General features: G+C 41.5%; 9 protein-coding genes and 3 long non-coding RNA genes across 13 annotated transcripts in view; 5 read left to right on the plus strand and 7 right to left on the minus strand.

Moving 5' to 3' along the window:
• Positions 1-3,104, minus strand: part of LOC148702818 (osmotin-like protein) — a 3,387-nt gene extending 283 nt beyond the window's left edge. Inside the window, exons 1-2 of the mRNA XM_088702151.2 lie at positions 3,002-3,104; positions 1-185 (exon numbers count right to left, since the gene is read on the minus strand). The exon at positions 1-185 is cut by the window's left edge and continues 31 nt beyond it. Coding sequence (XP_088558277.1) covers positions 1-185; positions 3,002-3,104 — 288 coding nt within the window. The remainder of the gene's footprint in view (positions 186-3,001) is intronic.
• A 137-nt stretch (positions 3,105-3,241) lies between these two features.
• LOC103716520 (Tetratricopeptide repeat (TPR)-like superfamily protein) lies at positions 3,242-6,597 on the minus strand. 2 transcript variants are annotated; one of them, XM_008804546.6, is made up of 2 exons: positions 5,968-6,597; positions 3,242-5,845 (listed from the first exon to the last, which is right to left on the minus strand). In XM_008804546.6, exon 2 carries the CDS (start codon positions 5,840-5,842, stop codon positions 3,386-3,388), a length of 2,457 nt encoding a protein of 818 aa, XP_008802768.4. In that variant the 5' UTR covers positions 5,843-5,845; positions 5,968-6,597; the 3' UTR covers positions 3,242-3,385. The 2 variants fall into 2 exon arrangements, with proteins under 2 accessions (XP_008802768.4, XP_008802767.4); XM_008804545.5 differs by having other exon boundaries at positions 3,242-6,591.
• Positions 6,598-11,887: 5,290 nt separating this feature from the next.
• Positions 11,888-15,820, plus strand: LOC103716519 (heat shock 70 kDa protein 4-like). The gene is made up of 2 exons (XM_008804544.6): positions 11,888-12,535; positions 13,721-15,820. The coding sequence occupies exons 1-2, from the start codon at positions 12,325-12,327 to the stop codon at positions 15,454-15,456; spliced, it is 1,947 nt and encodes a 648-aa protein (XP_008802766.1). The 5' UTR covers positions 11,888-12,324; the 3' UTR covers positions 15,457-15,820.
• Positions 15,821-17,706: 1,886 nt separating this feature from the next.
• On the minus strand, positions 17,707-20,253 carry LOC103716518 (uncharacterized). Its single transcript, XM_008804543.5, has one exon. The coding sequence runs from the start codon at positions 19,322-19,324 to the stop codon at positions 17,816-17,818; it is 1,509 nt and encodes a 502-aa protein (XP_008802765.4). The 5' UTR covers positions 19,325-20,253; the 3' UTR covers positions 17,707-17,815.
• A 4,659-nt stretch (positions 20,254-24,912) lies between these two features.
• Positions 24,913-25,440, plus strand: LOC103716529 (putative E3 ubiquitin-protein ligase ATL44). The gene has a single exon (XM_008804560.4). The coding sequence runs from the start codon at positions 24,913-24,915 to the stop codon at positions 25,438-25,440; it is 528 nt and encodes a 175-aa protein (XP_008802782.4).
• Positions 25,441-25,750: 310 nt separating this feature from the next.
• Positions 25,751-33,196, minus strand: LOC103716516 (vacuolar protein sorting-associated protein 2 homolog 1). Its single transcript, XM_008804542.6, has 5 exons — positions 32,973-33,196; positions 32,303-32,433; positions 29,915-30,019; positions 26,178-26,438; positions 25,751-26,065 (listed from the first exon to the last, which is right to left on the minus strand). Exons 1-5 carry the CDS (start codon positions 33,007-33,009, stop codon positions 25,928-25,930), a joined length of 672 nt encoding a protein of 223 aa, XP_008802764.3. The 5' UTR covers positions 33,010-33,196; the 3' UTR covers positions 25,751-25,927.
• An 879-nt stretch (positions 33,197-34,075) lies between these two features.
• Positions 34,076-36,964, minus strand: LOC149753080 (uncharacterized). Its single transcript, XR_016396312.1, has 2 exons — positions 36,310-36,964; positions 34,076-35,335 (listed from the first exon to the last, which is right to left on the minus strand). It is a non-coding gene; the product is annotated as an uncharacterized LOC149753080 (long non-coding RNA).
• Positions 36,965-42,717: 5,753 nt separating this feature from the next.
• Positions 42,718-44,778, minus strand: LOC103716528 (WUSCHEL-related homeobox 5-like). The gene is made up of 2 exons (XM_039124035.3): positions 44,404-44,778; positions 42,718-43,395 (listed from the first exon to the last, which is right to left on the minus strand). Exons 1-2 carry the CDS (start codon positions 44,735-44,737, stop codon positions 42,971-42,973), a joined length of 759 nt encoding a protein of 252 aa, XP_038979963.2. The 5' UTR covers positions 44,738-44,778; the 3' UTR covers positions 42,718-42,970.
• Positions 44,779-46,540: 1,762 nt separating this feature from the next.
• Positions 46,541-50,791, plus strand: LOC148702819 (uncharacterized). The gene is made up of 3 exons (XR_015967645.2): positions 46,541-47,454; positions 49,935-50,041; positions 50,568-50,791. It is a non-coding gene; the product is annotated as an uncharacterized LOC148702819 (long non-coding RNA).
• Positions 50,792-57,357: 6,566 nt separating this feature from the next.
• LOC103716515 (uncharacterized) lies at positions 57,358-59,252 on the plus strand. The gene has a single exon (XM_008804540.6). It carries the CDS (start codon positions 58,027-58,029, stop codon positions 59,011-59,013), a length of 987 nt encoding a protein of 328 aa, XP_008802762.1. The 5' UTR covers positions 57,358-58,026; the 3' UTR covers positions 59,014-59,252.
• Positions 59,253-65,399: 6,147 nt separating this feature from the next.
• Positions 65,400-67,504, minus strand: LOC103716514 (uncharacterized). Its single transcript, XR_605535.5, has 3 exons — positions 67,443-67,504; positions 67,259-67,312; positions 65,400-66,312 (listed from the first exon to the last, which is right to left on the minus strand). It is a non-coding gene; the product is annotated as an uncharacterized LOC103716514 (long non-coding RNA).
• Positions 67,505-69,367: 1,863 nt separating this feature from the next.
• The window catches only part of LOC103716513 (heat shock cognate 70 kDa protein 2), a 4,494-nt gene continuing 3,797 nt past the window's right edge, over positions 69,368-70,064 (plus strand). Inside the window, exon 1 of the mRNA XM_008804539.5 lies at positions 69,368-69,843. Coding sequence (XP_008802761.3) covers positions 69,630-69,843 — 214 coding nt within the window. The 5' untranslated portion in view covers positions 69,368-69,629. The remainder of the gene's footprint in view (positions 69,844-70,064) is intronic.

The following is a 70,064-nucleotide window of genomic DNA, read 5'->3' on the forward strand; positions in this document are numbered from 1 at the left end:
GACGGGGCACTGGCCCTTGCCCTCGTGCGGCGTGACGGTCATGCCCACGTTGAAGCCGTCGACGAGGCTGACGCCGTAGGAGGTGAGGTCGCGGTGGCCGCCGTGGTGGAGGGTGATCTGGGCGAGGGTGGCAGGGACAGCGCCGCCGCGGCCGCCGCACTCGAGGCGGCCGCTGCGTGAAGCGACTGGGGATGGGATTTTGAGGCAGGATAGGTTTCTTTTTATTTTCTTGGTGCATCTAATGTACTACTTTTTTTTTTTCGAGGCCGAGTTTGGACATGGTTTCGGGCCGCGACGGGTTGCCATCCGTGGACCGTGGATGCTGGTGGAAATGGTCGATATCACTGATAAGATGGTTAGGTTTTCTTACGTCCCATTATTTTGAATATTAGAAACGAAGAACGGTCTCCGTTTTATCTCCACATGGTTGGCTACTTGGCTCAGCCCATGGGTTCCTGAAGTTTCTTTGAAGCTTTTACTCCCATAATTTTTTATCCTAATCACGTTGAGATGGCTTTCTAATCTTTAAGATGAGCTAAGAAGCGATAAACAATTCTTGCATGACAATAGAAAGAAATAGCCGTATGGTATTTTTCGAGACAGGTTGGATCCCATGCTCACCAAATACCCTAAAGGCAGCATCTGCTCTTGATTTTGCTTTGAGATTTGTGATGTAACAAATCCACGAGTAAGGCTCGTGACTTGGCTACAAATATTATAAAGCCTGCCACATAAATTCAGATATCATTTTTCGTAGAATAATTGGGAGAATCTATGCAGACGTAAATAATTAGATACTTATATTATATAGGACCAAAGAATCCAAATAATATTTTTCGATTAGTCATTTTAGATGAGGTTCTGGATGAATTGTTACAATAATGCCATCAAAAAGTTGAAGTTATGGTGTGAGATCGTATATTTATAAAGTAAGTGAGAGTTATAACAATACAATAATCTAATCCGCCTCCTTACTCCTATATAACTTGCATTTATGGGAAATCTTTCATAATACTGATCATCAATATTTGCTTCATGTTTTGCTTCCCACAGACAAGCATGGCAAATTGTTAATCTATTCCAACCAGACTATTTTCAAAAACTTATTCCAGCCAGATCACTCCATGATGCTACATAACCACAGGGTCAACTAAATGAAAACAAAAAACTCTCTTCAATGTTTAGTATAAATAGATCCATTTAATTAGATCAAACCAGCAATGGATAACCATTTAAATCACCACAACTGGAGATTTGGAGGTTAACAATTGAGGAAGACAATGCTAAGCTTTCTCAAAGAAATCGCTTAAAGACTCAATAATGGTTAACAGGGCTTAGATCTTTGTTACATCCACTGCTTAGCAGAACTGTACATATGCACCACAGTTGTGGCTGGAGGTGATCGAAGTTGATGGTTTTTGGGTTCTCAATGGCCAGATTGGGTGAAGCCTGAATTCGGCATGTGGTTGATGTCCCGGGTCGATCAAGTCCCAACGAACATGGTCCAAAGTGGCTTGGCTCAAGGTTAACCTGAACCCTAAAAGTACAAATTAGAATTCATCGAGAGTGGAAGATTGGCCCAAACCACTAGTCACCCCAGACCATTAACAGCCCTAAAGGCATGGTCCAAAGTGACATGGGAGCCTTCCATTAACTCTCCTACTTGCAAGCCACGGGAAGAGACCAAGCAGCTGTCCCATCTTGGTTTTGCTAGGTGTGAGTTCAAAGTTGGGCTATAGGAACTCTAATTAGATCAGTTGTAAATACATAAAATCAAACATGATCTGATTAGAACTGACAAAATCTAAGCAAATTTAAATTAATGATACAAGTCTATTTTCTTATATTTTGGTTCATTTTACATTTTTCCCCTTTTTTCTCTATAGCACGGAGCTTTTGTGCTTGGGTAATCTGAAACATACTTAAAATTTATAAACTCTAATTTGTTGCAAAAAGGTAATTATCTTGTTGCATGAAGAGTATTTTATGGAAGTGTAACCCTTCAGGTGATTGGACTTAATTTGTTTGGAATTTGTCATATGAGAATGATCTCCTTCAATAGTTGTCAATTGTATTGTCAAAAAACTTAAATCTTAAGAAGGCAAAATTCTCATACAAACAATAAACAAGAAACTGAATATAAAGATGCAGAGGTAAGGAAATAGAGCGACGTTTACTTTTCACCCTTATGAGAAAAGTTGTTTATCCCAAGGACTATTTAAATTCATGGTCTTCTAGGGATCTTGTTTCGAAGCTCTGTTTTTTATACCAGGAAAAGAATTAAAAAAATCTATTTTATCTTAGATGTTTAGTTAATGTTACTAGTGTCATACTGTCATGTGACATTTTTCATAGTTAGGGATTGGAGTCCACATAAGTCATGTTGATAATTTATCTGCCCAAACTTGGTCATCGTTGTCCATAGTGCAATAAAAGTTAGACCTACAGAAAGCTGAACCTCTTTAATTTAATGTTTTGATTGTCACATCCCATTGAACTGGTTTTTTTTTTCTTTTTTCTTTTTCTTTTTTTTGGCTAGAGCGGATGCATCATACAACACGAGTACGGATACAACCAATAAAATCTGAAAATAAAACATCACAGAGTCTCGGCAGCTCTTTCCTCGGATCCATAGAGTACCACCCGAATGGCTCACCACATAAGCTTTCCCCTTATTCTTTTTTCTTGTTTTATTTTTGAATTACAACAACTCACGGGATGAAGTAGTTTTAGAACTTGATATCTCAATATCCTTCAAAAAGCATGGTCTTAAATCGTGTAGAATGGAAGAAAAGGATTCATGTAATCGACTTCAACTAGTTTGAAAATAATGCTCAAAATTGAGTATTTTGAGATTGCAATAGTCAATAATAAAATCCTTTTGCAATTGTTTCTCAGTATTGTTCTCAGCAAAACTTATCCAGCTCAAGTTATTTACAACATAGAACAACTAACAATAGATTGATTTCGAATCACAGTAGCAGGGAACTATGGTAGTTACCTCTGCTTTCAGCTTTCTTGGTTTGGAAGACACTAGATTTAGCGAACTCCAGGGACTTGGATTCAAAAGGTGTCACTTCACAGTTGCGAGCTTGGCTTCTCATAGAAGGCCTTGGATCTAGTAAGAGAACCTAGTTCAGCCATGTGATACACAACGAAGGACTAAGAAAGACCTTGAGGCAATTTCTCAACAATAATAAAGCTTCAGGAACGCAGAGCAGATTCAGAAAAATGCAGAATATCAAATTTAACCTATTCCCATATCAATAAATTAAAACAAATAATCAATACATAACTCAGCAGAAGCAGTGTCGCTTCAAGAATAGAGTTGAAAAACAGACTGCACAACTGAGGATTTCTGACAATTATTTTTCTCAATATACCGTTACCAATAATCCAAGCAAGAACACTCTCCACCTCTAAAATGGTGGAACCTGTACGCATCCCTCAGCACTATTTCCCGATCAACAGCCTTGCTAACCAATTTGTAAACCATATGGCAATCCCCGCAAACTCGAAGATTCTTAAATACCCTTATGGTAGATCCTTCTGGCACATTCAGTAGCCCAAATGCCAGAGCAAGCTTCTCACTGTGGCTCCAAAGGTTATGCTCTTTCTGTTCTTCGTCTGTGTCATGCAATGCGAAGGAGGTATCAGCAACATAACCCACTTGTTTAACCATTTTCAAAATCTCTTCCAACTTTGAATAGATCCGCAGCGCCTGCGGGTGACTCCTGTCCCCAATGCCAAAGGAACTCACTTCATTCTTCACCTTAATCCAACTGCAAGCTGGTCTCTTTTTCAAATTGATTGACTTCATATGCATTCTCAATTTGTCGACGTCTTCCCACCTTCCATTGGTAGCATAAACATTCGATAGAAGAACATAAGCTGAGTCATCTAAAGGGTCTAACTCAAGAAGGCGTCGGGCAGCTTTCCTACCAATATCCAAATTTCTGTAAGTTCTACTGGAAGACAGCAAACTACGCCAAATTAGATCATTTTGTGACACAGGCATGTCTTCAATAAACCTCTCTGCTTCAACAAGCCTCCCTGAACGTCCAAGTAGATCAACCATACAGACACAGTGCTCTATTCTTGGGGAGATACCAAATTCTGAAGTCATTGCATTGTAGTAACCAATACCTTTGTCTACTAGGCCTGCATGATTGCAAGCAGAGAGAAGAGAAACAAAGGTAACATGATCAGGTTTCCGTCCTACTGAAAGCATCTGTTCAAAGGTATCTTCAGCCTGATCAAAGCAACCATGTCTTGCATGCCCTGATATTAAAATATTCCATGATTGCTGGGATCGTTCAGTAGGCTCAGGGAGTAATTTCAACATATCATCCATCTTTCCACATTTTCCATACATATCCATTGCAGCATTTACCACATGAATGTCCAAATCAAATCCAAGTTTAGTAATCAGACCGTGAAGTTGCTGTCCTTCCTCAAGTGATGCCAAACTTGTGCTAGCTGCAAGGCCACTGGTGAGACTGAACTGATCTAAAGAAATTCCAGCATGCTGCATTTCCATAAAGAGCTTTAAAGCATGCTCTCCATGACCATGGTGTGCTTTTGAAGCAATCATAGCATTCCATGAAACTGCAGTTTTGTTGGCCAAGCCATCAAAGATAAATGCACTGGAATCCAAATCACCACACTTGGCATACATTGTTATCAGAGAATTCTTTACATACTTATCTGATTCAAATCCAGTGGATACTATATGTGCATGAAGCGGCTTTCCATACTTCAGCAGGTCATTTGGAGTGGAGCAATCCCCAAGGACGTTCACCATGGTGATGTAATTTACCATTATTCCAGATTCTCTCATCCAATTAAATACTAGCACTGCCTCCCTTTGCACTTCATTCTCTGCATGTCCCCCTATGAGTGCGTTGAACGTAACAACATCACGATCAGGCATTGTTTGAAACACCAACTCAGCTTCTCTCATAGCATTGCATTTCCCATACATGGTGATTAAAGCATTACCCACCAACAAGTTCTCTTGGAGACCAATGTGAATTGTGAGGGCATGAACAGTCTTGCCGTCAAATAGAGCCTCAGGACTAGAACATGCGGCGAGTGCATTAGCAAATGTCACATGATTTGTTTCTTTCTCTGTTCGAATCAGTTGAGCTAAAAGCTTCAAGGCATCCGTGCATTGCCCGCTCTGGATGTAGGAAGAGATCATAGAGTTCCATGAAATCAGATCTCTTTTGGGCATGTCACGAAACAACAACTCTGCCTCTTTGTACTTCCCTGCCGTGGAGTACATATTAACAAGGGCATTGGCCACAGAAACAAATAAATCAAGACCATTTTTAACACTTAGGGCATGAAGTCCCTTTCCCCACTTCAGATGATCCAAACAGCTACATGCTGTTATTAAACTGGAGAAAGTGGTGGTATCTGGCTTGATATTACCATGACGCATGTCTGAAAACAACTGCAAAGACTCCTTGTGCATTCCCTCTCGTGAATATATTGATATCATCGAATTCCAAGATATCGGGTCCTTTTGTTCCATCTGGTTAAAGATGCGTTCAGCTTCCTCTAATCTCCCCAGATTCCCAAACAATGTTATCAGAGAGTTTGCCACCGAAACATCAGTGTCAAATCCAGCAACCACGACATGGGCAATAACTTGAAGGCTCAACTTCTCATCCTTGAGCAACCAACAAGAACTAATTGCTGTCGTAAAGGAGTTTTGATTGCAAACCACTCCTTCCCGCCTCATCCACCTATAAGCCTTGACGGCCTCCTGTGGATACCCATTTGTGGAAAAGCTCACCATTAAGGCAGTCCAGGAGACAACATTCCGCTCGGGCATCTCCTGAAAGAGTCTCTGAGCATCAGACAAGAATCCATAACTGCCATACAAATGCAGCAGTGCAGTTCCAACATATACATTACTCATCATCCCAATTTTCAAAACAAAAGCATGGATTTCGATACCTTTTCCAACCATCTCTGCCCACCGGTTACAGGCCGTCAGGAGGCTTGCGAGCACAAACTTGTTGGGCTCGATGCCGTCTTCCCTCATCTCTCGGAACAATTCAACAGCTTTAGCAAAGGAACCCACTCGAACACAGCCAGAAATTGCTGTATTCCAAGAGGCATCGTTTCTTTGAGGCATGTGATCGAACACTTTGAGCGCGGTTTCCAATCGGCCGAATCTGAAGTACAAGTTGATGAGGGTGTTGTAGTGGAATAGGCTGAGGTGAATGGAGCGCCGAATAGAAAGGCAGTGGATTGTTCTTCCAGTGAGAAGGTTGGAGATCTCTGCGAAGCCTTTTTGTAGGAAGAGGGAGACCTCGGGGTTCGGGTGGTCGGAGAGAAGGCGGAACCCATTCGGGGTGGCTTCTGCGGGCGGGCATGAGAGCGTGGAGAGATTTTGGAGGGAGAGAATAAGAGGAGAAGGGGTGGCGGGCTTGGGTCGGAGCGCTGGGATCTTCTTGCACCACCCAGCCAGCTCGTCGTTTATTTGGCGCGGCGCGCGTAGTGCGAGAATTCATCAAACACCTGGTTCAAAAGAAGGAGCGGAACCACTGCTCGCCAAACGGGCGGGGCGGGGCGGGGCGGGGCGGTGGGACAGTAGAACCGGAGTGTAAATATGTTCGGCTGGGCCACGTACGCAAATAAATATATACGTATGTATATGTATGTATATATATATATATATATATGTATACATATATATATATATAAATATATACATAATATATATATACATAATATATATATATATATATACATAATTAATATTGTTGGGGGAAAAAATAGACCGCCCCACACGTACAATTAAAGCGCGCCAAATCTGACAACAAGCCTGAGCTCACCATGCAGGCCGAGCTCATCCATGCAGGCCGAGCTCAGAAGATCAAGCCGAGCTCAGAAGACTGAGTCGAGCTCATCATCCAGGCTGCCGAGCTCAGAAGACTAAGGCCAGAAGGCCGAGCACAAAAGCTGTCGAGCCCATCCAGGCCGAGCTCATAGGCCGAGCCGAGCTCAGAAGGCTGCCGAGCTCATCCAGGCTGCCGAGCTCAGAAGACTAAGGCCAGAAGGCCGAGCACAGCAGGCCGAGCCGAGCTCAGAAGGCCGAGCCGAGCTCATGCAAGCCGAGCTCATCCATGTTGCCGAGCACAGAAGGCCGAACCAGAAGGCTGCCGAGCACAGAAGGCTGCCGAGCTCAGAAGGCCGAGCACAGCAGGCCGAGCACAGAAGGCCGAGCACAGCAGGCCGAGACCAAAAGGCTGAGCTGACCTCAGAAGGCCGACCTCATCGTCTATATGCTGCGGCCATCCCCTGCAGCAGCCTTACCGCACCATGTTTTACTTGCCGGCCACGCCACGACATATTAATTAGGAACCATACTCTGCTACGACTGTCAACGCCTCATCATTCCCAAGAATGTACTGCACTGCGTGCCTCAAGCAAACTCTGGCTGCACGCCATCTCCCATGATGGGAACGGGCCATCCACGGCAACTCATTACTTCCACGCCCACGTCCAATCGTGACGGTAACCCATTAATTCGTCCAGTCACATCACAGGTAACCCTGCCACTCTCCTTATAAAAGGGGAGCTTCTCCCTCTAAAAAGAGGAGGCTTCTTCCTCCCAAGGGAGGCTTCGGATTTGGAAATACAATCCCTCTCCTTCTCCAAAATTAAGCCCCCCTCTGACTTAAGCATCGGAGGGCCGGCGCCGGAAACCCCGGCCACCGGCTTTTTGCAAGCCCCCCACGGAGGACGCCGCTCGCCGACGGATCGCCGCCCGCCAATGTTCGCCGGAGCTCCTCCTCCTCGGTTCGCGGCCGCCCCCGGGTCCAATTTCCAGCAACAGTTGGCGCTAGAGGAAGGGCCCGAGTTGTGGCCATGAAACTAAGGAGCAGAGGAGTCTCTGATACCTCCCGGCATCATGCTCCAAGCCCCGGGCGCTCAGTCCAGAATCCATCACCAAGACCTCCGGCAGATCAAGCTCCACAAGTCCAACCCGAGCACTTCGACGCGCTAGTGCAGCAAGTCCAAGCGCTAGCCATTGCAGCCCAAAGCCTGCAACAAGTGGAGGCTCCTCCTGTGCCGCCTCCACGGGTTCATGTTAAGCAGAGGAAGAAACTTTCTCCCGAGCCATCTCGAATCAGGCATGGCTCCCGCTACAACGACGTACGTGGGGGCAACTAGTGAGAAGTAGTAGCCCAAGTCTCACATCAACGAGTTGGAGGGAAAGAGAAATAAAAGCTGAGGTCTGAAGAAGGAGAGTTATGTACTCCCTCCTCATGGATGTAAGTCCTTACGACGGCGCTCGTGACGTTGCTCTCCTTCAGAGCGTCGCCATCACCGAAGCCCCGGCCGTGCACAGAGGGCTGCCGAGCTCATCCAGGCCAAGCTCATGCAGGCCGAGCCGAGCTCAGAAGGCCGAGCTTGTCATCCACATGCTGCAGCCACGACCTGCAGCAGTCTCATCCAGGCCGAGCTCATGCAGGCCGAGCCGAGCTCAGAAGTCCGAGCTCGTCATCCACATGCTGCAGCCACGACCTGCAGCAGTCTCATCCAGGCCGAGCTCATGCAGGCCGAGCTCAGAAGGCCGAGACCAGAAGGCTGCTGAGCTCATAAGCCCGAGCTCAGAAGCCCGAGCGCAGAACACCCCTCTCAGACAATCGAGCCAAAGAAGGCCGGTGCTGAGCCAAGTCCTGAGGGACTTCGAAGCTCGAGAGGCATCAAAATATCTCCAAAAGGTACAGGATGCCACTTTGCCTTCAAATAATTTCAATATTTCATCTATTTTCAGGTCGGAGAATCCAAAAAACGACCTACGGGTATCCCTATCTCCAACGTCGCCCCGCTCCGAATAAGGGCGCACGATCGCCAACGGAATCCATCTCCTGTATGTATCTCCAATGATGCCCCGACTAAGTTCGGGATGCCCCGAGTGTCGACAATGCGTGCCCAGACCCCTCGACACTTCGGGAAGACGGGGTAGTACCTTCGCGGCCCTCCGTGGCGCTCAACACCAACAACGGGATAGTACCTTCGCGGCCCCCTGTAGCGCCTCCTCGACTAAGGTCGAGATGCCCCGAGTGTCGACAGTGCGTGCCCAGACCCCTCGACACTTCGGGAAGACGGGGTAGTACCTTCGCGGCCCTCCGTGGCGCTCAACACCAACAACGGGGTAGTACCTTCGCGGCCCCCCGTAGCGCCTCCTCGACTAAGGTCGAGATGCCCCGAGTGTCGACAGTGCGTGCCCAGACCCCTCGACACTTCGGGAAGACGGGGTAGTACCTTCGCGGCCCTCCGTGGCGCTCAACACCAACAACGGGGTAGTACCTTCGCGGCCCCCGTAGCGCCTCCTCGACTAAGGTCGAGATGCCCCGACGAGTCGACAGTGAGCCCGAGCTCCCTCGACCTCGGGATGACGGGGTAGTACCTTCGCGGCCCCCCAAAACGTTCGTGATTGACAACAAAGCACCCCCAAAATGTTCGTGGATAACAACAAAACAACGCCCACACAGATCTCCAATGGCAACTATTTCTCCTATTGTGCCGGCGTCCCTAGAAAGCGGACCCCGAACAAAAGAGCATCCACAAAAGTTAGTCGAGGAGCAAAGCTGCCGACCTCGGCGTGAGACGCTCGACTCCGACAGTAAAAAAAGGGCTCACGGCCTGAATTTTTACCTTGTCAGCTGGGAGAAGTGCGACGCGGAAGATCTGTCGCGTCGTCTCGACGTTCTCGAGAGCTGAGTCGACCACAAGCCAAAGAAGGCTGCTGAGTCGACCTGAAGCACTTGACTCCAACTGCATGAGAGGTACACCCTACTTGGCACGCACATCTCCATATACATTTGGCTATATTACAGGATGATCGACGACTGGACTACTTTCTTCGTCCGAGCCAAAAAGCAGCTCGAACTCGGAAGTCGGGGGGTAGTGTTGGGGGAAAAAATAGACCGCCCCACACGTACAATTAAAGCGCGCCAAATCTGACAACAAGCCTGAGCTCACCATGCAGGCCGAGCTCATCCATGCAAGCCGAGCTCAGAAGATCGAGCCGAGCTCAGAAGACTGAGTCGAGCTCATCATCCAGGCTGCCGAGCTCAGAAGACTAAGGCCAGAAGGCCGAGCACAAAAGCTGTCGAGCCCATCCAGGCCGAACTCATAGGCCGAGCCGAGCTCAGAAGGCTGCCGAGCTCATCCAGGCTGCCGAGCTCAGAAGACTAAGGCTAGAAGGCCGAGCACAGCAGGCCGAGCCGAGCTCATCCATGTTGCCGAGCACAGAAGGCCGAACCAGAAGGCTGCCGAGCACAGAAGGCTGCCGAGCTCAGAAGGCCGAGCACAGAAGGCCGAGCACAGCAGGCCGAGACCAAAAGGCTGAGCTGACCTCAGAAGGCCGACCTCGTCGTCTATATGCTGCGGCCATCCCCTGCAGCAGCCTTACCGCACCATGTTTTACTTGCCGGCCACGCCACGACATATTAATTAGGAACCATACTCTGCTACGACTGTCAACGCCTCATCATTCCCAAGAATGTACTGCACTGCGCGCCTCAAGCAAATTCTGGCTGCACGCCATCTCCCATGATGGGAACGGGCCATCCACGGCAACTCATTACTTCCACGCCCATGTCCAATCGTGACGGTAACCCATTAATTCGTCCAGTCACATCACAGGTAACCCTGCCACTCTCCTTATAAAAGGGGAGCTTCTCCCTCTAAAAAGAGGGGGCTTCTTCCTCCCAAGGGAGGCTTCGGATTTGGAAATACAATCCCTCTCCTTCTCCAAAATTAAGCCCCCCTCTGACTTAAGCATCGGAGGGCCGGCGCCGGAAACCCCGGCCACCGGCTTTTTGCAGGCCCCCCACGGAGGACGCCGCTCGCCGACGGATCGCTGCCCGCCAATGTTCGCCGGAGCTCCTCCTCCTCGGTTCGCGGCCGCCCCCGGGTCCAATTTCCAGCAACAAATATATATATGCGCGCGCGCCCCCCCATGCTGCGCGAGTGTAATTTTTTTCTCTCCCCACTTTCTATTTGACTTTCAATGCTTATCCTAGCCAAGAATCTGAAATTTTGTAGATGAGATGCATAACATATTTACATTCCTATACAATGTGTTTTTATTAGGATATGGCTAGAGAGATTTTCCAAAGCATAAGTACGCTAAGTAAGTGACCTAATTATGTAGATTGTAATTAAACTAATATATTAAAGCAATTTTGGAGTGAGCTAATGCATCATTGGTTGCTACCATCCTCGAAGTGTAGAGGGAAGAAAAAAAACTAAGGGCTCGTTTGGTTCGCAGGAAAATGAGGGGGGAAAGTGTGGTCAACGGAAAAGTAATGAAATGCCTCTTGTTTGGTTGGAGTTTTCAAAGGAGAGAGATGGGAAAGTGGTATTCCCATGGGAATATGATTCCCACATTTCATGGGAAAGTCTTTCCCATGAGAAACATGGAAAAGTTACTTTCCCATGAGGTGGGAATAACTCCTTTTTTATTTTTTCCCAAAAAGACCCTTCAGCATTAAAGAAGCATTAAAGAGGCATTAAAGACCTAATTTTTATTAAGGGCATAATAGGAATTATACATAACTTTCCTAGGAAAGTGGATGGTCAACCAAACATAAGCACTTTGGAAATTAGTCACTTTCCCATGGTTAACCAAACATGTCAAAAGTACTTTCCTAGGTATCCTCTTCCTAGGAATCTGATTCCCAGGAATCATATTCCTATGAGGGAAAATACTTCCCGCGAACCAAACGAGCCCTAAGTGCAAAAAAAGAAATATTATTTATAATCTCTAGTCTTGTTATGCCAAGCTTGTCAGAACATGCATCATCATCAATACTAATATGTATTGAGCTACCATATGTTCAATAAAAAAAAAGGAGAGAGAGAGAGAGAGAGAGAGAGAGAGGATTCATATTTATCCTCCCGGCCGGTCCGGTCCAACTGAGTGGGGCCAGGTACCGACAGGATTCCATCATCCTTTCGGATGTCGTAAGGTGGCAGAAGCGGAGTGGAGGAGCAGGCGCGCCGGCTTCCCCACTCGATCGGAAAAACCTGAAGCAAAGACGCTTCTCGAATTCTCCAGAGCGTGCACGAATTCTCCGAGAACGACCAACCCCTTTACACGCCGTCCATCTCCCACCAATCCAATGGCCAGGCTTCCCCCGCTCGAACCTTCTGGAATCGGAGCCCATCCGATAAAAGCGCGCCCTTTCTACGCCTCGCCTCCTCGCACTTACATTCTCTCTTTTGATCTCTATTTTTTCCGTTCTCTTTGTATAATTCTTCTCTTCGATTAGATCTGCGAGAGAAGCCATGGCGAAAGCCGAAGGTCCGGCGATCGGGATCGATCTCGGAACGACCTACTCGTGCGTCGGCGTGTGGCAGCACGATAGGGTGGAGATCATCGCCAATGACCAAGGGAACCGCACCACCCCGTCCTACGTCGCGTTCACTGACACCGAGAGGCTTATCGGTGATGCCGCCAAGAACCAGGTCGCTATGAACCCCACCAACACCGTCTTCGGTAAGTTCAGATCGCCTACTCTGTTTGCTAGGCTATGCTTTTTACGTAGTTACTAGCATTTGTAGTGCTACGTTGCGATAGAATTCATGGAAATTCTATAAGTTTGAGATCTTGATGAAATTGTTCACGCGTCTTTGATATGCTTTCTGAATTTGTCGTATTTTTGCTGGTCATCGTGGAGGATTTTTTTTTTCCCCAAAAAAAGATCAAATTTTTGGTCACTTGATTGATTTGTGGGTTGGTTTGGGAAGTTAATTTTTGATTTATTCTATTTTTAGCTTTTATGCTCCTAGTTATTTAAAACCTGCCAGCTTGTAGATATTCGATATAATTTTTCTCATGAATGGAAAATTCTGCATTTTTTTTCTAGATTTTGTTATAGGGATCGGAGCAAATTATGTGTATGTTTAGTTTTGTTCGGAAAGATCCAACGAAAAGTTGCAACATGATCCGTGTTATTCTTAGGGTTATGTAAAAGCTGTTACGAATACTTTTTTACAAATTTTGAAACTTGTTTATTTTGTCTAATTGACGTGCTTTGCATCAGGAACCTGTTTTCCATCTATATCTTGGAGATCTGTAACATATTTAATGTATATATGTTTATAAATATAAGAAACTATCAACTGTGTCAAAAATTTGTGTTTTCTTTGGAAATACGGGATTTATAAAAATATTATGGAAGATATTTATTGCACAACTTAAGCTATGCATGTGGAGCTAGATTTATAATGTACATAGTTAATGTATATATCTTTATAAATATTCGAAGCTACCAACTGTGTATATATCTTTAGATATGCTGGCTTTATTAACGAATTAGGGAAGGCATTTATTTTACAATTTAAGCAATTTATATAGTTGTAAATCGGAAAAGTGTAAAAGGCTTGAATTCTAAGCCGAATTGACTTGATCTGGATCAAGTTTAGTCTTCTTGATTTCAAGTTCAAAATTGTATTCACTGATAAGATTGTGATCTTGAAAGCCTTTCTGAATCGTTCTATAAACTATTATTATCCTCACTTTCAATTCTACTGAAAATTCTTAGGATTTATTGAGGACATAGCTACTTGTCATGACTTGTGTTTATTTTATCTTTTTGGAATACTTTGCATCTTGCTTCTTCTTTTTTTCCCGTTTACCCCTGACGATCTTTGTTCTGTTTGTGGTTATGGTCGTGCACAGATGCGAAGAGATTGATTGGCAGACGTTTCAGCGACCCCTCTGTCCAGAATGATATGAAGCTATGGCCCTTCAAGGTCATCCCAGGCCCTGGTGACAAGCCCATGATTGTGGTACAGTACAAGTGCGAGGAGAAGCAGTTCTCTGCAGAGGAGATTTCATCCATGGTCCTCATGAAGATGAAGGAGATTGCTGAAGCCTACCTTGGTTCTACTATTAAGAACGCAGTTGTCACAGTCCCTGCCTACTTCAACGACTCCCAGCGTCAGGCCACCAAAGATGCTGGCGTCATTTCTGGCCTCAATGTCATGCGAATCATCAATGAACCCACCGCTGCTGCCATTGCCTACGGTCTTGACAAGAAGGCTGGCAGCTCTGGCGAGAAGAATGTTCTTATCTTTGACCTTGGTGGTGGCACCTTTGATGTCTCTCTTCTCACCATTGAAGAGGGCATCTTCGAGGTGAAGGCGACTGCTGGCGACACTCACCTTGGTGGTGAGGACTTTGACAACCGGATGGTGAACCACTTTGTTCAGGAGTTCAAGAGGAAGAACAAGAAAGACATCAGTGGCAACCCCAGGGCCCTGAGGAGATTGAGGACAGCTTGTGAGAGAGCAAAGAGGACTCTCTCCTCCACTGCCCAGACCACCATTGAGATCGATTCCCTGTATGAGGGTATTGATTTCTACACCACCATCACCCGAGCCAGATTTGAGGAGCTCAACATGGACCTATTTAGAAAGTGCATGGAGCCCGTGGAGAAGTGCCTGAGAGATGCTAAGATGGACAAGAGCGGCGTCCATGATGTTGTCCTTGTTGGTGGGTCGACCAGGATTCCCAAGGTGCAACAGCTTCTTCAGGACTTCTTCAATGGGAAGGAGCTCTGCAAGAGCATCAACCCCGACGAGGCTGTTGCCTATGGTGCTGCTGTCCAAGCTGCCATCTTGAGCGGGGAGGGCAATGAGAGGGTCCAGGACTTGCTGCTGCTGGATGTTACCCCTCTCTCTCTTGGTTTGGAGACTGCAGGAGGTGTTATGACTGTCTTGATTCCAAGGAACACTACCATTCCAACCAAGAAGGAACAGGTCTTCTCCACCTATTCCGACAACCAGCCTGGTGTCCTGATTCAGGTTTATGAGGGTGAGAGAACCCGGACAAGGGACAACAACCTTCTTGGTAAATTCGAGCTATCCGGCATTCCTCCTGCTCCACGAGGTGTGCCTCAGATCAATGTTTGCTTTGATATAGATGCCAATGGCATCCTGAATGTGTCCGCTGAGGACAAGACCACCGGGCAGAAGAACAAGATCACGATCACCAATGACAAGGGCAGGTTGAGCAAGGAGGAGATCGAGAAGATGGTCCAAGAGGCCGAGAAGTACAAGGCAGAGGATGAGGAGCACAAAAAGAAGGTGGAGGCGAAGAATGCTTTGGAGAACTATGCCTACAACATGAGAAACACTATCAGAGATGAGAAGATTGCCGCCAAGTTGCCACAGGCTGACAAGAAGAAAATTGAGGATGCCATTGAGCAGGCCATCAATTGGCTGGATGGCAACCAGCTCGCTGAGGCAGATGAGTTTGAAGACAAAATGAAGGAGCTGGAGAGCATCTGCAACCCAATCATTGCCAAGATGTACCAGGGCGCAGGTGCAGGGATGGCTGGTGGCATGGACGAGGACATTCCGGCAGCTGGTGGTAGCAGTGGTGCAGGGCCCAAGATTGAGGAAGTTGATTAAATTGCTTGAATGGTAGCATGCGTGCTTGGTGTCTTGCAGTACACCCGAGCTTATTCACCTTCTCTCTCCAGTTTCTCGTTTGAGGTGCTTTAGTAGCAGCATGGTGTGTTTGGTGTCTTTGCAGTTCACCCGAACTTACTAGTTTTTGTTTCTATTTTCCTGGTGGCTACAGTGAGCGTTGCATCTGTTGTGATGATTAGTTTAGTCTTTCCATGACTATATTGGTTTAGTCTTCCCATGAATTGGGGAACTTAGTTCATGGGAACTCCTGTCTTTACTACTTGTTTGAGTCAGGTTATATGTCAGGAATGCCTCTTATCGATATGCAAGGCAGTGGGTTGACGAAGTGAAAATTTGTGAAAAAGCAACATTGATGCCGGGTAGCTTTTGGATTGGTTGTGCTGATAATTTAGACCATATTTGTAGATTGGGTATAGAATGCAGCACTCATGTCTGTATCTATTGTAAACTAACATAACATCTAGGCAGATATTTTAAAATTTTCATTCCATGATTTATTTTGGATATTTAAAAATAACGTTTCATTGTTGGATTCAGTGGTTTGGACTTCCGAACATGCCTGACTGCAAATTTTGGACCAGAAGTCTTTGTTTAGAACCCTAAATATCCTCACCTCGAGAGTATTGCCTCCTAGGTTCATCTTTTTATGACCATTACATATCCACTACAAAGAAGGCAGGTGATGTCCCAATAAAAGCGGACTCTCTGCATTCATCTTCTGCACTGAGATGAAGCTCTTTTGTTCCGTACCAAACACAGACCTTTTAAGCTATCTGGCCATTTTATGCGATCATCTGCTACTTGTGCCTTTTCCATCGGCAGAAGAAATCTTGTCTTCTAGTCTTTCCACGATGGCTCTGGCTGCACGGGCCCCTGGCATAGTTTTCCCTATCCTTTCACCGAATGTTACATGCTTACTGTTCTGAAGAGCTGCTTCTTCAATCCTCGTACTCTTTATAGGAGAGAGTAGGGCATCATAAGATACTCTAGTAGCAAGTACTTATTGTAAACTTCCAGAATTGACAATCTACGACAGCGTGCAAGAGGAAAAAGCCCGCAGCATAAGCAATTTCAGTTATGATCACCATAATAACATGTAGATTTCAAACCGATGGTCATCTTACAACAGTCACTGTAAGCTATCAAGGATGATAAGTTAAAAAAAATGATCAAGAAATTGGTATGCACCAGCAACAGTCACTAATATGGAGAACAATTCAAATATATCAACCAATGAACAACTAACACGAACTCCATCTTCGGAGGGCACACTGTAAAACTACATAAGCAGGAGCTTCGGCTAAATCAACCTTATCTGTGGCTGTCAAGGCAATGACAGCAGTATCGGCAGGCTAAGAAATCAGATAAGGGCAAACAATGCAAGGAATTGCTTCATTGCAGGTCAAGAGAAAGAACACAAACGTGGCAAGAAAAGAAAACCAATACATTCATGGAATAAAAGCCTTAAAACGAGTAAAAGACTAATTGAGAAAAAAGGGGTGTCTGTGTGTGTGAGAGAGAGAAAGTAGCAGAATACATGGACATAAGATGATCGCAAAGGGGTTGCAAACACAAATGTACAGGAAATGCTTTGGACATTCAGCGGCACTGACTGCGACCCATCATACAATGGTACATCCTAGAGATGAAGTAGAACCCGCAGATGGTCAAGTTACAACAATTATTAGATATATCCCAGATATGCTAAAGGTATTTACATATACTGAGTGACAGTGTATCTTTAACTAGCTATACAGTTTTTATCACCGGTCCGCTTCAAGCTGACACAAACACAAATATTCAGTAGGAACATAAACAAAGGACATTTACTGGTTCCATAAGAGTATAGGGATAGAATTACTTTGAGAATGTATATAAGCACATTGAAGCATCTCCGACCACATACAGAACAGAAGCATGACAGATTTTTAGTGAAAGTATATGAATTTGAACGCACACATATTTTTGAACCACAAACACTGGCTTTGCAGCCAAGCATTTTGTCATGCTTCTGTCAGTACATTGAAGCATTTTGTCATTTACCACAAAACAATCAAAGTCGAATTTAACTTGATGATTCCTCATGCTAAAATTTCAACATGACTCCCAAAGATGTTCTCAAACCTCAACATTTTGTCAGTACATTCAAGCATGCAACTCACTAAAAATATCCAACCAAACATGAAAAACCACCAAGAATATTCAGCCAAACCAAATTGCAAAGGAGAGTTGAATATGGCAAGAATGCACTTCCATTTCACAAATTTCCTTTTATGCTGCATAGTTAGTAAACAATGGAAATTGGCCAAACCACCCATCACATGCTATTCCCACCTGTTCAGGTCAACATAAGATTATTAGCTCCAAGATGAGGAGGGCGCAAGCATACACGAACTTCGTGTTCTTCGGGCCCAACACGATGTTTAGGAACCATTATTTCTAGCACGGCGCCAGTTTCATCATAGTATGCTTCTAACTTAGCATCTTCTGGGATTCGAGTGGCAAGCGGTATCTCTCTTATGAATTCCCCTGGTGGGCAATGCTCAGGAGAAGGGTCGGTCAGCTTGAATGTTCTATCATGCCTCTTTACATATGGCATCCGAGCAGTACTGACACAGAGTATCTTCACTATCCCATGAGTAAGACTATTCCTCCAAGAAACCTTCACACTCTGTTGATCAGCAAAAGGCAGGCTAACCATTATCAAGTAACCTCGTTCATCCTCATAAATCGTCTTTGCAGCAGTTACCGGCCCATAGATGTGCCTCATCACACCGCTAAAGTCATTCAACCATGATGGCCCGACCGGGTGTATGTCCATGTCTTGGGCTCTCTCCGAATAAGAATTCAGGGGCAAGCCGCAATCCTCATCCATCCCATGTCGAAAGAGATCCTTCCTGCGCTTGCTGCAAACTGGAGAAAGGTCCATCCCATCACCATTGGAATGATTAGAATGCGATAACAAGTTCAAACCTGATCCATTAAGCAAATTCTTTGGGTGGGGATGCAAAATGCCCTTCGAATGAGGAGGAGGCCTTTCGAGCTCAAATTCAGAGTTGGGAAGATTCCTCCATGACCCGAAATCACTGGCTTCCAGCGGGATCGAGAAATTAAGCTCCCTGCCAGTGAGCTCCATCCACTTCTTGCGGTCCACCTCGGTGACAGCCGCCAAGTTGGGTGACCTCACCACTTCAATACCATGCACACACTGAGGGTTCGACAGCCCACGGTACTGCTTGCGCTGCATCCGGTGGGATCGGACGAAGCCCTTGTCGGCGCTGAATGGGAATTGGGGCTCGCCATGGCGGGAGTGCCCGTTCATGTAGCTCCTCAGCTGCATCTTGCCCAGCGCGTTCTCCGGCCTCTCCTTGAAGACCCACATGTACATGTTCTCCATGTCGTGCTGGACCAAGAACACATCAAACTGGAGTTCGGACTTGTCGAAGCCTAAGACGCCATTCCCATCTCGGGTTGTCTTGGCCTTGGATTTCTCGGAGAGTGCTGGCTTGAAATAGAAGGTGAAGAAGAACCATGCGCCCCAGATGCTGTCGCCTCTCTTGACACATTTGCGGGCTGCGCCGACCCTGGGGAGGTGCAGGAGAGTCGCAGGATCATAGACCTGAGAGCCAAGACTGACGTCCAAGATATCGTTCCAATATTGCTGGGGAGGGGAGCGCTCGGCGGAGAGTGGGAGGTTGATGTCGGGCGGGCGCTGGATCATCAGCTCGCGGTCGGACAAGTCCTCATGGGAGGAGAGCAAGGCCGGGCCGCCGGAGGGATCCATAGAAAGAAGAGTGGATGGGTGGTGGTTCTCCATGGACAGAGAGGTGAGGAGATCTTCTCCCATGGCTCTTTCTCTCTTATCTCCTTGTGCACTCTAATGGCCTCCTCTACCTCCTTCTCAAATGCTATCCGTCCGGGGGGTTTCGAACTCCACCGCATTCAAGGAACGCATCCCATAGAAAACACTCGCAGACACATTCCATAAATCCCACCCCACGAATTCCTATCAGAGACAAGAAATCCGATACCCCCTAAACCCAAACTCAACAAATCTTCGCAAACCCGGATTTCTATGAACAAAAACCCTAGATTTCTTAGAAACGTGCCCAATAAAATGTACGACAAGGAAAATAACTGATCGGCTGACAAGAGAGAAGGAATCTTTCTCGATCAGCGGCCAAGGAATCCCAAATCGTCCAAAAAAAGGGGAGAGGAGAACCCTAATTAAAAACGCTAATTTATCCGAAACCTCATCAAACCAGGAACCAAATCTTGAACCAGGAATCAAACAAGCCGAATAGATAACGAAAAAGCTGAGACCTTTGACGAACTACGACCATGGAATCCCCAAAACCCTCCGAAAACCGGAGAGAAGAACCCTAAAATCATTAATTTCTTGGAAATCCTTTACGCAATTTAAAACAGGAATCCAACACAACCAAAAAGATCAGATCTTTATCGACCTAAGACCATGAAAATCCCAAAATCCGCCAAAACTGGGAGGAAAACACCGAATCGGAGAGATAGAACCCAGCCATCCATATAAACAACAAAAAACGCAGGAAGAAGAAGAAGCGGAAATGAATCGAAACCCGCCCCTAAACAACGGATTGCATCAAGAAGACCTCTTGGATTCCAGAGGAGACCGCTGGGGCTCGAATTCCTTCCCCATTTCAAATGACGGAAGGAAGAAGAACAGAACGTTAACCGGTCCGTTTAAGGAGCCAGGCCGACCTCGCCGTTACTTGACGGTGACGTCGTGTGAGTTCTTTTTTATTTAATTAAATCAATATAGGTGTCAGCCTATATCTTTCCTCAATTATGTGGCTCAAGGGTCAAGTCAAAAAAAAAAAAGCTCGTCAAAAGAGACTCTCCTTCTTATCATGAGAGTTCCCTCTCAAGCTCTCCTTCCTCCCTTATCACAGTGGTTGTTAATGGTAGACCTCTCACAATTCTTTTATATTTGTGATCTATTGTTGAAAATTAGGACAATTGAATCAATGATAGCCTCAAGAGCTATTCAACCGTGATATCAGGCTTGTAATGGAGACAATGATTTAGTGAGTAGTCACTAATTGATAAATGTATGTTAAATTCGAGGTGGCCCTGCCGGATTTCTTATTTGATAAGTTATGGAAAGAGCTATGTTGATGGAGTCAAGGTCACATTTATCATAGGATGCTATAACTTGGCCCTCTTAATCCTTGTTTAGAAAAATACCACTATACGTGGTAGAACTATTCTAGCCAAAGTCATCTTAACGTGCACACAATATTCCACATACAATATTGGGATACTTTTGTACTTAGGATAAAAAGTCGGCATTAGTTATCAAAATGATGGATCAAATGTAGCTAATTAATTCCCATGCACTTGCTAATTTCTTACATAAATCAATTAATAAACAGGTTGCGAAGCAAATGACTTGCGAGCTGCTTATCAAATACAATGAATCATGTATAAAGAAAGCCTTCTGAATGAGTAGGGGGAAAAAAAACATCTGAAAGCAACCTTGGTGCAGGTAATAGCTTGCGTGCAGCACCAACCATGATAGCTCCCTCCATGTCAACTTGCTAATCAAGCTTAGCACACGATGAAATCTTTAGACTTGCTACAAAATATCACCATCCAAGCAGCATATGCACTATAGAACCCATCATAAATTTTTTTTTTTATTGGGTCAGCTGCTCAAACTGCTCTTATATGAGCACAGCCAGCTATATCACTATCAAGAAGAACCCATCTTTTACTGCATAAAGCCGTGCCGTTTAGTATTAACCGAACACTAACCTTTCCATGTTCTTGAAGAATATTATCCTGTTGATTTGTATTATTCTTGGCCCTGACGTGTTACACCGGCGTGCTTGTGGATAGCTATTGAAATAGTAGAAGCCACTTGTAGATTAGTTTTAAGCAAAAATGAAGGAGACTAATGACATTGTAACATCCTAGTAATCACCCACGACACGATAACACATCATGCCACTCTTGCTTTCCCTTGATCTCATTGACTAAGTTTTGCATCCATAAAAAATACAAGTGATTGTAGTTAATTTAAACTGCTTAGTTTGAGCACTAATGGGCCATATGGTAAAAGTGCATTCCTACAAGGCTACTGAATTATTGACCCTAAAATATTGCTCTTGGGAGTGCTCCCATGTGCCAAACCGCAGGAAACCTCAACGCATTCTCGAGGAACAGAAGGGAGCATGTTATGATGGAGTTAAAAAGGGGCAATTGATATATGAAAGAGTTCTTTTGAGGAGCCAAAATCCAAATGATGGATTCCTGAGATGATCCCAAATGCACCCCCACTAGAACCTCTCCTTGGTATATTAATTGGCTGCGTATAATTTAGGTAGCTGTTCCAAGAGGCAACATGCAATTTTACAGTAGTTTTTAGATATCATGCAACATGTAATAATAGACACCGTGTAGTGTAATTCCCCTGATAATGGTGGTTTCTTGTGAATTAGATTATCACTGATATTTTTCAATTGATTTGGGTGAGTGGAAGTAAATGCAGTGTATAATATACTATGCGCTTATGCTACTATGGATCTAGTGGATTGCTCGTGGAGTTTGTTCTACATAGAATTTTCTTGCCAAGATTTTATATACCACTAAAATGGATAGTTAGAGAGCACTCTGGTGACTAGGTGGTTGCTTTTGTTGTTGGGCATTCGGATAAAACTTTAAGAATGATTTTCTCTAGCATTATAATTTTTTTTTGTTTTCTAACTTTATTGGATGTATTCATACCAGATGAGAGTGAATCAATTGATTAGTTAAAGATAATAATAATAATAAAGAATGGTTAGATTCCTATCACACTTATCAAAGAGCTTCGTCCCCACTAAACTAGCAACAAGACCATGAAAGATCCTTTTTTTGATAGGACCGGCAGATCACTGGGCACATTGGATGCCTTTTAACTTGCATTACATTGCTTTTAGCAGTTCATAGGAGCCTATCAGCAGGGCCAAGAGATAAACCTATTTTTCTCTCGGTTCCTAGGAGAGTGGTGTCAACTTGTTCGCCAAAGTTTAATTGGACCTTCACCCCTAAATGTTGTTGTCATCACTCTTTCTGACAGTAAGCTTCTACGATGGATGGATAGCCCCTTAAAAGTTGAAATCTATTACCTTGGGTTTTTCAACGTAGAGAGGGATGGAGTTAGGCCTGAAATCGGATAAAATATAGATCGGATATCAGTATATTTATATCTATTTTAATTTTATTTAATAAATACAGATATGGATATACATATTAGTCGGATGCAAAATTTATATTTATATTTATTTTAAATACATATAGATACAAATTGTATGCTGAAAGCATGGATATAAGTACGAATATAAGTCGGATAATTAAACTTGATGATAATATTAAAGATATTACTAAGTGGATGATAAATCAAGTAACAATATATTAATATGGTTATATATTACTATTAAAAGTTTATGAGTGATATATAAAATTAAATATGGTTACAAATAGAATAGAATATTCAGACATAGATTGAGTAGTTCTCTACCCATATCTATATCTGTTTGATTTTTATGTTTTGACGGATATGGACATAGATACGGATATTAGTCGGATGTATTCATATTCGGATAGATTTAGATACGAAAATGGATCCAGATAGATACCATGCTATCCACTTTCATTCCTTGATGGAGCACTCCTCTCTCCCACCTAGTTGTAATTGTTCGGGTTTTGAATGTTGACTTAAAATCTTAATTAGTTAAATCAGGGCCTATGTAAACCATGAAATCTATTGGATGTGATTGGCTACACTGGCACTCCCTACACCTCACTGTGATGGCTAATAAGGGGAGGGAGTGCTCTATATATCCATCTAACCATGCTCTATATAAATTGACGATTGTTATGCTGAAGTTGATTGGGCATGTAAGGTTGAATAGTAACAGGCATGGATCATTTTGTGCTCGCCTTGTGCTCGTATGGTAATTGATTTTGTCATTGAAGGACCACACCATGCCATGCTAACTGGAACGGTCGCAGCTAAAGTATACCGCAAATTGGAAGCTTGGGTATCGTTTAGCATTTTTTTTATTTTTTTCTATTTCAAAAAATAAAATAAAATTTATTTTCTAAGCATTTAAATATGAATATATTTGGTATATATGATTATTTTTGAAAATATAAATATGACAATAATGGTGGAGATGGTAATAACAAAAATAGAGGCATTGGAGATGGCAATGATACTAGTGACAACAGTGATGGTGGCCCAAGTGTAGCTAATGCAGTAGAGGTGGCATAACAATGGTAGCAGTGGGGTTACTATCTATATAGTAGAGACAATGATGACGGTGACGGAGGTGTGGTGGAGTGGCTGATAGTGGTGGTGGATTGGTGACGGTGATAATTATAGTGGTGGTGATAGCATGGTGGTGGTAACAGCAACGATGGTGGCAGAGATAGTATTAGTTGTAAAATATGATTTTATTATTTTTTTATAAATATTTAAAATTGGTATTGTATTTTTAAAATAATTTTTAAAAATAAATATATAAATTATAGTATCTAATATCATTTTTATTTAGATTTTTGTGATTTTATTTTAGAAACTTAAAAAAGAAAGAGATGCTAAACAAGTCCTTATTTGTACTCTTGAAATCGTTTGCCTCTCTCTTCAATACCTTTCGCTAGAGATGAAGCATAGACAAACCCCACACATCGCCATCCATCGGGACAGGGGTTGTCTTTCATGTGAATGGAGGATTCACCTTCTTTTGATCGAATCTATCGTTGGACCGTGTGATGCAAAAGTCAATGCAATTAGTCATTCTTTCACGCGAAAGATGCAACCAGAACTCCGTCGGTGTAGATTTTGAATTGAAGATGGCACTCAGCGGACCACTTTAGCATATGATAACAATCACATCTCAAAGCGTGGAAGACAGGAGAATAAATTTTCTGCTTCGCCCCACAACTGAGCTGCTCCCGAACTCACAGCAGACCAATCATGGTGAGGCCACACCACGGAGAAACCCAGTTTCACATGACACAAGACCTACATAAGAACAGCGAGATTTCGTGCCAGAATCAAGTAGAGCAAAAACCCAGCGCTGTGACTGTTGTCCCAACTTTACCACCACGCAAGGCTGGGCCACGCCCTGATGAACATCCGTTGAAGGATGTCGACAACCCGTGACATGGACTCGAAGAATTTTTAGGTGGATTACTCGCATTAAATATTTATTTCCCTTATCAGACAAATGCTCTGAGGCTCCGTAAAGCAGCCTTCGAAACCAGACTGCTACTTTGTCTCACACCTCAGTTACGTCTAGCGTGACCTGCACGTACTCAGCCCAACCTTCCCCAGCTATATATATATATATATATATATATATGTCCTGGGAGTTTTGATGAACTCCAGCCATCAAAACACACTTCCATATGGCATCTCCAACACCCTCACCTCAACCCAAATCCGATACCCCGGATTCCCACTACTTTGCACTCACCATCGCCGTGGTTGCCATCATGATTATAGTGTCAAACGTGATAGCCTTTGCATGCTGTTCCCCATGTCGCTTTGCTCTAGCTCTTCGGAGGTTCTTCCGGCGACCTGAGGTCTCCACCAGCGAAACCAACAGTAATGCCAAAACTGCCAGGGTTATTCCGGCACTGAAGTATCACAATGAAGAGGAGGACTTGGAGAATGCATCCGATAGCGGGTGCTCGGTGTGCCTATCGCCTTTCATGGATGGAGAATATATCCGGCAGCTGCCGCCATGCAACCACACCTTCCACGCAGCTTGTATAGATATGTGGCTCTACTCTCACTCCAACTGCCCCCTTTGCCGTGCCAGCGTTCCAGTACGGCCTCCTCGCCGCCCGACTGCCGCCGCTGCGGTGGATTCCGGGCCGCAACATCCAACAGATTTCGGCTTGATGGCCGGCGTCGTCGGCGCTCTGGTGTGACATGGTGACCTGGGCGCCGGCTTGGTTGTACAACGGAAAATTTCCCCCTTTTCCATTATTCATTTCTTATTTTTTCATTTTTTTTGGCCTGCTGTGTGTGAGCCGAAATGGCGTCATATGTGCACAGATACAAGAGCCTCAAGGGCTCGAACTAATGATCTGAATTCCATGTATTTTCAGAGACATGTCGAGAAATGCTAAGGAAATGCAGTAGTTTGAATCACAGATATAAAGGACAAGGCAACATGCTAACATGATAATTTTTCATCTAGCAGTTGCTGCTTAAAATCTTAGAAGCGCTTCTCTGATAGAACAGGAATGAAGCTGGAAGGCTTACAAGCAAGAATCTATTAGATGTGTTAAAAACACCGTATGCCAGTATAATTTATTGTATGGATGAAATTTCTCAAAATCACACTATAATACATGGTGCTAGATGCTAGTCATCCATTGCATCCTCACATTGGTCACATGCTATTAAGATTATTTACATTTTTCTTAGATTATCTAATCTCGCCTGTAGTTCGCTGTCTATCCCGCCGTCTTCAGTCCCAGCTGTTTCAGCTTGAGCAACCCTGTCAGCTGCCGCTGGCTGAGCCACCGCAGATGTCGGTGCTTTGACAAGCTGTGTGCGAATTACAAAAACCAATGGATTTGAGGTATATTATCTATGAATCAAGCATAACAATATCCTTTGGTTGAAGGAAGAGAAAGGTAACAGATATATAAACATATACCTCTGCATTAATGTCGATTCCAATTTCATCAAGGACCTGGTTCACAAGATCTTCTGTTTCTTCTTCTTCCTCGTCACCCTCTAAGGCATCATCAATAGCATCTCCCATCGCCTCGCTTACCATTTCCATCCTCTCATTTTGCCGCTCAAATTCTTGCATTATCTTCTGCAAGCCTGGTAGGTTCATCTGCCTGTTCATCTGTCCCATTGCCTTAGTAACACCCTTCATAGCCTCACCCATAGCTTGGGTTGATTTCAATGTCTGCAAGAATCACAAATAGTTGAAAGATGACATTGTAGACTGGTGAGATGAACTGATTCAAAGTCAATTCCCGCTCTAATAAAAAACTTTCACATATAACATGAATCTGCAGTTTTAACCTAATTATAACGGATTAGAGAACCTCACACACCACCCCGAACATTTAATTCTTCAAGGAATTGGCAAAAGGATGGTCCTTGACGATGCATTAAAGATATAATGCTAATATTCAACCGATAGGGTGCTTGCACATTCAGTGTCAGACTTCTTTAGTAAGTTTCCTGTAACTTCCACACGTATTTTATCATCCTCTCCAGCAGCTATGAAGTAGGAGTGGAAACCATGAAACTACATTAGTTAATACAACTTGGACATGACCTTATTTTTCTAACATATGTGATCAAGGATCTTACAGTTTTCTAAGAGGGAAACATGGTTAAAACACTTAAAGGTCACCATCCCCCCCCCAACCCTCCCCGCTCCCCCACCCTTCCGGATTCTCTCTAATGAGCACTTATTTCCATTAGAAAGCCAGGAAATCTGTAAACCCAGCCAACTTCGTCCATGCACTCATCTCTCTCTCTCTCTCTCTCTCTCTCTCTCACACACACACACACACACACACACACACACACACACACACACACACACACACGCACACACACATTTCTAGTTCCCTGCTCATTTCACTCTTTTCCATTTATACCATTCTCTCAACTTGCTCAATAACTCTTCTTCTTTCTCATTTCCATTATATTTTCATTCTCCTCTTTCCTTCATGTCTGTTTTCTGTTTTTTTCATTTTCCATTCTTAATTTGTTCTTTCCTGCCATCTTTTGTATTCCAACATCTGCACATTTTTACTGCTGAACTAGCAAAGCCCACTCATCTGGTTTTGAACTAATTTGCAATCATAAGAAAACATGTAATAGTTGAATTACTACTACTACGACGACGACGACGACCCGAATCAAATAAGCATTGATCCCAAATTAGTTGGGGAAGGCTACATGAATCTTTTTCTTTCATTTCGCTCTGTTAAAAGCACAATTTCTGCAAGATATAGCGATAGCACATCCTTCCTTACTACGTCATCTCATGTGATTTTCGGTCTACCTTTACCCCTCTTTCCTTCCATATGTATCAAATCACTTCATAATAGTGCATTCCTCATGCTACATTGTACGTATCCAAACCATCTAAATCATCCTTATCTCAATTTGTCCCTAATCAATGCTACCTTTGCATCTTTATGAATAATTTTATTTCTTATTCTATTTTTTTTTTGTATTACTATATATTCATCTCAACATTCTCATTTTAGCCATGCTCATCCTATGCAAATGTTTTTTCTAAGTATCCAGCTTTTGGTACAGTAAAGCATAGCTGGTCATATAACTATTCTTTAAAAAAAAATTTGTTCAACTTGGTAGGCATCCTACAAAAATAGTATTTTTTATTTTTTTGCACTTTTCCACTTTATTTACCCCACTTTAAGTCTATGGATAACGCCCTCTTTAGTTTTTCCTTATGAATAATCAATGCTAAATACTGAAAATAATCACTCTTAAAAATTTCATGATCCTCAATTTTCTATTAACCTTTAGCCCTATTTCTAATTTTACTAAAGCGACATTTGTCTTGGTCCTACTTAACCTCAAGCCTTATATTATAATACACTCCTGCATAATTCCAACTTACGATTAACTCCAACCTTAATTTTATCCACTAAGACTATATGATCCACAGGTAGCATGTACCAAGGAATATCGTCCTAAAGATACCTAGTAAGCTCATCCATAACTAGCCCAAAAAGATAAGAACTTAGAGTAGATCCATGGCGTAAATGTATGGTGATTGAAAACTCACTAGTATTACTATCAATAATTCTCAGACCAGTAACTGCTCCATTATATATATCCTTACATTGACATAACCAACAGAAACTCCTTTCTTTTTTAACACCCATCATAAAACTTCTCTAGGGACTCTATCATACGCTTTTCTCTAAATCAATTAAAACTATATGAAGATCTTGTCGCTTTCTCTATATTCTTCATTAATCTCCGAAGGAGAAAATTAGCATCCATAGTCGACCTTCTTACCATAAAACCAGATTGGTTCTCTGATATTTTTGTTTCACACCTCAATCTGTACTCGACAACCCGCTTCCAAAGTCTCAAAATATGGTTCGTGAGTTTAATACCATGATAGTTAGAACAATTTTGAATACCATCATTATTCTTCTAAATTGATATAATGCTCTTCCTCTATTTATTAGGTATCTTTTTGGTCTTTAAAATCTTATTGAACAAATTAATCAATTAAGTTACTCCCATGTCATTTAAACACTTCCAAACTTCCATAGGGATTTCATCAGATCCAACCGCTTTTCCTCTTGTCATCTTTTGCATAGCCTCTTTTACCTCAAATATTTTAATTCTACATGTATATTTAACATTTCTATCGTCAATGGAACTAGCAGGGCATCATAAATCATTTACATGACTTTCATAGCTTGTTAAAATAGCTCTTCTATATTTCTCTAATCCCATCCTCAACCAAAACCTTTTGATTTTCCTTTTTTGATGTATTTAACCTAAGTCGAGTCTCTAATTCTTCTTTCCCCTAGTCTTACAAACTTATATATATATCTTTCTCCTTGTCTTTAGATTCTAACTTGCAAAATATTTCTTCATATGCTTTGAACCTATCTGCACCGCCTTCTTAACTTTCTGCTTAGCCAACTTATAGCTTTCATATACTCAAATAATTGAATTACTAATGAAAATAAATATAATTGGATGTCTTATTTTCTTCCAATTGAGTTAGCTGTAATGAAAATGACAACTAAATTGGACTGCAAACTATTGCACAAATGATTCTCTTGAACATCATTGTATTGCTAGAAAGTGGATTGCTCAAAAGTTTTTATACCATTATTAAACTTTGATACCTGCCACATATCATGCATATATTGCAAATGCCCTGAAGTCATCATCACCCATCATAAAGCCTAAAAGGTCATTTGATCTGTTCAGCACATGAATTGTCGTTTCAACTTTAATTTTATCAAAGTCCACAAACTTTTATAACCGGAAGCATAGGCATCCTATAATTCAATACAGTTTTCCTGCATTCGGTGCCTCAGTATATATCATAACATGACCAATGAATTAAGTCACTAAAGATGTCCGCAATTCTCAAGACCATTTTAACTCCAAGCATGACAAAAACTGAAAGAATCTTTCACAGGAATCAAATACGTCTTAAAACAGATCATATAAGAAGCATTTTCCCATTCTTGGCATCAATAGCAGTTATAATAGGCATTTCCACAAAAGGAATACTGAACTACCTATCTTATCTCAAAAAGTCAAAGAAATTTTATCAGACAATATTTAATGAAGAAAAATGTAATTACTGAATTTCATTGCCATTTTCATGTCAAATGCAAGTGAAGAGCATCAAATTACCTGAATTCTAAGAGATACACCTTGGAGCTGTGATTTGAGTGCATAAAACTTTGTGATCTGATGTCTTGTTCGAATAAGATCTTTGGCCATTACTTTTACAGCTCCCTGTAAAAAAATATTTACACAACAAGAAAAGATACAGCTCAGGAAATGAAGAAACTTAGTGTAAGAAAACATGCAAATCATGCTCATTGATTAATCTCCAACAAAAGCTGCCTGAATAAAAAGGTAAAGAGGAAAGCCAAAAGAGATCACAGCTAAATGATTTCAAATTTTCCAAATGCAAATAACTTGATGACTTTAACATATACTAAAGAACTCATGTTCTTGAAATAAGTAAAGCAAAGTTCCTTTTGAATAAGAACTCAAAATATGCACTGGTTTAGCATAGTCAAAAATCCCAGTTTTACTGATATTATGACAAAACAAGGGATGTACTTCGTTGTATCAAATATGCATTATGTTTACCCAGTTAACTGATGACTAAATAAAGTCTGAAGTAACTTGCCCTGCATCACTAATGGCAAAACCCATGCTTTCTTCTTTTACATAATTAAAAAAACATTCCTACTTAAATCATTGCACACAGGCCAAAATAAGGCAACAAAGGGATTTTAAATCATTAGCTAGCCTTTCTGAAATCTAAGTTGTACACTAAAAACATAGTAACTCAGCATGCAACTTAGAAATTTATAACGATGACAGAGAACAAATATATATATATATATAATTTTTACAACCATCTTACATGCGGCAGGATGGTGAACTCACGAGACAAGCATCAATTTTGATCCATTGATAAAAAAACAGCTGCATGTAGTCATGTTAAATTTTTAATTTCCAAAAAAAAAATAAAGTGAATGTTCAAATTCCTTGTGTGCATAATTAGTAAATTTATAGCTAGTGATAACTGTTTCTGTGTTATTAAAGGCATTATGACTCAATACAGTTCAGAAAATTATAAAGTATAGGATGATGTACTGCATGATGGAGTGATAGGCACCGAGAAAAAAAATATTTGTTCAATTCAAATATTACTATTTTTTGAAATATATGTTTCCCTTGATATAATTGCTTAGGTGTTAGTCAATGGACTGGGGTACTTGATATGATGTAGATGTTTGGTTTATCAAGGACAAGATAATGAAATCAATAGAGATGGTATCACATGTAGGAGGCTTAATATGGACAGGTGCTCGAATTTATTGGATTCAAAAAGGAAGAGAGGAAGACCTAAGTTGATATAAAATTACAGGAAAAGGACTGCAAAAGCTTGTGGTTGCGGCAAATGAAGATGTTAACAGAAATCAAAGGCAGACAAGAATTCACAAAGCTGAACCAAATAGCTGAGGTCATGGGCATGGTTGTAATTAGTGCAGTGTTTGTCTTAGTTATGTCTATTAGCACTAAAATGTACTTAGGATGTTATATTGTGTATGATTATATGAATGATATAGAATTTAAATTTTATAAAATTTAGTTCTGATAAAAGATAAATATTAGGAATATATATGTAACAATTAACATGTTGTCACCAACTTCAAATAAATAAAATAATCTCACTTCGATATAATATGTAACCTTGATAATTGGTTCTCTAGTGAGCTATTCTCAAATCTTTATCACCAGTAATGACATTACATATTTTCCATAATCTACAACCACAACCATCACCATCACTTCTCCCCCTCCAACCACAAATAAATAACTTCCCCCAGATTAACCCCAAACTCAACTCTTAGTATAAATGGGATAAACCTGACTTAATAGATCAATAGGCTCATCAGCTATAATGAAGAGCCCACAAAAAGCTGTAAAATTCATGGGCTTCGGTCATGTTCAAGACATTAATCAAGATCACCAAAACCCACATGAAAAATGCAATAAAATTTAAAACATAAAACAACACAAGAAGTCACCAAAAGGCAACATGAAAAATATTGCTCAAGGTAGACCATTACTTGCACATCCCCACTTATTTATCATTTCACACTAAAAGATCTAAACTGTGGGATTGCGGGGTATAGCTCACACCTATCTGACGAATCGACCAGCCTGTCCTATCCTCCAACTTGTTCGCTCCTTTCCTTCCTTCATCTCGTAAACTGAATGTTCATACTGCATTTTAATCCCCTAATCCATCTCTTGAGAAAGCATGACACTATCACTCATTGGAGTACCTATTTCGAAGGAACCAACTATGGCTATGAAGTACAGACATATGAAATATAAAGTTAAAGAGGATGCAGAACAGATTTTAGTGGAACATGGAAGTGTTGGAACAATAGTTAACACAAACTAATTCAAAGACCAAAACTAAACCAAAGTGAAACTCAAATATCTGCATTGTACGATAAGAGCAATGGAGAGGTCACAAAAAGTGCATACCATTTGCCCTTGCTTGGCTGTTTTCTTGATCTCTGCGATAAGCTTTTTCTCTTGGGTCTGCAGTCCTTGCCTCTCCCTTTCGATTTCCCTTATTGATCTATCCAACATTCTCTTATTCTCCCTCAGCAGCTCTACAAAAAAAAAAAAACAACCACAGCAATCATCAAATCGTCAAACAATCCCCGCTTTTTCGAGTGTACTACAGACGAAATCATCGGATATACTTATCTACCTATAAGTTAGTTAAGTCAAAGAACAAAACCTCATAAAACCAGAAATCTTCGATCAAGGACCTGCGGTACCTAAAACATCCATCGTAAAAACCAACGTCCCAAGCCAAATTCTCAGCAATCTAACGATTTTCGATAACTAAACAACGATTTTTGTTTTTGTTCACCAAAAAAAGAACAAGATTTTACATAAAATATCTTTTTTCCATAAAAAGTTGAAAACCCATCGAAAAAAAAACAGGATAAATCAACTTAATATGACAATATGATCGCAAACCCTAATCGAAACGCAAGCCGAGTAAAATTATCGTAGTTGCAAAATTATCGAGTTTGCACGAACAGAAACAGGGAAATAACATGATGTTTACGTGATTGAGATCAAACATATCAACAAAATATCCCAATGAAAGAAAATCATGGAGGCGATAGGGGAAAGGTACCTGCGGGGGTTTTCTTCTTGCCGAAGAGAAAGCTCATCTTGAGGAACTTCGATCTGTTCTCTTTCCGCTCTCCTTACGTCGCTAGATCGATATGGTGGAGAGAATTATTGGAGGAAATTGGGGAAGCTCTTCTTCGATCTCTCCTCCTCCTTCCTCGTTGTTCCTTTTTCTCTTCGAAAGGGTTTGCTTCGACCGACCGATCCAACCGCACACGGTAAAAAGCCGCCGATATATTGCGAATTAGGGATTTTGATCTTTTCCCCGCTCTTCATACTTTACTTCAGACCTGAAATTAAATTGGATATCGTTTAGGGACCCCAATATAATTGTTCTAACGCACGTGACGTCTCACATTTAAAGTGCGAGCTCTTTGCAGCCTTTAGGTGAAACTTGCTTTTGGAAAACCATCTCGAGGTCCCTAAATATGTCATAATTTCTTTTCAAGTGAATTAATAAGAGCTCGCATTGGGTATACTTTGAACAACTATCATTGACAAAACTAGTATATGTTACATATTCAAGTTACAAGCTATTTATGTTTCATGATGCATACAACTACATAAGCAAATAGTGTCCCCCCCCCCCCCCCCCCCCCCCGGGGAAGCAAGTGAATAAAATTTATATAAATGTCACACATGATTATGATGTTAATCTGAAAGAATAACAATGTTAGCATCAACAAGCAAAATATCTATGCACTTGTTTCATATATAAAAGTAATTTTTTATATATTCATCAATAATTTGATAAGTGTACTGCATGCTTTAATAGCCGAGCACTTTACAACTATGATATGTTCTTAAAATTCAACTCCATGGTTTAGATATCCTATGCGCATATAAGATAAGCACTCATTGTGTTGAAGAAATTTTAATATATATCATCATTTGTTCATGATTGGTAACATATCTGCATCAAATATAAGTCACTTGTATATATACCTAGGAGCTTAATGCCAAAAGAGTAACTATGTTAATGTCACGCCCCCGAACCCGTCACCCGGGTCCGGCACGCGACCGGCCGCATGAGCCCTAGAGCAATGCCCTAAAGATCATGCAAGGCCTAAGATAAACAACAATTCCAATAATTCCAATATTTCCATAAATGCCAAAATCAAAGATTGATGTAATTCAATCAAATCCAGCTACAATGTACTGATTTATTACATAATTTCAAATGTCCATAAATAAAAGATAAATTGACTTCTAACTATCTAGCAGTCTGACTCCAGATCGAGCTCACTTCTTGTCCCATCCGACAGATTCTACGAATCCAGTGCCTCTGAAAAAAAAAATGGAAGTGTAGTATGAGCTTTTCCAGCCCAGTAAGAATCCCAACAGCCACACACAATAAAATCATAAAATAATCAAGTATCAAAATATATATCATTTCGTCATTTCAAAAGCTCAACAAACAACAAATATATGTAATCAGTACATATACACAAATCCTTTTTCACATTATGTGATCCATTCCCGTATTACTCAAATTCCAAAGTTTTCAAACTTTTCATTTCTGGCGTTGGACTAACCAAGATCATGTCCCAGTCCAAGACTGCACAAATCTCACGCATCAGCTCGTGGCCGCTATCCTACGCATAAGCTCGTAGAGGCTATCCCACGCGTAAGCCCGTGGAGGCTATCCCACGCATCAGCTCGTGGCCGCTATCCGTAAGCCCGTGGAGGCTATCCCACGCGTAAGCCCGTGGAGGCTATCCCACGCATCAGCTCGTGGCCGCTATCCGTAAGCCCGTGGAGGCTATCCCACGCGTAAGCCCGTGGAGGCTATCCCACACATCAGCTCGTGGCCGCTATCCGTAAGCCCGTGGAGGCTATCCCACGCATCAGCTCGTGGCCGCTATCCGTAAGCCCGTGGAGGCTATTCCACGCGTAAGCCCGTCGAGGCTATCCCACGCATCAGCTCGTGGCCGCTATCTTATGACAAGGTTAGTCCAACCCATATTACATGTCTAGTTTTACATGTTCAATCACATTCCCATCACATCACATATTTTCATAAATTTTCAAAAATATGTTATTTCTTCCCAAATGAATTTATCTCAATATTTTCATTATAAACAACATGCACGCCTCATAGGTGCCGCATCAACTCATAAACAATAACAACATAAGAATGAAAATATGTTGATAAAAATTCGTCTCATATGTATCATATCAACTCACAAGCAATAACATCAAAACCGTAAATAAATCCAACGATAAATCAATATATGCATAGAAGTGCTCAGATGTAGGGATTCTTACAGAAATTGTAGACTGACTCAAACACAGTCCAAATCACAACCTACGCGCTGGGGTGCTGAGTCCCCTGATCAAAACCTCCTGGCTCCGCCGACCCTTCCTCTACAACATCAATTACAAATCACAAATAAATTATTTAATATTTAAATATTCCAAAATATAATTCACACATACTATGGGATCCATCACCAGATCCCCAAACATCTCAATCCCTCCAAATCTAGGGCAGTCGGGGTGGCCCGACTCCCACCTTGTACCACCGGCCTATGTCGTCGCCAGCCGTGGCCGCAGCCACGCCGCGACGATGATGGCCGGTCCCGGTAAAGAGACCAACATAAAGGGATGATTCCTCTCTCTTCATGGTTGGGAGTACATCTCCCTCCCTCAAATCTTTTTGATCCAAGGGCAACAGCCATGGTGGTTGTGCCCTCTCCTTCCCCAACCCGACAACAACTCAGCTACCATTGGCCGAACCATCATCGGCCACAACTCCGACGATGATGGCCGGCCAAGAGAGAGAGAGAAGAAGAAGTCTCTTCCTCTTCTTCTTCTTTTCCTTCTCCTCTTATTATTATTATTATTATTTTATTCTTATTTTCTCCTCCTCCTCCTTCTTCTTCTTCTTCTTCTTCTTTCCAATCGACACTGTCCCCTACCCCTTTTTCTTCCATCATCAACCGAAGACCACCGAAATGGTGGTTCGGCTCCCCCCACCCGACGGCAGCCACAAGGGTCCACGATCACCGCCGCCGCCGCCTGTGGCCAGCCGCCATCGTCACCGCCGGTGGCCAACCAACGCGGAAGGGAGAAAGGAGATGGGATGGAACCATGCGGGAAGCCCTCGGTCCACCCATCCCGATCCCCGACAAGGCCCTAGGAACTCATCTCCACCCTTACACAACTCGATCAACCCCCAATGCCATGGATCCCGGCCAACCGGCGCCCGGCGGCGGCCAACATTCAGAAGAGGGAGGCCGAAACAGGGGTACCCTGTTTCGGACTCTTTCCCGACGATCCGCCGGCCAAAATCCCACTCACACGACCCAAAAATCAAGCAATGAAGCACAAGGGCTTACCTCGGTCCGGCGGGATGCTCCGGCGGCCCTTCCGGCGAGGATTCGGTGGAGAAATCCATGAGTAAACCCACGGATCCGAGGCCTCTTCGTGCGTTTGGTGGGGATCCTCCTCCTTGACCGACCGGCTCACGAGATCCGCTGCCTTCCCGGTGCTCAAACTCCCCCCGGCGACTCGGCTCCCTCCGGCGATCCCCTCTAACGCCGCCGCCGTCTCCCTCTCGTCTTCCCCTTCTCTTCCACGATCGTGCCCTAGGCACGATCGTTTTAAGGGGGATGGGCCCGGTCTTTTCGGGCCAGCCCATCCGCCCTCTTTTTTTTTTTTTTTTGTTGCTTTTCTGGGGTATTACATACTCTCCCCCTTAAAAAAAAATTTCGTCCTCGAAATTGACTTACTTGAAGCTTCAAACTTTAAAAAAAATGCATCCGTTATATCATCCCTGAGATCTCAAGTAGTCTCCCTTTCGGAGTACCTACTCACAAGATTTTGACATACAAAAATCACAGCATCTCAAAACTTGATTATTTCTATTTACCACACATAGTAAGTTCTTTTGATCTCCTTCAAAAGAATTCCAAACTCCCAACCTTGGATTAAAATGCCATAATTATATCCCAAAGAAATTAATTTCCCTTGATTCTACATAGAGATCATAATTGTCTTAACCAAAAATAGGAGAAATCTTTAGTCTTTCTCCCACATCATTCCAACAAATAAGAGATCCATGTTAAAACATTCCAAGTCTAAGACCAACCAAGAAATCATCAACCGTAAATGTTAAATTTGAGATGCCCCAAAATTCTTCTTAGAATTTTCAAAAATAGGAGAGGTCATAACTACTTCCAGTAGGCAAAGAATCAACCACATTCCCCTCTACTAGAAAACTAACTCAAGTCTTCCATAATAATACCCTTCAGATCAAGGTATTATCATCATTATTTTTTTTTTCTAATCGGTTTCAAAATAACTCAAACCACTACACTTCCGCTGCGCACTCTGATCTAACTCATCAAATTCTCTACAGTCACAAAATGATTTCTGTCCAAAGTATCACTTTGCATCGAGACTAAGAAAATCCAAATTTTAAATTTCAAGTAGAACTAGAGCAAAACCTCTAGATCTTTTTATCCTCGATTTATATAGAGTATACTAATCATAACTAACCTTCAAGGCATTAATCAAGTTTATGGTCACTACGTGATCTCCACAACCTTCTTAGAATCCAAAATATCTAAGTTTAATTTAAAGGGGGTAATTCTTGTATTCTCTTAGCAATTTAATTAGAAAATCTACATTGATTTTCCTTCCAACAGAATTTACTTCAAATTCAATAGGTTAGATCTGTTGAGCCAATACCACTATGAGTAGGAATTAACTCTATCGATCTCCAGATCTTTCTTCACCAAGATTCTTAACATCTATCAACAATGCTATATATGATAATTCATGTAAGCATCTCATGACCGAAGTCTCTACTCAATATGACATCTATTAGTGGCTTCATCAACAATGACAAAAGATTCCTGCTCAAATCTTAAATCTAGGCTCGAGTTTTAGATTAACACATCCAATAATCTCCAACAATTATAAGAAAATTCAGGAGCCCAATCCAAACATGCGAATTCAAATAATTAGAATTCTCCCATCAATATGCATACTCTATGGCCTCAAAATAATCAAATACATCCATAGAAAATAGACCTATTTGCAATATCCAACATGCCAACACCAGATATAATCCACATACATTTTCAACTTCGAAGAACGTTCCTTTCAATATTATGAAATCTCCTTAGCTTACTCCAATACTAAATCAACGTACAAATCCCACTCTAATAATTAGCAGCAAAACCAAAAGTATGATCACATTAAAACCCCCATCAAATTTGAACTTTCAAATCATTTAAATAATATCTAAACATGGTATACTCGATATGCCATTGTTGACCTATACTTATCTTAGGTCAAACCTCTCTTATCATGATCAAAGACAATTTATACTTTCCTTCCGTATGCATCGAAAACCAAACCGATGCATACATTTTATCACAATGCCCAGTGATCTTACAGCTTAAACACTGAATTTAATTGTCATGTCCTAAGTGGTCATAACCTTAAGCTATGATATATTTCTGTCACGATCCCTAGTGATCTTAAACATATGCTCAGATTCCAACTGGTCACATTTTCCAATAATCTTAAACCTCAAACTTTAGTGCCACTAAGGCCACAGTCCCTAGTGGTCTTAAACCTTAGATTATAATATCATTCTTGTTACAATCTCAAGTGATTATAACCCAAATCTCTGATAGTTTTTCTATCATAATTCTCCACTGATACTCGCCTGAACATAAACCCTAGGATACCTTAACCTTAAGCTCTGATACCACTCTGTCACGCCCCCGAACCCGTCACCCGGGTCCGGCACGCGACCGGCCGCATGAGCCCTAGAGCAATGCCCTAAAGATCATGCAAGGCCTAAGATAAACAACAATTCCAATAATTCCAATATTTCCATAAATGCCAAAATCAAAGATTGATGTAATTCAATCAAATCCAGCTACAATGTACTGATTTATTACATAATTTCAAATGTCCATAAATAAAAGATAAATTGACTTCTAACTATCTAGCAGTCTGACTCCAGATCGAGCTCACTTCTTGTCCCATCCGACAGATTCTACGAATCCAGTGCCTCTGAAAAAAAAATGGAAGTGTAGTATGAGCTTTTCCAGCCCAGTAAGAATCCCAACAGCCACACACAATAAAATCATAAAATAATCAAGTATCAAAATATATATCATTTCGTCATTTCAAAAGCTCAACAAACAACAAATATATGTAATCAGTACATATACACAAATCCTTTTTCACATTATGTGATCCATTCCCGTATTACTCAAATTCCAAAGTTTTCAAACTTTTCATTTCTGGCGTTGGACTAACCAAGATCATGTCCCAGTCCAAGACTGCACAAATCCCACGCATCAGCTCGTGGCCGCTATCCTACGCATAAGCTCGTAGAGGCTATCCCACGCGTAAGCCCGTGGAGGCTATCCCACGCATCAGCTCGTGGCCGCTATCCGTAAGCCCGTGGAGGCTATCCCACGCGTAAGCCCGTGGAGGCTATCCCACGCATCAGCTTGTGGCCGCTATCCGTAAGCCCGTGGAGGCTATCCCACGCGTAAGCCCGTGGAGGCTATCCCACGCATCAGCTCGTGGCCGCTATCCGTAAGCCCGTGGAGGCTATCCCACGCATCAGCTCGTGGCCGCTATCCGTAAGCCTGTGGAGGCTATCCCACGCGTAAGCCCGTCGAGGCTATCCCACGCATCAGCTCGTGGCCGCTATCTTATGACAAGGTTAGTCCAACCCATATTACATGTCTAGTTTTACATGTTCAATCACATTCCCATCACATCACATATTTTCATAAATTTTCAAAAATATGTTATTTCTTCCCAAATGAATTTATCTCAATATTTTCATTATAAACAACATGCACGCCTCATAGGTGCCGCATCAACTCATAAACAATAACAACATAATAATGAAAATATGTTGATAAAAATTCGTCTCATATGTATCATATCAACTCACAAGCAATAACATCAAAACCGTAAATAAATCCAACGATAAATCAATATATGCATAGAAGTGCTCAGATGTAGGGATTCTTACAGAAATTGTAGACTGACTCAAACACAGTCCAAATCACAACCTACGCGCTGGGGTGCTGAGTCCCCTGATCAAAACCTCCTGGCTCCGCCGACCCTTCCTCTACAACATCAATTACAAATCACAAATAAATTATTTAATATTTAAATATTCCAAAATATAATTCACATCTACTATGGGATCCATCACCAGATCCCCAAACATCTCAATCCCTCCAAATCTAGGGCAGTCGGGGTGGCCCGACTCCCACCTTGTACCACCGGCCTATGTCGTCGCCAGCCGTGGCCGCAGCCACGCCGCGACGATGATGGCCGGTCCCGGTAAAGAGACCAACATAAAGGGATGATTCCTCTCTCTTCATGGTTGGGAGTACATCTCCCTCCCTTAAATCTTTTTGATCCAAGGGCAACAGCCATGGTGGCTGTGCCCTCTCCTTCCCCAACCCGACAACAACTCAGCCACCATTGGCCGAACCATCATCGGCCACAACTCCGACGATGATGGCCGGCCAAGAGAGAGAGAGAAGAAGAAGTCTCTTCCTCTTCTTCTTCTTTTCCTTCTCCTCTTATTATTATTATTATTATTTTATTCTTATTTTCTCCTCCTCCTCCTCCTTCTTCTTCTTCTTCTTTCCAATCGACACTGTCTCCTACCCCTTTTTCTTCCATCATCAACCGAAGACCACCGAAATGGTGGTTCGGCTCCCCCCACCCGACGGCAGCCACAAGGGTCCACGATCACCGCCGCCGTCGCCTGTGGCCAGCCGCCATCGTCACCGCTGGTGGCCAACCAACGCGGAAGGGAGAAATAGATGGGATGGAACCATGCGGGAAGCCCTCGGTCCACCCATCCCGATCCCCGACAAGGCCCTAGGAACTCATCTCCACCCTTACACAACTCGATCAACCCCCAATGCCATGGATCCCGGCCAACCGGCGCCCGGCGGCGGCCAACATTCAGAAGAGGGAGGCCGAAACAGGGGTACCCTGTTTCGGACTCTTTCCCGACGATCCGCCGGCCAAAATCCCACTCACACGACCCAAAAATCAAGCAATGAAGCACAAGGGCTTACCTCGGTCCGGCGGGATGCTCCGGCGGCCCTTCCGGCGAGGATTCGGTGGAGAAATCCATGAGTAAACCCACGGATCCGAGGCCTCTTCGTGCGTTTGGTGGGGATCCTCCTCCTTGACCGACCGGCTCACGAGATCCGCTGCCTTCCCGGTGCTCAAACTCCCCCCGGCGACTCGGCTCCCTCCGGCGATCCCCTCTAACGCCGCCGCCGTCTCCCTCTCGTCTTCCCCCTCTCTTCCACGATCGTGCCCTAGGCACGATCGTTTTAAGGGGGATGGGCCCGGTCTTTTCGGGCCAGCCCATCCGCCCTCTTTTTTTTTTTTTTTGTTGCTTTTCTGGGGTATTACAGTTAATTAGGGTGAAAACATAAAAGATAGATAATATTAAATTTTCCAAACACCAGCAGACTTGAGAATAACTCTAGAAAGGCACTAAACCCAAACAATTTTAGAGATTGGAGAAAAAAAGCAGTTTTTTGCCACTTAAGAAGTCCAATAATTCACAATGCATGGCCAATGCATTCTCATTTCCTCCTGTACGTGTGTCTATTTCTCTCTTTAATTCCAAGAAGTCCCACATTACGTTCCGCTCCTTTTTCATTTACTAGAAGTTTGCTAGTATGGTTTAAGCTATTAAGAGAGAAATTTAATTAAGGCCATTATTGAAATTGGAAAAAAGTTCCGAAAGATAGCTACCTTTATAAAACACTAATAATGTACATATAAATACACTTCTAACAGTTTTAAATCTGGAATAATTTAATCAAAAACACTTTTAATATATATATAATAATTAAATCATGATTAACTTTCTCTAATGCAATAAATCTCCCTTTAGAAATATTTCTCTTATTTCCTCCATTAAAAGCTTTTAGAGTCTAATATTTTTTTCAAAAAAATTGAATTCTTTCTTTCTTGCTAAATCCAATTTTCTATCATCTACTGATCGGTGATACCTTTACTTCTCATTTTTTCCTCTCAAAATCCAGCAATGTTAGAACCGTTTCTTCTATAGGAGTTTTGCATGTTTTAAGTCTTTTAAGAGGGAGATCTAATTCAAGGCTGCTATTAGAAAACTTTGAAGTTTTTAATAAAATAATTTGATTAAGGTTTTTTTAACTAAATTAAAATTAAAAAACTAAGATACTTTTATATATATATAATTTAACTAATTAATTGATTAATAGATATGAATAACTTAATGAAGAATTTAAGGGTGAGGATTAGATCTTAGATATGAATTTATGCATATATGTATTTATTTTTTTTTTAACTGCACAACTTGGATGTTCTTGCTTGTCGCATAATTTTAAAATTGTATATATTAACTAGCCTTTGCATGGCTGTTTGCATTACATCGGACAACTACACAGCAGACGCTAAGACATGGGGCTCCTCGTTGCAGACGGTAAGGAAACCATATGGCTACAGGTTATAGGTTGCAGAGAATCCAGAGGCCATGCTGATGAATAGGACTCGTAGGACTTCCAAATCATAAATGCCGTACAGTAACCCACTTCGTTTTCAAGCGATTTCACGTTTCGATCGAAACATGCGACCTCAGGTGCACGGGCCACGCTGTCCCATTCTTGTGTCCAATGTTTACGTACAGACACAGGAAATAATAAAGGAAGAAAAACATACGAGCCGGTCAAACTCGCCAGTACTGTACATTTGACCACCTTCATCAGAGTAGAAGTGTAGAACAAAACCAATAAAACAAACTATTCCTTGATCCCTCCAATCTCTTTACACATCCATTTATTCACCATGGCCTGAAAGCATCACGATGACACAAAAGAGAAGCAAAATGAAAAAAAAAGAAAGAAGTAAAGGAGATGAGATCAAAGCAAAACCACTGTCCAACCCCTCTTTTGTTTTGTTTTTTTTTCTTAACACCCAAACACAATGGTTTTCTTAGTATGGCTTCCTAGGAGCACGAAAGAAATTGAACGGTGGTTGGTTCTCACCACCCACCTCGTCTTCTCCATCGTCCAAGCTCTCGGACTCTGCTGAGGCTGAGGTTAAAGTGCTGACGGATCTCTCCTCCAAGATGCCAGTGGGGTGCAACGGGAACAGCTGCAGTGTCTCATGGGAGATGGGGCCGTTCATTTTGGCAAGACCAGCAGTGCTGTGGCTCGTTCCAGTGGCATGATGATCATAGTGGTAGGCTGGATGAGGGGCGTTGCTGAATGCCTCTGGGATTATCTCCCGGCTCACTTGAAACTCTGGTCTTGGATTGATGTTCACAGCTCCGGGTAAGAACATGTTAGGGAACTGGGGTTGGTAGAAGCCAACACCACCAACCTGTGGTACCTGAAAGTAATATGGGCTGCGAACAACTGCATGAAAGATGGGCCACGAACCCATCCAATGATGAGAGAAAGCTTTATCAGAAAAAAGGATGAGAGAGAAAGAGAGAGATAATGCAGTTCTACATGTAACTTTAAGACGGTTCTGAATAATGAGACAACAATACAAAAGGTGATTAGTATTACCAAATGTTTTTATTCTAGTGTATAAAAGAGATAAAAACAAGAAGTAATAACTTGTGTTGAAAGTTAACATAAGAGCTACTAGAGATGGAAGGAGGAGATCTGTTGTTAGCTGAGAATATACACAAAAAAGGAAGGTGAAGAGACTGAGGGAGAAGTCTGATGGACAGCTGAGAATGGGATTGTTGTCCAGTGTGATATGCAAATAAAAAGTAACTGGAAAGGGAAGAAGACAGATGGCGGGGCGTTTTTTTTTTTGATGGAAAGAGGACGGATGGCTAGCTAAAACAACATAAGCAAAAGCATGAGAATGGTACAAGACAGAAAAAAGGTGATCAAAAGTGGTCAAGCAGGAGAAGCAACAACCCCAAAACAAGAAAGAAATATCATTCACAAAGAAGCAAACATAAAGGTAAAAGTAAATTCCGTGAAATTATGCAAGGAGAAAAAAATGTCCATTAGGCACAATCTCTTACGCATGCAAGCAAGTAAAAGATCGTTAACTATTTACAGCTTAAACGAAAAAAAGAATGCATTAAATGCTACACAGTATTGTAGATAAGGTTGGAAATATAACTAATAGATGAGTAGAACCATGAGGGCAACTTGCATGATGAATAAATACTGTTAAAACATATTATAGTTTTCTGTGAAGGGGAAAAATTAAACAAGAATCAAGTAAACCCTTTCTTAACCAGATAAAAGGAAAGGATGGATCGATCGTCTTTTTTTGTTGTTGATGATGATGATAATGGGAGGCAAGGATGGATCATCTTAAACACTTGAGAAATAACGAGCCAACTTACAGTAAAAGAATAGACACAAGACATAAAACAGACGGTCCAAGGGGCTCACCATTGGTGCAAGTTGGTGGAGGAGGTACTGGTGAGAGGACAGGTGTCGGCGGAGCTTGGTGGAAGAGTCTGCTATAGTAGGCGAAGCTCTCCTGCTTCTGCTTCTGCCTCTGGCGAGCCTTGTGGTTTTGGAACCAGTAGAAGACGTTCTTCCCCTCGATGCTCCCATACTCCCTAAGCTTGCCAGTTATCTGCTGGATCTGCTCAGCGCTCGGCGTCCGGATCCCCTGCCGGTAGAGTCCTTCCAGTATCGCAATCTGCTCCTTGGTCGGGTTCCACCGAGAACCCGACGGCGACGGCGACGAGGCCGATGCCGACCCCTTGCATTCCTCCATGGCTAAGAAAGTAGGAGTTTTGTTTTATTGGCACTTGTTCTGAGGGGCTGGGTTCCTTTTTTATACATGCATGGAGGGGGTGGTGTGTGGGAGAGAGGGGGGTGGGGCTGAGAGTGTGGTATCTACTTGTCGTCTAGTGGAGTCAAGAAACGTGAGAGGGGAGCGGGGTGGGGCTGGCGTTGGGGTTTGACATTCGTGTGGTTTTTGGAGCTGGACAGCTCTGAAAACATGGCGAGGAGCGGCCGAGGGGCGCCAGGTGCCGCGTCGCTTTGTTTGGCCTGGATGCGAGCATTCAATGGTGGTGGTAACAGTTGGGGTGGGTGATCACGGAAATGGTGGTCGCCAGCGAGTCCAAGTTTCTTTTGGGTTGGAGCTAAGAGATCACCCCCTCGGGAATGATACATATTCTTTGCTTGTGTCATTGGATTTATTAGAGCTTTGATTGCATATCTTTCTAATTATAGCATATATTTGACTGTCTTTAGGAAAAATAATTGTTTATACAATATTTGTAGACTTGCAGGGACTCATCTGGCTGGATATATAACATTCCCGATCATTATGCAATTTAACAAATTGATTTCATTGCAGTACTAGTTGGTAATCATGATTGTCCATGAGGCAATGTGCATACAAGATTTTGCATGCATGCATCTAAGAGAAAGCTAGCAAAAGAGAGTTCCAACAACAATCTTGAGCACTAAACTAAACTCTTTCTAATAATTAATCTTGATATGCTCAATTCCCATCTCAAATTTGAAAATAATCTTGTAACGTTAGCGAATAGTTTAACAAGTCTACTTACAGACCATTATCTTTTGTAAAAAAATTTTATTACTATTTTGTATTTTTTTTTCTTGCAAATTTTTTATAAATAGATTTTATAAACTCTTCTTTTTTCTAATAAGGGCGGGATGGTTTTGACACTCTCTTCATTGAAAAAATAATTAATCTTCAAATATGCTTAGCGCATGATGACATTCTGAACAAATTTTGGCACCTGTTTATGAATGGTTAGGATGCATAATGTAAGTTTCCTTTTTTTAACCTAAGCTTCTTTCTCGATCTTTGTATCCATAAGATGATAATAACATACTTTTAGTTGGCGTGTTCTTTTAATTCACATCTCTCATGCGAGCGTAATTTAACATTTTAACCTGCAACTGCAAGGGGTTGGAGATAATTGTGTTGCATGTCAAATGGCAAGTATCAAGGCAATCAATAACAAATACAATATACATAACAATGCATCGGCTATATAGGCAATAAAATGCTGATTCATGTATCTCGTTAAATAGCCTTCAAAGAACTGCATCATAAAAGTTATCCTTCACGTTCCATGAAAATTCAAAAAGAATTAACTAAAAAAAATGTAACTATGGTGCCGAGCATCCTTAATCACAAAGTTAGAAAATATATGATTTACATTAAATTGAACTATTAATTTGCAACATGCATGGGCTGCATGCTCCATCCTCATATGACGAACCTCACAACCGATTCACGTGAAACTTGCATAAAAGGTATAGGGAGGAGAATGCGTGTTTCTTACAACGTTCAACTAATGATATTCTACTACTTATTCTATTGTCAAAAGAAAATTCCCTAATGATGCATAAGACTCAATTCCAGAGTTTGTTTGCCTTGAAAATATGTGCATTAATTGTATGTATTAGACTTAAGTTGCTGATAATAAAAACAAACTCTTCAAAATGCCTGTAGTTGCGAGGCTCCAATGTGTTCGACTCTATCTTTTTAATTTTCGAAAATATTCCTAATTATCTCCGAATGGTTTCTTTTCTTTCTTTAGGTTTTCTATCGTCAGGTGTTTTGCTCTTAGTTGGATCCGGGCCTTGGAACCTAATCTAGATAAGGTGACAAGGCGGCAACATGCTTGTGTTTATTCCCTCGAGACGTTTCTCTCAACTACTTGGAGTACTAAAAAAATCGATCGAGCATGACAACCGTGCATGGCGGGGTGTGATAGAGGAGGGAGTGCGCGCGCACTGCAGCATGCTTCCCCCAGGGACATAAATGGCACGAAATCTATTCCTCCTCCAACCCTCTGCATGGAGATTCGGTGGGAATTCGTAGGAAAGCAAACAAAGAAAGAAAGAGAGGGAGATAGAGGGAAAGAAAGAAGGGTAGCGTGGAAAAGAGCATGTTTGTGTGCGTGGTACTCAGCAGTCGAGTTAGTCTTAGGCCTAGGACTTGGGAGGAAGAGGTCAGATCTCTCATTAGTAGCTAGCCTAGTGATAGGTTCTACTAGCTGAGAGGAGCTATCTGTAGGATAGCTTTTTTTTTTTTTTTGAAGAGAGAAATGAGGGAGCTTTGGGAAATGGAGAGCTTTTGGCAGCAGGCTGGGCGATACGTGAGAGGGAGACCAAACGGCGAGGGGATACCGGAAATCTCTTCAATGCTCACATATGAAGGGAGAGGGAGAAGGCTAAGCCTTTGGACAGCGAGAGAGGTTGGTGCGTTTTGGGGAAAGGAGTCAGAGAGAGAGAGAGAGAGAGCGAGGGAGGAAAGGTGGTGGGTGGGGGGTTCCAACTGGGCGACGCAGCGCCACCTTTCCGCAGCGACGCCTCGTGAATTCCAACTGCATCCTCCCTCTCTCTCTCTCTTTCGCAGCCGGATCCAAGCGGATTGGGAGGGTGTGTCAGCGGAACCGAGCGGCAACAACTATGGAGTCGAACGGCCCTTAACGATCGTTTTTGGTAGGCGTACTCGAGGCGATCACATTGCGATATGATCAGTGAAGTTTGAAATTAATCTTTGTTTTGTGGTAAATGCTTGAGTTGGATAGCCATTTTTATCTCTTTGGCAGGGGAAGCTAGGAATGCAAAAGAGCGTAGCTGAATACCGGAGTTTTCTTCTTCTTCAAAGATTAGAAAGTCATAGCATTGTCTTTCTAGGTCTTTATTACGTGGGTGTATATATAAAGCATTAATGCAAACCCAGCTTTTCTTTTAATGCAGAACATGGATGTTTCAGGCCTCCCTCATAAATTAAAATACATCCTCTAGCTAACCACTACTTTAGTACATAAATTCAAAACCCGTTGTTTGCTAGAGTAACTAAACTCTTTTGATCTGATATACGCACAAGCCAGAGTTTAAGCTACTGTCATTTGCTTTCTGCTCTTGGAGAGGCAATGGTGAACCCTGCTGAAAGTTGAAAATTTTCTTAACGGGTTCATGGATCATGTCAGCAAATGGCAGATTATATGTTGGAAAAATGAGATTCTTGAGAAAAAGTTTGTATAAAACAAGAATCTCCAACAAAATATTAAGGACACTGTGTAATTTAATAGCTGCTCTCTTTTCAGTCAAGACTGCACTGGTGGCTTCTGGGAACCAATTTTTAAAATGACATTATACATTGGATATAATGCAAGAGGGAAATGATGTTGGCCATTATAACATGTCATTAGCCTTACCGTTATTCTTATTTGTATGTTACTCTAAATTTTTTTTTAGAAATACTTTGTTTTGATCAAATATCTTTCCAAAAGTGATTGCACAATGAAGTCAGTGAAGGTTAAACCGATCAAACACCAGAAGTAATTTCCTGCCTGTCCAACGATCAATTTCTCAAATCCTTCACTTGCAGTCTCTTCTCTACCTCCTCCTATGTCTTCTCCAGCCAGCCAGGTTATTAACTCTCGTTCTCATACCCTTCCTCCTTCCATGATGGTCCTACCTCTGTTGTTTCGCGATCTGCTCGGATTGTACATAATTATGAGATGTCCTGCCTCCACTGTTTGATTGAATGACTGAATGATATCAACGATTGGTATAACTGCTCTCTGTAGCCGTGGAAAGGATTCTGTAAAGCATTTTTGGAAGTGCAGCATGCCCGAATCTCTCTAGATCGCCAGTTCAGCCTCCAGCAGCCTCGACGGTGCAACTTCATGGATATGTAGAAGGATGGATAGTATGTTGACATTTCTTCCTTAACCTAGATTATGTTATTGTAACAACCCCGGACCTCACCCAAAATGGTCACTCCACGGTTCAATCTCTAATGTCCTCGTCTGAAGTTAGGGTTCAAATCCATTCAAATCCACGGAACCTCTTAGGATCTCACCCAAAAAAGCTAATCGAAATATATTATTTGAGTTTCTTGATCCTGTATAAGTACCCAAGATCTATCCAGCGAATAACTGATATGGGACTAAACGTATGCCCGCGAGAGTCCTCATAGTTATATTTATTTCTCATCTTTGCTTCCAATCATGCAGGCCTAGTAGACAAAGGTATGAACTGCTACAATGCTATGAATTTGGAGTTTGGTTATTTCCCCAAGAATAGAGCATGTGTTTGTATCATGGGAGGCTTGTTGAATCAGAGAGATTTATCAAAGCATGCCCATGTCACTAGATTATCTTATCGACCCGAGTCTGTTGTCTTCCAACAGAATTCGCAAAAATTTGAACAGCGGTAGGAAATCTTCTCGATTCCTTCTTGAGTTATAGCCTTTAGAAGACTCAGCTTATGTTCTTCAATTAGATGTACATGATGTCAATGGAATGCCGAAGACATCGACAAATTGAGAATCCATGTCGAATGAATCAATCTGAAAAAGAGATCAGCTTGTCACTGGATTAAGGGGAAGAATGAAGCGAGTTCCTTTGGCATTGGGAACAGAAGGCACCCACAGGCACAGCGAATCTATTCAACGTTGGTTTTGTTGCCCATACCTCATTGGCATTTGCATAGCACAGATGAAAAACAGAAAGAGCATAACCTTTGGAGCCACAGTGAGAACCTGGCTCTGGCTTTTAGGATAATGAGCTTGTTGGAAGGATCTACAATGAGGATATTTTGAGAATCCTCGAGTTTGTGATGATCACCATATGCGTACAAATTGGTTAGCCGGGCTGTTGATTAGGAAATAGTTCTGAGAGATGCTTTATTTTCATTTTTAATTTTGTTTGACTTCAGAATAACTTGTCTCAATTTGATTGCTGTAATGCATACCATGTGAAGAGCTCCATAGATCTTCCATAAAATTGCTTACAGCTTCTCATATTTCCTCTAAAGTCTTATGTAAGCCAGGAAGAGCTATACTTGTTCATGTGTTTCTTATTGTTTTACAATGCTTTGCCTTTTTCTCTCCCCTCTCTTCTGACCAAAACAATGCTTTGACATTTGTTGATGTGTTTGTTGGGAACCTAATGGAACTTGGATGGCAGGTGGAGGGAAGGACTCGTTGCTGGACTCTGACAGGTACATATTTGGAGGATTGCAGGATCCAAGCTCAACCCTCTGGAACAGCAGAATGAGGATCACTAGGAGAAAGGTATAATGGACAAACATCGGTTTGCCGAAGGGTAGTCATAGCTTGCTGTTATGTTACAACATTTAGAGGAGCATGCAACAATGATAAGGAATGATCATAACACTTTGAGCCTCCTAGAAGTTCCACTATTTTTTAGTTTCCATGTTCTCTAGATGGTGACAGGCTGTTTCTGTTGATTGCTTGCAACTGGGATGCATCACTTATTATCAGCTCTGTTTCCAAATGGATTTTGTTATTAAAATTCCAAGTGGACTTAAATGTATATTGTTATTATCAGCAACTCTATGGTTTGTTTTCGTATGAATGAAAGAAGTTTCCTTGGTTATGATTATGTTCAGTCATGCCACTTGTTTAATTATTAAATATTTTCAGAGTCTTGCTTGAATTTTTTTTGAACAAATTAGACAAGAAACTCTTATTATTTCTGAAGCATTGCAGGTCCGAGTACTTTTCTACCATTACTAGGCCAGAAGCTAACTGTTTTTGATAACCATGTTTACATGCTCACTCTAATCACTGCTGTCAGTCAGCAGAGTGAGAATTTGTAGAAGGGCATGCCTCAGAGATGGAAATTTAACTGGACGGCCTGTTGCTTTATGGGGAAAAGGAGGTCATAACAGAAGCAGTTGCTTGAACAATATATGAAAGAATCATGCATGCATGCCAAAATCATCATGCCAAGTCTTTAATCTCCCAAGGCCCAGACTAAAGATCCTGATGTCTATGAGGGACATAGGTACTTCCCAAAATTTTAGACATTGGTACATATTCTGCACTTCAAATCTATTTGATATATTGTATGTAACTTCAATCATACGTACTCATGCATTCAGTTATGTTGCATTGTATTAGTTTATCGATTATAACATGTTTGTTGAGACCTAAGACTAATCTGATGTAAAGACATCAAGATAATATTGAAATCTTAAGTTAGACAATCACAATCATTAAAACAATCAACAAAAATAATAAAAAAATTAAAAGAACAAAAAAAAATGAAAATAGGAATTGTTGTACTGGCATATATGGATCCGGTATCTCATTGCATACTGTGTATCGATATGGTACTAAACCAGTATCATACCATATTGGTCACTAACCGATACAACATCCGGTGCTGCCTCGGTGGACCTTCCAATTGAATAGTAGGATTTATTATGCCTGTCAGCATGACCATCTCCAACAGTGAGCTTGAATAAGCAACCAACACTACCTCAACATTAACATGGGATAACAAAGCTCTGGAAGGTGCTTCAAGTGAAATAAAGCCTGTTTGCTTAAGAAAAAGGAAATGAAGCCTTAGTAAAAAATAAATGAAGACTTAACATAAAGCATAGTAATGGACATTTTAATTTTTGTTTTGGGAACGGGTAGGTATTTTGTTGTTCTTTTGCTCCTAATGTAGCTCGAAAGGGGAAATACATCGCTTTTGTTTCAGCAGAAACAGAGACAAAATATGCTGAGGTTGAATTGAAGCCTGGAACCAATCTCCTTGGACGTGTAGATGAGACATTTTTTCTACATCTATAACAGATATGAACCTATCAACAACCATGATGAGGACAAGTGCCATATATCTACTGTCAGTATGAACTAATTCGGCGATTCACTTATAATTTGTTAAAGCAATAGAGGTATTCAGTCACTAACATGCACTATAATATAATCATGTGATTTATTGTTTTGTGAAAAAGACTTGAAGTGGTTTTTCTAAATTGACATTAACTGCTTTGCAGAGTTATGATGCCACAACTCATTTTGAGTCAACAGTCGTAGTTGCTCTCTATGCACAGAAAGATAACTAGGAAGGTAATCTTTTGACTTATTTGAGAAAGCATATAAAATCATTCAAGTTATCCATTGGTACCTTGAATGACTAATTATTTTATATTACTGACAACAGAATGATATTACATTAAGGATGAGCTAATTGAGGGATGAACTAAAAAGAAGCTTATGAAGTTTTTCAAGAGTTTTTTGGAAAGTATTTGTTGACAAAATTGTTAATGATGATACTTATAGAGAAAGCTTCGAACTACCAAATTGCTTGCTGCTGGGTCACTTGTGATAGACCATAACGTTATGATGTTTTGAAACAAGGAAGAGATTGCATCATTTTTGATGTCATATGGACAAACTGGGATCTGAATTTCCCATATTGGTAGCTAAATAAGTATTGATACTAAAAGGAAAATAGGAGAAAATTTGCTTGTCCGTTAAAATGTTCAGAGTACTGTTAAGTAATTTTTTATTCGTTTTTTTCCCCATGGTGCGGGAGCTTAATTTGACTCTGGATCTGAGTGCTGCAAGTGCTGCTTCTGAGGAACAAGATGCTTAAATTCCCATATCAGTCTCCAAATAGTATAGAAAACAACTCTGCATTGACTGACAATTTCCTTCCATCTGTATGATTTTTTATTTGATCAGTGAATTGCGAATTCTAGCCTAAGTTCATATGGTCCTCCAAGTTTTGTTAGTATTTCATCCTCGTTGCATAAGCATTCAGCTGTGGCAAGAACCAAAGCCCTAATTCCATGCAGGCACGGCAGAAACAGTAAAAGTATATTATTATGAAACATGTGCTTACATGCTAAGCTGGAGTGGTAGAATAAAACAGCATTCATGTCTGGTGAAAAATTGCTGGACGAGTTTCCTATTTTTATGTGGTCTGAAAAGTGATCGCAAGCAGCTTCATTTCTTCTGCTCATTTATCGATTTGAGATTCCAAGTTACATGTGATCATTCCTGTCTCCGAACAGAAAATAATTATGACTGCCTCACAAGCCTGAGAAGAAGTACTTGTGAGTACCATGCAAGTCTTTGAATCAGAACAGGCAACTTTTATGAAGGAGCAAGGTCAAGGGTACCTATTTGGAGCTGTGTAAGATGTCTTATATGAGGCTAGATGATAACATCATTTACTGCGCTCGTGACCTTATACATGAGGTCCACATGATGCCTGTTCAAATGGCCTCTGCTGCCTTCAGGTCTTGTGGCTCAAACCCACACCTCTTTTCTGCTCCTAATGTAATGAAAGGATGAATGGAGAGGTGTAGATTAGCTGTGGATGTTGCAGATGTAGCAACTTGGAGAGGATCGACGATTCCGCCATCGAAGAACCTGTAAGTAATGTGGAGAGCTAACATGGCCTAGAAGGCTAGAAACGAGCTTCACCGCCAGCATGACAGCTCCAGAAAACTTGATGAAGCTGAGAAGAAAGGCAAACGGGAGAAGCAACTTGGATGACATTAAAATATTTGCAGAAGTAGAGAAAAACAAAAGAAAAAGAGAGAAAAAAATGATTTTATTTTTTTGTTCCATCATATTTGGTACATCTCAGGAGTTATATATACTCATGTACAGACTCTATAAAAGAAAATTAATATAAGTTGATATAAAATCATACTAATAAAGAAAAATAAAACTTGTTATGTGATTTCTAAAATCATTTTAACAAGATCATGCTAACAAATAAAATAATACTGATTGATACATGATCATGCTAACAAAAAAAAATAATATGAGTTGATACAGGTTGTCACGTGATCTCTAAAATTATGCTAATAGATGATGCTATGGAAATAGCATGCACATTGAATTTCTAGTGATGACATTTGTTATTTGTAGGATGCCTGAAAGGTTAATTGGAGAAATCAGTGCCAACTATTACCAAAACTGAATGTCTACAAAACCTAAACTAAATGGATCTTGTGGAGAACATCTTTTTTAGCCCTTTCTGATGGTAGGTGAGAGGTTGCTACGTACACTTGAAATTGTTGTTGAATAGTGGCTTCCATAAATCCCCTCCTTTGCCAACGCTCCTTCATTGATGCTCCTAGATGTCACAAATTTGACATCCAACCTAACATGAACTCAACTTAATAAATTCTGTTTCTAAGAAATATTTCCGCTTAAATATCCTTCTCATGCTCTTCTTTGGGTCATAAAAAGACATCCTTCAGCAACGTCTCTTAAACATGCTATCACTGCTGGTGAGAGACATGGTAGATTTGGCTTTGTAATATTTGGGAATGCAATTTGAAAGGTGTGGTCCATTCGAAAGATGTGGTCCATTCCCCTGAAGCATAATACAATATGCATGAAATTGTTGTTGAATAGTGGCTTTCATAAATTCTATCCTGGATGATGTTTCTATCCTGGACGTGGCAATGAATGCTCCTGCTTATTGGTCTGGATGAGGTTCTTTCCTCCACTGTTTCTTCTTACGAGCATAAACATTTTCTGTCCTGATTATCAGACACTTGGTTTGGAACCATTTAGCTTCTTTTTCTCGCATCTGTTCCTTTCCTCTCTTGATAATGTAACTCCACTCTGCCGCTCATCTCTGTTGTAAATACGATTAATCTTCAATAAAAGCCGAGTGGATCCCTTTGCCTCCCCTTTGCATCAAAAAAGAAAGATGTGGTCCATTCTGCTGAAAAAGATCCAATGGAGTCCTGCCTAAGAGGCCAACAACGTCACTTCGTTTAAGATCCCTTCTCCAAGCATGCCGTTGGTTATGATGGCCTGGTAGCAAGTGAGCATTCACTTGGGACAACAATATCTCTTCTTGTCTCCCTCCGTCCTAATCTCACACCTAACCCTAGGAGCAAGGACCATCCGGACCACAGAATATTAGATCATATCATTACAACCAGGCATCTGACTAATCTCATAGCCGTTGCTATGAATATAGGCCCCTTCTAAGTTGGCACGGATAACATTTTTTTGTGACATATGATATACCTAGTTTGGAAGCTGTTCCACTTGTGACTTTTAGAACTTGCGAGGAATATCTTGGCTTTTGAACCTTCCAATTAGATCCATGTGAATGTGGCTCCCTTTGCTCAAAAATGAAAAAAAAAAAAAACAAGTCTTATTCCAATGTCAGTAATTACGGCACAGTTATTTCTCATTTGTCTTTTATTGAGTTTATCTAAAAGGAAAGTAATCGCAGATGCAGCAAACATACATTATTATAACAAAAATTACATAGTAAATAAAAAATAACAATAAAATAGTGTCAGCAAGGATTCAAGTACGATGATGCAACACAATAGGCGAATTCAGATTCTTTCAGTTCATTGTTTTCTTCCAGTAAACACATTCCAATTCATGATTGAATTGGCAACGTATATTCTCCCAATCATCACTATTCATATATTGTATGAGAGTTGTGAGTAAATATTTTGCTGCCAAAATTATGATTGAGAAAATAGTGTCAGAAAGGAATCAAACAAACTCTGCGCTAGAAAGATTGGACAAGCTGGTGAACAGTGAGTGAGTAATCCGCTGCGGCCATGTTCAGATAAAAAAATCTGCTAAGGGTCCAATATGAAAGTAAGAGAAAAATAACACCAAGGGCTCGTTTGGTTCGCGGAAAAAGAAGAGGAAAAAGTGTGGTCAACGAGAAAGTAATGAAATGCCTCTTGTTTGGTTGGAATTTTCAAAGGAGAAAGATGGAAAAGTTGTATTTCCATAGGAATATGATTCCCACATTTTATGGGAAAGTCTTTCCCATGAGAAACATGGGAAAGTTACTTTCCCATGAGGTGGGAATTACTTTATTTTTATTTTTTTTCAAAAAATGCCCTTCAACATTAAAGAAGCATTAAAGAGGCATTAAAGACCTAATTTTTATTAAGGGCATAATAGAAATTATACATAACTTTCTCAAGAAAGTGGATGGCCAACCAAATATAAGCACTTTGGAAATTTGTCACTTTCCCATGGTCAACCAAACATGCCAAAAGTACTTTTCTAAGCATTCTCTTCCTAAGAATTTGTTTTCTAGGAGTCATATTCCTAGGAGGAAAAATGCTTCTCGAACCAAACGAGCCCCAAAGACTATTGAATTTTGCTTGGCGGAGGATCTTCTGATGCCTAGATTAGAAAAAAGTTTTTGAGAATGGCGGAGATTTAAGAATAGTGAAAGCAAAAGTAGGGTACCAGAGAGAGTGTATCTGAAGGTCTTCTAAGTGTAGATAATATTTAGTGAGAATTAGTATACGTCATCAAGTAAGACGGATGCACGTCTTAATTGTTCAACAACCGCCTACATGTTATGCACGTTGTTGGATTTAAGTGTTGAGGATGTATGTTAGTCGATCGTGATGAAATGGTTTTCTGTTGAAAGAGTTTTACATGATTTTTTAGTGCCTTTAATGAAGGTCATTTGGCGGGCTTTCATTGGTTAGTTTTATTATCCACCAACGATGTGGTTGGAGATGTATCAAAATAGATATTATATCCTATATTTAATGCATAATTTTATGTAATGTATCTATGATCATGATTAGAAGATTAGATTTATCCAATTTCATCAAAGATAGGAGAGGATCTCGACTCATCAGAAACATCATGTCATGTCAGCATCCAACGGGAGCAGGTATGGACCATGGAGAGGTAACTTCAGAAAAGGCTCCAAATTCTTCCTTCAAAACTTATAGTCGACCGTCCTCGACGATCTCAGTCATCAATCCAATCTCCACGGTCCTTCCAATACTCAACGGTCGTAAGTCCACCAACTCATGGAGGTGGCAGTGGGATCGGATCGGATCATAAATAGATCGGATCACATGCAGATCGGATCAGAAAATCATAAATCTGAACCCGACCTCTTTATTAAACAGGTCAAAAATTACAACCTGAACTTGACCTATTTATAAAACAGGTAACCCGATCCGACCCGTTTAACATATTTAATAAATAGGTAACCTGTTTACCCAACCCAACTCGACTTGTTTAACCTGTTTGCCCAATCTGACCCGTTTAACCTGTTTAGACCTGTTTAACCTGCCCAACCCGACCTGTTTAGACTCGTTTAACCTGTTTAACCTGTTTAATCCGTTTAACCCATTTAACATGTTTAGATCTTATTAACCTGCCCAACAGTTAAACGGGTCAAACATCTAGAATCCATATCCGATCCAATTAATAAACAGGTTAAACGGGTCGACCTGTTTACGATACGAACCTGTTTAGGCCAAATCCAAATCTATTTATGGTGGATCAAACACGAATCAGGTTGGCGGGTCGGGCTATATTTTGCCACCCCCTATCAACCCAGCAATTGACAGTTATAGGAACAAATTCAAAGATCATCCCACCACGCGTCCATCTCCCATTGGATGCACCTGCAAAACATAGCATCCCCTCCTCCCGTAATCATCCGTACCCTAAGCCCTGCCACGCCGTTTATCGTGTCGGGTCCTACATCAATTCAACGGTCAGGATCGAGTGACACACGACACGAACATTTCCGCGAGATAACGTAACAGGCAGCTTTATTGCGGTGAAGACAAATGGAGAGGGAGTAATTCTCTGTTTTTTTTTATATATAGGTTGGAGTTCATTGGCTTTGGAGAAACGACACCGTCCTTTTTCCTCTCCAGGCCATGTGATCAGCTCTCGAACGACGCGACGCTTCTCGGCCTTCCGTGCTCGCAAGCTAGTGGTGGTTTTCTTGTACTCCATGAACGATTCCTGGGTCCAAGCTGGTCTTTTTGGGAGCAAAAGCTGAGAAATTTGGCCCGGAATGGCGGGTTCCAGCAAAAGTTGAGGTGTTTTGGACCTTTGGAGGTGCCATTAATGGCTGGTGGGTCTCAGAATGTGGTCTTGATGCTGAAGGTGTGTTCTTTTTACGTGGTTTTAGATTTTCTGGGTTTTAGAAGAAGTAGGGGTTTTTTTGGGGAAAAAATTTCGGTGTAATTTCTGCCTTGTTTTCTGTGTTTTGGCTTCTGGGAAATGTTGCATTTGTTTGGGATTTTGGGATCGTGAAGATTATTCCTCCCAAGAGTAGAGTTTTTGTTTCGTTTCTTGGTGTTTTTTTTTTTTTTAGTTCCTCTGTTTGCAAGAACTACTCTTGGCTTTAGGGATGTGCCAAAGACGGGATTTTGATTAGGGACATCATAGTGATTTTTGGGGTGTTGTTGAAGATAACATCAGTGGTTTGGTGGTTTGGGGATGCGATTGGAGGCAAAAAGATGGGACGTTTGAGCAGTTTGGGCATTGGGCTGATCCTGGTCTCGGGGTTCCTGTTCCTGGCGCTGGCAGCAGAGCTTTACTACTTGTTTTGGTGGAAGAAGAGAGGAGCTAACAGAGATATAGAGGATAACTACACTAGTCCTGGGAGAGAGCTCCTCTATCTCTTCTGCTGGAAGAAGCCATCTTCTCTGAGCCCCACAGCTCTCAATCCCCAAGAAATCTCTACTTCAGCTAATGCCGCAGTTCACTCCGATGATGGTCAGCTTTACCTCGATCCAAACTCAGGTAAGGATCTTCTTTTGAGGCCATTTGGAGGAGGAGAAGAGAGCATGGAGGCAGAGCTCATGAGGCTTCACAGCCTCTCTGGGCCTCCAAGGTTTCTCTTCACCATCAAAGAGGAGACCAAAGAGGACTTGGAGTCAGAGGATGGGAGATCCAGAGGAGGGAGGAGCAGGAAAGGTTCAAGAGGGAAGAGCTTGAGTGATTTGCTTGTCTCTGCCGAGACCCCATTTTTAACTCCTCTCTCTTCCCCTCCTTTCTTCACCCCACCTCTAACACCTTTGGATTGTTACAGTCAACATGGATTCAACCCTCTCTTTGAATCCTCAAAGGAAGATGATTTGCATGGCGTGAGGTGCTCACCCCCTCCAAAGTTCAAGTTTTTGAAGGACGCTGAGGAGAAGCTCCTAAGGAAAACACTAGTGGAAGAAGCCATGAAGGCTCGGAGAAATGGGGGAGTTGTCGAGGATGTGGCAAAGCAACGAGCTTCTGCTCCTCCTCATCATCCTATGGCTGCTGCCTCTCCTCCCGCAGGCCCGCCGGAAGAGGAGGATGGGTCTTTCATCACTATAGTCATGGGAAAGAACAGAGACAAGGGGCACCAACACCATTCAAGCTCCTCACAGGTAATTCCATTACCTTCTTCTCCTTCAACCATTAGAGCAACTCATGGGAAGCCTATTCCCCACATGAGTTCCAAGGAATGAGAAGTGACCATGGTTGTAATTGTTGTTTGATCTTTAATCCACCATTAGATTTGTCTGCGAAGGTTGTAAAGAGGAATATAAAAACAAACTTTCATTTGCCTCTCAATCTGGCAGACTGGCAGCGAGTTCAGTAGCCCATTCAGGTTATTAGTAGTTTAATTTCTCCACTCATATACTGTGCAACATGTCTTTTTTTGTCCCCTTTTAATCCGCAGGAGGCAGCTCTGCTGTGTGCATCATGAACTTCTGTTTGCCATCATTCCAATTTTATTTTTTTAATGCTCCCAAAATGGATATTTAAAGATTGTCTACTGCAAAGACACCAGGAAAGAAGTCTACTTTCCATCCCCCTCTTGTCTTCCAGTGTCTGAACCTGTAATTATTCATGTGAGTGGTAGTGCTGGTCCTGCAACCTGTTGCTGCTCTTTGTCAAAAGAAGAGGAAGAGGCAGTTGTGTTGTTTTTTCACAGGAGAAAGCGCTTTTCCTGCTCTTTTCCATTACTTCTAGACAACTCCATCAAACCTTTCTTTTTCTTCTTTTTTAACCTAGTTAAATACTACCCTGGTTCATTCACCCACCATTAGAAGGGATGTAGAGAAACTTAGTCAAACAAAGCGACGAGGCTTTTGAGATAAAGGAGCAGGTTTTCCGTATTCTAGATGAGGCCACTTAAGGGATGAGGTTGAAGTATAATCACTCTACTATGAGATGGGACTTGGAAATTCCCTTGCAAAGCGTGGCAAACATACCAGATGATTTTTGAGGTGGTTGGAAAGCTGAAGCTGTCAACTTAAGAAAGTTCCACTTGTTAAGAGGGGAAGGATTGAAAGCTTGAGATCTTTGCTTGTTGTAAACCTAATTTCTCACCCAAAAAGCTAGAGTTTTTTGTGGGAATCTCCAATGCCCTTTTCTAACTCCAATTCAACTTAGGCTGTGACCCCATAGCGACATTTACAGTGTAAATCTTGCAACTTGGTTGGTGCTAATCTGTGACATTTACAGTGTAAAGCCTCATTTCCTGCTTCCATTCTGTATGAAGGTCAGGAAGACCAATTCCTTTTTCTGACAGCCTCGGCTTTAATTCTTTAATCCGATAATCCTGCACCAGATTCTTGGTAATTCAAGTGGAGATGGCGTCACGGACTTTGCAGCGTGTTACTTATTAGCTTTTTCTCTTTTCCTTTTCATTCATGCTAGAAAAAAACTTATTCTTTCATTCATGCTCTGATAGTAGGCATCGAGTGTTGCACAACATTGGTCTCATTCTTTCAGTATCTTAAAAAAAATTTCTTATGTAATTTTAACCTTGTCTCTGAAATGAATTCTTTAGGATAAGGACTTTACTACATTTGCATAACAGATCAATATTATGCTCTTAATTATGGAGTCTTGTGGGTGGGTATGAGTTGAATGTATGGTTTTAGCATGGATATGCCAATAAAATCTAGTAGGGTGGGGATGGATGGTCGGAGGCGGTGGGTGCAAGCTAGGGGAATTATTATATAGACCTAGCTGTGTCTTAAAAAAAATGGCCAACTTTCTAGGCCTCAACATAGTGACAACTTTGAAAGCTAGAAAGGTGGTGACAATCACTTGGCCTTTGGCTAAGCATCAAAGCTGTGGTGGCTTGTGAAGGAACCGTGAAATCGGACTCGCCGAAAGTGACTTTCCTCCAAAATCAAAAAAAAAATTCCAATCTTCTTGGAATCATCCCCTGTGACCCCTGTGTCACACGGCAAGCATCTGTCCTTTCAGGAAATGAGACTAAACTGTTGTTTTGGGAGAATTTGATCCCTCCAGCTAGTATAATCATGCAGCCAACTAAGACTACCGTGCATTGGTACCCAATTCTCTTTTAGTCAAGGAGCCATAGTCCAGTTTCCATTATTTCCTTGTTTCAGTGTTTCAACATATCCATTGCTTTCTTTTTGCCTGCTTTTCGTCAACCTCTTGGTGGAGGCTCTAGCTTTATGGTCTCTTCCTTGGCAACCTAATAGACCTAGAAACGATTGAATAAACTAGGGATGGCAATGCTTAATTATTTAATCTGTTTAACTTGTTTTAATCGATTATAGATTAGATTAGTTTACCTATTTAATAAAATAGTTGAGTTCGGATCTAAAATTTTGATCTTTGTCATATATAGGTCGGGTTTGAATTGCTTTTTTTGGGCTTGCCGAGTTCTAGGTTTTTGGATGATTTAGGGGCTGTTGGCAGAGAAGAGATGGAGTCCCCCCGAAAACCTTTTGAACATTCATTTTTATATTTTTTACAATTTCAGCACATTGTAATTTCTCATCGCTCGCAATTTTTACATCGAACGATTCTATTGCAGCACCCTTAAGTCCTACCTTCTGCTGCTCCGCACAATTGCTATGTTTATAAAATTGTGGGAAGAGCCGTTGTCCACCAACAAGAACACGTCATGCTTGCCGATCGACCTAGGCACTTCCTCTTACAACCTCTTTTGTTCCCTCTCTACAAATCTTTTCTCTAACCTTCAATGGTTGCATTATTTTTTCTCCTTATTTCAGCCATGTTTGCAGCCAAGGTATTGGACAAGGTTTCCAATGCCTTGTTTATGTTGGCCTACCATGTATCCAACGGATCCGTATCTTGTTCAATTTGACTTGATAGCCACCTCTAGAACAAACCATGTCATCCCCTAATTGGCTATCTAACGGAGTCATATTTAAGTTATTATGAGACAATTAGCACATGAAGTTTGTCTTAAATTGAAAAAATAAACAACTTTCACAGTATGCTTCACATCTTATCATATGATAGAGAGCAGCATCTTGTTTCAACTTGAATTCAGAACTGGCTTGGAGACGGTTTGTTTGCCTAAAAACTTCAAAAACAAAATTTGATTTTGAAAATAAAAAAAATCCAGATCACTAGGACTCCTTTTGATAATGTTCATCCAACCCTCGATTTATTCTTTAGTTATTCTCCGATCTTCCACTAACATAGTTCCTCTTTGGAGAGGGAATCTAATCATGAAAAGAAGTTAGAGGACCACATCTCCACCTATCAATCTGTAAACGAATCCAAGGACCTCACCACTTTTGCACGGCAAATCAAAACCAAAATGTAAAGCTGGTACCTTGTGTGGCTTGCACTCATATGCTAGAAGTGATTATTGGTTGGACCAGATCGGCCACTCAAATAGTGGATCAGTTCAACTACCAAGCAACATGCACAAATGTGTGTGTATTGCATGTTTTTTGGTTTTATCCAGTTTTGTGCGTGTTGCTTTATGGTTGGACTGGTCCATCAGCTAAGCAGTGGAATCTGGTCCTACCAATAATCACTCTTGGTACTAGTAATTGGTCGGACCAGATTTATTGTTAAGCTGGCGGACCAATCCAATCGTGAAGCAACACACATAAACAAGTGTATTGCATGATTTTCGATTTTGTCTAGCTTTGTGCATGCTGCTCCATGTTGGACGACTAGTCCATCAACCGAGTAGTGGACCTAGTCCAACCAATAATCACTTCTAGTACTAATTATTAGTCGAACCAGATCTACTGCTGCGCTGATGGATTATTCCAACTATGAAGCAACATGCACAAACATGCGTCTATTGGATGCTTTTGTTCGACTTTGTGCGTGCTGCTACGTAGCTAAACCGGTATGCTTCGTAGCGGTGGATCTGGTCAAACCAATAATTTCTCTTTTCTTGAGATCAAAGCCTAGATCAAGCTATGCTGCACCTCATGCGCGAGCCTGCGCTCTCAAAGTGCATTTCAAGGTGGGTTGCTGATTACCCTGCTTGGGGAAGGGGGACCATGATCTCGATAGCTGATCCACCGGATGCTCTGGTTAATTTACTCTGCACTCGCGCGTGTACGTGTGTTTTGCACTCACACGTGTGGGCCTCTTTTCGTGGAAGAGCTATAATGTTTTTTCTTGATCAAGGTGATTCAAAATTATCAATGTTCTTTGCACCTTGAGTTTAAGTAGGAAGCCTTGCGACTTTCTCAGCTGCCTTTCCCACAATCCACCACCTTGGCTGGTATAAACATTAATATTGTCCGTGCCAAATTGCCAATATGTTCATGAACTAACAAATTAGCTGAAAAAAACCCTAAGAGCATATTTGAGGGGAGGAGGGATGGTTAGGACTTTTGCATGGACTTCTATTTCAGCTGTTTGGTTAGAAAAAAAGGTTATTTTAATTGCAGATAGGAATAAGAATATTTCATCCCGCCAAAATTCAATTCCGACTTTTCTTTAGTATTCAAATTTTATTCATTCCAATTCCGATTCCGATCGCGAACGAGATGCACCAAAGAATGTGAATATTTCAATTCTCATTCCGATCTATTCCGATTGTGAACCAAACACATTTCAAGAGCCTAAACTTTTCTGGATGATCATGTTCAAAAGTGTTGCAAAGACATAATCGCAAATTTTGGGTTCTAGAGCATCTCATCATGACTTGGAAGCACAGAATTTGGCAAAAATATGGTAAAACAATTCAAAAAAAGAATAGAAAAACTAATATAATTAAAATAAAAATGGAAATTTTGTGAACATAAATATATATTGTTTATATAAAACAGAACATGATGATACAATAGATATTTATAACCAAAGTCACGGGAACGGGATGGCCAAAAAAAATTGTGCAAACTAAAGGTTCATGAAGTTATCTAAAAAATTGCAGCGTGCACTTTTGGAGAAAGTCTATAAATAGAAAATATATAAACTAAAAAAATTCATATAAAAAAAATAATTTGGAGTTTTACTTATTTTATGCTTATAATAATTGTATAGGTGTACAAGCCAGCTACCCACTTATCTCAGGAAGCCTTAAAGGCTTCAACCCATGAGCCGCTGTGCAGGAGGCTGAGAAACATGCAAACATGGAATGGAGAAGAAATATAATAGGAGTGAAGAGGCGAAGAAAAAAAAGAAAAAAATCTCTTTGGTTTTCATTATCGGCGAATAATTCAGAAAGTCACCGATATTCATGATTTTTACTAACTTAATGGATTTTTCATGATCCATTAACATATCAACGAGTCATCTGTCAAATAATTTGATAAAATATTTAGAAACAAATTATTCATAATTTTTTTTTAAAAAAAAATGCAGAATTTTGTTACTATGCTTCAAGGCAAAAAGCTGGTTCTAGTGACAGAAATAATAACCATACGCTATTATAAAAAGCATGCAAGTTAAATCGAGCAAAGTTAATATGATAGAGCTATTGACAACTCGACACCCCAACCCCACAAGTAGGGCTGGAAGTGGGCTCGGGCCGGCCCGAAGCCCATCGGGTCGGGCCGCCCGCGGGCCGGGCTATGGGCTAGGGCCAATGCATTTCGGGCCGGGCTCGGGCTGAATAATTAAGCCCATTTCTATTTCGGGCCGGGCTCGGGTATCTCATTGGCCCGGCCCGGGCCCGACCCAAGCCCGCGCCCATACTCAGCCCGAACGCGGCCCATACTCAGCCCGAACGCGTTTGCATTTCGTTTAAAACCACTCTAAAAAATGTTTGCAGATTGTCTTCATTTTTTACTTGGGATGTTACCAGGAGTGAATACTCTAGCACAAGTTCTTTCGTTTGCTGGTTGCTTCCCTGTCAGCATTCCATGTCCCTGCTGGCAGATGGTTCACATCTTAAGTTTTTTTTATTCTAATACATTGCAGGAGGAGTGCGCAAAAAACCAGAAACTCCGAAGCTTGACTTGTATATAGTTCTCGCGGATTCATCTCCTTGGGTAATCGAAATATGTTTTTTTTAATTTCACCCCATTCCCTGATAAGTTTTGCAGTTTCTGGATTGATAATACGAATCAAGTGTATTTAGCTTTTGGAATGAAGGGGACACCTTTGTTGTATTGTATATTTCAAATTTACAGAACTGTATCAAGAGTACCAAGATTCTGTTGGTGGCATCATCCCTGTGCTCTGATGCTTCAAATTCATGTGCGAAGTGAGATTATTCATAGCTGTTAAGCACAAGATGCAATTACTTTTAGCCACCTAGTGTGTCAGGTTTCCGAATTTATTGCAGGTTGGTGGACAAGAATTTAAGACACTGGCAATAGGTCCATTCAATTTGTTGGGGTTTGGTAAAGAGTCTTATCTTCTAGGTTGATAGTCTCATGCGTTGTTTGAGGTCCTGGCTTCCCTATGTTACTCAAACGGGCCGGCCCAGGTTAGGACCCAACTGGGCCGGCCCAAATGGGCTCGGGCCGGGCTCAGGCCGGGCTCGGGCCTTGTTCCTTAAAAATTTTTCGGGCCCCGGCCCGGCCCGAAGCCCCGAAAAAAAATTAGGGCCGGGCTTGGGTAGGGGTTTGGCCCGACCCGGCCCGGCCCACTTCCAGCCCTACCCACAAGGCCTTTGACACCTTTACATGGCATGTGAATGTCACAATAAGATAAGCAGAACTCAAATCAACATTTATAATATGTTTACATCAGAATGCCTGTTAGGATGGAACTTAGAACCTCTGCTCTAATACCATGTTAAAATCACCAATTATTTCAAAAGCTTAAGCTAATAGGATAAGATAGATTTATTTATATATTTTATATTTTCTTACAATGGATTCTCAGAGAACCCCATTATAACTCTTTTTCTCTATGATAGAAAGAAAAGAATAGCTCGTCATTGCTGGTGCCATTGTTCAATGACTGAACAGATGTAGCTAAAAAATATTGACGATAAAAGAGTGAAATGACTTGAATTGATAGACATAACATGCAGTTCCATCAAAACTCTGTAGTTAAGCATGTTTGGACAAGAGCGATAGTAAGATATTTTTGACTCCCAGATAATTGTCCAGATCTAAATACAAAACAGAGGAAGCTGAAATCAAACTAAACATGACTCGAGCAACAACAGACATGGAGAGGACATCTTATGAGATACAAGCATCTTCAATAGGATTTTATTTTACCAGGAAAATAAGCAAATCAAGAAGTGTTTTCGTGGATTGAAAGGGCATAAAGCTGTCCAAGAACCCAGCAAAGTTTAACTTGAGCATAAGCTAGAATCTTTTGTTTTCTTGATGCAATTATGCAAGCTAGAATCAAAAACTTAAGTTGCCTATGAAGTGATACCTCTATATAAAAAACAACGACAATAAAATTGTAAGTCCATGCCAGAGTCAAGGGCCACAATCTGCACCAATGATCTTGATTCTTGATTTCAGATCAACATGACTAGGATGACCATCGATGTGGAAATTAGGGAAGATGACTCGCTTCGCTTCGACCCCTGTTAAATCATATATTATCAGGCAATAGCAGAATAAACACCTGTTGTTCTGAAATTTCTGCAAATAACACAAGAAGTAAAAGGTGAAGTGTTGCCACATAGAAATGTTGCAACAATGAAACAACTTACTACTATAAGTTTTTTCTTTCTAAACAATACATACAAAAAATGAAGAGTAAATAATTAAACCAACAAGAATATCCCATATGCAATGTCATCCCAACTTTACAGGACCAGTTTTATGCATACAGCTTATTTCTGAAAAAAAAGGAGAGATTTATAAACAACTTTTTTTTTTTTTGGATGTCCCTCCACCAATACCAATTCTTCACAAATCAGTGTCCTCTACCTAAATTGCTCCCACTTGACTACAGTGCATGTGCCTATGCTATCCACCAATCCTCTGATTTGTCCCATATTGATGTGGTTCCTATGCTCTCTCTGGTATAATCAAAATCCACACTCTCTATAACACAATCCATTCAATCATATCTGACCTTTTATTTCTACTTAGATTAAGCATCCACCCGAGCAGAAATAAATAAAGAAATAAACATATTTCAATAAAAGAAAAGAAAAACCATTTTTGAGAATTCTTGGGGCACATTATAGAAATATTTGATGTCTTGTTTGGAGGAAGTGTGCTCCACATCCAACTCTCTGAAGAGCAAACTGCAAATGAGTGAGCTACAGTGTCATCGAATATGCAAAAGTTTACACAGAATGCAGTCTCATTGATGACTTCTCTTAAACAATGTCTAAGAAGCAGAAATACATATTCTTCAATTGATAAACAAACAGAACATGACTTAGTCTTGATGCCTGAGATCGTAGCAAACCATCTTCATCCATTAGACAACAAATACTTTCTAAGTGATGCATTATGATTCAAATACCTACTGCTCTGATAAGTAACTTGTGATAACCTAATGTAGAGGAAGAGGGAGGGAGGCGGCTTGGATCCAGTATATTGCTCCGAGGCAAGCTGGGAGCCAGGAACTTACTGCAAATGTATCTGGAGTGATTCATTGTATAATAGCACAGCATGCATAGGAAGACTGCAAAAATGTGAAAGAATTAAGCTTATGAAATGAATAACAGCAATTGCAAAATCTTAAAATCCTACTTTTTATCATAAAAGAGCTGGAACAACATCACAGGGAATAACATTCTAAAATGCAAGTATACCTTCCACTAGGCTTGTTAAGGTTTCTCAGCTTGGTTTGAGTTAATGCTGGACCAATTGTAGCAACTATCATTTGCACAAGTGGAGATGAAGAAGTACTTGCTACGTAACTGCACATTCCTATTGATATAAGTAATTCTAATGACGTGCAGCGTAAATAAGCTGCATATATCTCAATACCATATTCATCCACATAAATGTCTTCTTGGTATCACCGATTGAAAACTGAGAATGCTAAATACTGGATAAATGTCTTCTTTGAGAAAATTAAATACAGCTGATCGAAAATGCTAAACACTAGCACGATACTGGATCCACGAAAGAGAATAAACAATACAACAACTGAGTGGAGAAGGCATTGCAAATGGAAAGACGGCATCACAAACTCTTAGAGAAGTATACATGTACTAAATTCTCTTTTTTTTTTTTGTGTTAAAAATACATAAACCACCTTAACAAGGCCAAATCAAGCCCCAGGAAAAACTGATAATAGAGCCCCTGCAGGAAAAAAGAAACTTCCTAATGGTGCTCCTCATGCTGTATCCTTTCCCTCATCTCCATCTTCTTCTTGTGCTCCTCATCCATTGCTTTGTACTTCTCAGCAACTTGAACCATCTTCTGGATTTCTTCCTTGCTCAGCCTGCCATTATCATTGGTAATAGTTATCATCTTCTTCTACCCAGTGGTCTTATCATGCATGCATGCTTGGGTACGTGCACATATTATGTATTGGGTTGGGCCTCCTAGAGCTATTGGGCTCACGAATCATGGCCTTAAGTTTGGCACAATTTTCAGTTAGTCTAGATTGGCTTATACTCTACAGTCTACATTGACCATGAAGATGTTAGGTTACGGGATAAAGTGAACCATGGGTTGACCCAACTGGAGGTGGTGATGGGTCAAGTTACTGTCGGGTTGAGACATAGGGATCAGGGGAAACCTATTAACCTGTAACCAACCCCATTATTACATAAGCTAGAAATTGGAAACTGAACTCGACTTGTTCATTAGTTAGGTGACCTAATCCGGCTCAATTGGGTCAAAGAAGTTAAATGGGTTTTGAATTGATTTAAGAGTCTTAAACGTGTTGATCATGCCTTAATGTGAAAACCAGACTAAATTATTATAGACACAAAACATGATAGACATGTCATGATTTAATAAATAAGTTGGGTCAACTAGTTTATGATCCAAGCTTGTTAAGGCCAAACCCAGATCAGTTTATCTAGGGTCGTTTGTGAATTGGGTTGGCGGGTTGAACTATAAGTTGCCATCCCTAATTTCGACTTATACTGGTATTAGGATTTTTTCCCCCCATGAAGTGGAGCTCTTTATAGTCCAACAATATAGGATATCGAGATGTACCCAAGATGCTCTACGAAGCAAACCTAATCATAAACCGGGCATGGTAAAAAAATATTAAATTATAAATAAATTTGGTTTTAAGCCCAATTAGAAATGAATATAGTTATTCACCCTGAGGCAAGGAAATTACAATGCTCCAGCTGGGTTCTCACTGTTGCATCCTCTGCTGCTGACGTGGCATAAGATGATTGGTGCTACAACGGGAATCCGAGCGACGCATCGACTCCACGTGGGATGGTTTCAACTAGTCTTGTTGTCGGAACGGAGAAGGGAAAGGTCATCCGTCCATGATAAGGACTGCGGGGACCCGCATGAACTTTTTTCTGCAACCAAACACTTCCAAGCAGATTGGAAATAGTTTTGACGTCCGGACGATTCCAGATTTTAGATCAGTCACGTTTTCTAATCCTCGTCGTGGACGGAAACCATCCATAACCCGCTTGCCCGCCAATCTCCACTCACAGCCCTACATCATGCGTGGGTCAAACGTAGCCACCGCTCTATCGACGAATCAGCGCGCTTCGTTTAGTGGCTTTAATCGAGTCCCGTTTCGCTCGGAAGCAGGCGAGGAGAGTCAGAGTCCACGTCCCTCCTCCCTCCTCCCGCGAAACAGAAGCAAATCTGAACCGTTCAATCAGATCGGGCGGCCCAGAAAAGTCTTTGGAACTTTCTAGAACCCTGGAGCTTCCTATATAATCCCCTTGCGTGGTCGGCCTCTTTGCTCCATCTTAGAAACCCTAGCCGTGTGGTTTCGCTCGGCCCTGTTGCTCTCCTTTTTTTTCTTCTTCTTCTCGTTTTTACTCTTTTCGATCTCCGTCGACGCAATGGCCGGCAAGGGTGAAGGTCCGGCGATCGGGATCGATCTCGGGACGACCTACTCGTGCGTCGGCGTGTGGCAGCACGACCGGGTGGAGATCATCGCCAACGACCAGGGGAACCGCACCACCCCCTCCTACGTCGCTTTCACCGACACCGAGCGGCTCATCGGCGATGCCGCCAAGAATCAGGTCGCCATGAACCCCACCAACACCGTCTTCGGTGAGTCTCTTGCCCTCGGATGTCCCTTTTTCTAGATCTGTTGTTGATGCATTAAGTAGATCTCTATTTATTCCTGTGGGTCTTTCTTGTATGGATCTTAAACCTATTAGATCTGTGATCTCGTGCGTCTTATTGGGTTGATTTGAATCGCGTTGATAGATCTGATTCTTTTGGTGGCCCTGAATATCTTTTCCCCTTAAATAACGGAAACAATTTAGATA

The sequence above is a fragment of the Phoenix dactylifera genome, chromosome 8 (genome assembly GCF_051530095.1).
Source record: "Phoenix dactylifera cultivar Ajwa chromosome 8, Ajwa_hap1_PhDact_Kaust_v1.1, whole genome shotgun sequence".
NCBI classification, from domain to species: domain Eukaryota; kingdom Viridiplantae; phylum Streptophyta; class Magnoliopsida; order Arecales; family Arecaceae; genus Phoenix; species Phoenix dactylifera.

Excerpts from the sequence above, each read along its gene's own strand:
- LOC103716529 (XM_008804560.4), top strand. The coding sequence starts at position 24,913 with ATGGCATCTCCAACACCCTCACCTCAACCCAAATCCGATACCCCGGAT.
- LOC103716515 (XM_008804540.6), top strand. The coding sequence starts at position 58,027 with ATGGGACGTTTGAGCAGTTTGGGCATTGGGCTGATCCTGGTCTCGGGG.
- LOC103716516 (XM_008804542.6), bottom strand. The coding sequence starts at position 33,009 with ATGAGCTTTCTCTTCGGCAAGAAGAAAACCCCCGCAG. Across the intron at positions 32,434-32,972 it reads CAAGAAGAAAACCCCCGCAG|AGCTGCTGAGGGAGAATAAG; the intron begins GTACCTTTCCCC and ends TTTTTTTTGTAG. Across the intron at positions 26,066-26,177 it reads GAATCGACATTAATGCAGAG|CTTGTCAAAGCACCGACATC; the intron begins GTATATGTTTAT and ends ATTCGCACACAG.
- LOC103716520 (XM_008804545.5), bottom strand. The coding sequence starts at position 6,148 with ATGCCTCAAAGAAACGATGCCTCTTGGAATACAGCAATTTCTGGCTGT.
- LOC103716519 (XM_008804544.6), top strand. The coding sequence starts at position 12,325 with ATGGCGAAAGCCGAAGGTCCGGCGATCGGGATCGATCTCGGAACGACC. Across the intron at positions 12,536-13,720 it reads CCCCACCAACACCGTCTTCG|ATGCGAAGAGATTGATTGGC; the intron begins GTAAGTTCAGAT and ends GGTCGTGCACAG.
- LOC103716528 (XM_039124035.3), bottom strand. The coding sequence starts at position 44,737 with ATGGAGGAATGCAAGGGGTCGGCATCGGCCTCGTCGCCGTCGCCGTCG. Across the intron at positions 43,396-44,403 it reads TCCACCAACTTGCACCAATG|TTGTTCGCAGCCCATATTAC; the intron begins GTGAGCCCCTTG and ends TCTTTCATGCAG.
- LOC103716518 (XM_008804543.5), bottom strand. The coding sequence starts at position 19,324 with ATGGGAGAAGATCTCCTCACCTCTCTGTCCATGGAGAACCACCACCCA.